The sequence below is a fragment of the Schistocerca gregaria genome, chromosome 2 (assembly GCF_023897955.1).
Source record: "Schistocerca gregaria isolate iqSchGreg1 chromosome 2, iqSchGreg1.2, whole genome shotgun sequence".
NCBI lineage: Eukaryota > Metazoa > Arthropoda > Insecta > Orthoptera > Acrididae > Schistocerca > Schistocerca gregaria.
Genome location: NC_064921.1, coordinates 860,650,172 through 860,722,260, shown reverse-complemented (window position 1 = coordinate 860,722,260; position 72,089 = coordinate 860,650,172). Strand labels below are relative to the sequence as shown.

Here is a 72,089-nt window from a genome sequence, read left to right as displayed (position 1 = left end):
TATGGACTGAGTTATTTTAGATTTACACTGCAAATTAATTTTGTAAATATGGAAACATGCTAAACATTTTAAAGCTATTTTATTTTTAATTATTTATATTTTATTGCTTATACAATTGAGAGTTAGTAATTCTTACCAAACTTCTTTTACACATTACAGTAACAGAATGTCTTCTATAGCCTAAATGGAGTTGTCAAGGAGAAACTTCTTCAATTTGTTTTCATATTTTACTTTGCTCTTTGTCAGACATTTTATATCACTTGGTAATTTGTCAAAAATTTTAGTTGTGCACCGTGCACCTCTTTTGTGCTACAGACAACACTAATGTTGAGTATGTAAGTAATTTTTACGTTTGGTATTGCAGTTATGCACATCATGATTCCTTTTGAACTGCAGTGGATTATTTACAACAAACTTCATGAGGGAATAAACATACTGTGAAGCAATAGTCAGGAAACTGTACACCTTAAACGGATTTCTACAAATATGTCAACTTACTGATTTGTCTCTCCCCAAGTTTTGCAATGATTCTGAGAGCAAATATGGCTGAATTATGTTGTTTCAGGAGGTCCAAAAGTGCTTTTTCCAGTTTAAATTCACATCAGTGTGGGCACCTAACAATTTTGAATTTTTCACGCTCACGACTATTATTTTCGCACCATGAGCTACACTTATTGGTGCAGTACCCCTAGATATGCAGAACTGAATAGGTTGTGCTTTTTAAAATGGAGTGTGAGACCAATTTGCAGAAAACCAGTCAATGATATGTTTAAGATCTTTGTTTACCATTTCTTCTGTTGCTGCATGTATGTTTGGATTGAGTACAGTACTATAGTCATCTGCAAAGAGAACTAATTCTGCTTCTTGTACAATAAATGGAAAATAATTTAAATATATGAGGAAAAATAGTGGATGTAAGCCTGAGCCTTGGGAAACTTAGTTTTCTACATCTTTCACTCTTGATCTGTCTAGTTTTTGCCTTCATCCTCCCCCATCTATCATAAACAATGCACTTAGCTTTTTGATCCTATTAACTAATACATGATGTTCTGGCAGTAATCTCTGTCTTGCATATTACCTTATCTTCCACCTTTCAGCTCTCAGATTTTCAGATCTCATGCAATATAGTTCCCAACAATCTGTCTTTCCTTCTCATCCCATTCAGCAAGTCGCACCTGACTTGGGGTTCTGGGTAACTTTTCCAAACTCTACCCATTTCCTATACCTCACAAGTCCTCTTCCTTCACTCCTTCTCCTTACCTTTCAGCCTTTCTGTCAGAAGGAGGGACCACTGGCTCCAAAAGCTTTGCACATTTGTACCTTATTTACGTGTGTTGTTGCCACTTGGTGCGTATATTTTTTTTCTGTCCAAATACATTATATGAGAATATTGTGATTCACACAGTCAATTGCCTTAGATAGGCAGCAGAAAATTCCAATTGTCACTATTTTGTTATTTAATTCTTGTAATACTTGGTGATTGAACATGTAAATGTCATTCTCTGAAGAGCAACTCTTCTGAAATCCAAACTATGATTTGCAGATGATATCATAACTGCTCAGGTGAGATGCTATTCTAGAATTCATCACCTTGTCAAAAAATTTGGAAAATGATGTCAGTAGTGAAACAATTCTGTAGTTACTGACATCTGTTCTAACACCTTTCTTAAAGTGGGGTTTGACAAGGGCATATTTCAGTCCCTCTGAAAAGATGCCTTGAGTTAGTGATGCATTACAGATTTGAGATAAGACAGGGCCTATTATATTGGAACAAATTTTTAATCCTCTACTGGGAACACCATCAAATCCAGACTAGCTTTAATTTTTAGTGGATATATGATTTTCTTAATTTCAGAAGGAGAAGTTTGTGTTATATTCATATGACTGAATTTTGTGGAAGTTGTTTTTTCAACATACTGCTCTGATTTTTCTCCTGTACTGTTTGTCCCTATACTTTCTGCTATATTTAAGAAATGATTATTAAATATATTTGGTACCCGTGTCTCATCATTTATAGCCTTTCCATTCAGCTCAATAGTGATGTTATCCTGTTCTGTTGCTGGTTGCCCTGTTTCTCATTTCACTATATTCTATATAGCCTTGCATCTGTTGTTGTAATCATCGATTTCTGACATTTTACAGATGTTCCTTGATTTTTAATAAGTTTTCTTAGTAATTTTGAGATGTTTTTGTAGTGTGCAACTACTACTGGATCTCTTCTTGTTTTCACCAATAGATATACTTCTCTTTTCCTTTCACTAGATACTTTTCTCCCTCTAGTGATCCATGGTGTTATACATGAGTGTCTGATGTCCTATCTGATTAGCTTATGCAGAAAGCTATTTTCAAATAATAATACGAATTTATCATGGATTAGATTAAATTTTATGTTGAAATTCAGTTAATTATAAATTTTATTCCAGGTTATCTCTTTAAACTATGGTTGAAAATATTTGTCCTGGAGTAACTAATTATTCTGATTTCCATTGAGGGGTATCTAGACTGTAAGGCACTTCCTTATTTATCCTGACTGACTTTACTTCGTGATCAGTGAGGTCATTTGTTACTGGGTTAACAATTATTTTCTTACTTTGAGTGTCACCAAAGAAAATATTATCAGTTAGGGTTCTTCTGTCTTTATTCATCTGTACTGGAAAGTTAATTACTGAGATCAAATTGTAGAATCCAAATAAGGTTTCCACATCATTTTTCCTATCACAATCGCTTAGTAAATCTACACTGAAGTCACAATAGACTATAAATGCTTGCTACTGCCTAACTGACAGTGTAGCAAGGAATGGAGGCTCCTCATAAGCAGTTCAAAATTTTCCAGTGGGGAACTATATACAGTTACAATTAAAAGTTATCTATTTTTCAGTATTAATACACAGGCACACACCTCTGTGTGCTGATGACTCAAAATTACTTGAGTCAATGTTTTTGAAATTGTGTTCTGTATTAATATAAATAACTTTCAATGGAGAAATAACAGTGCCAACTGGTGGCAAATATTTCTTTAACACCTTTACCTATGTTTTGACACTTCTAAGAAGTTACTTTGGGAGAAGGCGATAATCAAAGTTTAGGGAAAACATCCTCAGGTCAAAAATTAAAAACTAAAAACATTCCAGCCTTTGGTATGTACACTTATATTTTATGGAAGTAGCTACTTGTGTGTGTGTGTGTGTGTGTGTGTGTGTGTGTGTGTGTGTGTGATACACTTGTATTTTGTTCATTAGGCGGCAGTGTGGAACTGTATTGAACACCTTATGGAAGTATTATAGTATTTGAGAGTTGTAGCATCGCCTTTTAGTACCTGAATAGTGTAAATTTGCGTAGTCATTTGTCTTCTGTTTTTGTTTTGAACGGCCATTGTCGGTTGGTCACAGCCAGTGTGCTCCCTGCCACCATAAGCAGCTGGCAGCAGCAAGTCGTATACTCCTAGCTCACTTATTTGTTACATAGTTTCGTATAGGAGGTGTAATTTTTAGTTACTGTAATCGCAAATTCAGGCACATTGTAGCGAAGTCGTTAGGCATTTGTACAGGTTAGTTCACACATTCTTTGCCTGTTTCCCTTGTGTTATCTAGGCATGTACTCATGTTTCAGTAACTGTTGTCCAGCATCAATTAGAATGGACAGGGACTGTGATTTCTGTGTTCAGATGAGGGCTGCAGGTGGCGCTGACTTCAGTCGTGCAGCTTGAGTCTGTTACCAATGGGTAGCACTGTGGGGAGATGGACTTGTGTATCACGTGGATGTCAACCTCGTCCCGTCTGTCCCCAGATCGGTCTGCTGCTGTGGTTTCCCCGGTTGCTGCCCGCAGTGGGGCTGAGCCCTCGCCTGTGGTTGATTGGGAGGTCGTTCCAAGGCGTGGCAGGCAGCGAAAGACGTCCCTGGAGGCTGATCAGAAAGCCTCCCCGATGCGGCTGACAAACCGGTTTCAGGTACTGTCTCCGGATGAGCCAAATGCAGCTGCCTGCCCTGTTTCAGAGGATGATTCTCAGCCTCCAAGGTCAGAGCAATCACAGAGGGTGGGTTTATTGGTAGTTGGGAGCTCCAATGTTAGGCGTGTAATGGGGCCCCTTAGGGATATGGCGGCAAGGGGGGGGGGGGGGGGAAGAAAGGGTCCTTCCGGATGCCATGAAGAGCACAGGGTGCAGCCAGCTGCAGGTGCTGGCCCATGTCAGCACTAATGACGTGTGTTGCTTTGGATCTGAGGAGCGACTATCTGATTTGGTGAAGGCTGTCAGTCTTGCTTACGAGATGAAGGCAGAGCTCACCATCTGCAGCATCGTCGACAGAACCGACTGCGAACCTTTGGTGCAGAGCCGGGTGGAGAGTCTGAATCAGAGGCTCAGTCGGTTTTTCGACCGTGTTGGTGGCAGATTCCTTGACTTGCGCCATAGGGTGGTGGGGATCCGCTGAATAGGTCAGGAGTTCACTACACTCAGCTGGCGGCTACACGGGTAGCGGAGGCTGTGTGGCGTGGACTGGGCAGTTTTTTAGGTTAGCAGGCCTTGGGAAAATACGGGTGGGTTGCAATCTCAAAGGGAGCATGCAAATACAGAACGTGCTTGGATCAACGAACAGTCGGAATTGTGGTTGTAAATTGTTGTAGTTGCGCTGGGAAAGTCCCTGACCTTCAAGTGCTAATAGAAAGCACAGAAGCAGAAATCGTTATAGGTACAGATAGCTGGCTAAAGCCTGAAATAAGTTCCGCAGAAATTTTTAAGAAGTCTCAGACGGTGTTGAGGAAAGATAGTTTAGACAGAATTGGTAGTGGACTGTTTGTGTCTGTCAGTAGTGGTTTATCTTGTAATGAAGTCGAAGTAGATTCTCCGTGCGAATTGGTATGGGTGGAGGTTATACTTAACAGCCGAACTAAGTTAATAATTGGCTTCTTCTACCGACCCCCAGACTCCGATGATACAGTTGCTGAACAGTTCAGAGAACAAATAAATACCCCACTCATATGATTATAGTAGACTTCAACCTTCCCTCGATATGTTGGCAAAAATACCTGTTCAAAACCGGTGGTAGGGAGAAAACATCTTCCGAGATTGTCCTAAATGCTTTCTCCGAAAATTATTTCGAGTAGTTAGTCCACGAGCCCACGCAAATTGTAAATGGTTGCGAAAACACACTTGACCTCTTAGCTACAAACAATCCAGAGCCAATAGAGAGCATCATGACTGTTACAAGGATTAGTGATCTCAAGGTCGTTGTAGCTAGGCTCAATACCGTTTCTTCCAAACCCACCAGAAACAAAGGCAAAATAATTTTATTTAAAAAAAAGCGGATAAAGTGTCACTAGAAGCCTTGCTAACAGACATTCCTTCCGAACTGACTATGTAAATGTAGACGAGATGTGGCTCAAATTCAACGATATAGTAGTAACAGCAATTGAGAGGTTCATACCTCATAAACTGGTAAGACATGGAACTGATCCCCCATGGTACACGAAACAGGCAACGGGAAAAGAATGTGAAGTTCAGAAGAACGCGAAATCCCAAAGACTGGCTACAATTTACAGACGCGCAAAATTTGGCACAGACTTCAATGCGAGATGCCGTTTATAGGTTCCACAACGGAACATTGGCTCAAAATTTTGTAGAAAATCCGAAGAAATTCTGGTCGTATGTAAAGTACACAAGCGGCAAGACGCAGTCAATACCTTCGCTGCGCAGTGCCGATGGTACTATTACCGACGAATTTGCTGCTAAAGCGGAGTCATTGAACGCAGTTTTCCGAAATTCCTGCACCAGGGAAGACGAATGGAATATTCCAGAATTTGAAACACGAACAGCTGCTAGCATGAGTTTCTTAGAAGTAGATACCTTAGCATTTTCGAAGCAACTCAAATCGCTTGATACGGGCCAGTCTTCAGATCCAGATTGTATACCGATTAGGTTCCTTTCAGATTACGCTGATATAATAGCTCCCTACTTAGCAATCATATACAACCAGTCGCTCACCGATACATCTGTACCTACAGATTGGAAAATTGCCCAGGTCGCACCAGTGTTTAAGAAGGTTAGTAGGAGTAATGCATCGGACTACAAACCTATATCATTGACGTCGGTTTGCAGTAGGGTTTTGGAGCACATAATGTATTCAAACATTATGAATCACCTCGATGGGAACGATCTATTGATACGTAATCAGCATGGTTTCAGAAAACATCGTTCTTGTGCAACGCAGCTAGCTCTTTATTCGCACGAAGTAATGGCCGCTGTCGACAGGGGATCTCAAGTTGATTCTGTAGTTTTTGATTTCCGGAAAGCTTTTGACACCGTTCCTCATAAGCGACTTCTAATCAAGCTGCGGGCGCATGGGGTATCGTCTCAGTTGTGCGGTTGGATTCGTGATTTCCTGTCAGGAAGGTCGCAGTTCGTAGTAATAGACGGCAAATCATCGAGTATAACTGAAGTGATATCAGGTGCTCCCCAGGGAAGCGTCCTGGGACCTCTGCTGTTCCTGATCTACATAAATGACCTGGGTGACAATCTGAGCAGTTCTCTTAGGTTGTTCGCAGATGATGCTGTAATTTACTGTCTAGTAAGGTCATCCGAAGACCAGTATCAGTTGCAAAGCGATTTCGAAAAGATTGCTGTATGGTGTGGCAGGTGGCAGTTGACGCTAAATAACGAAAAGTGTGAGGTGATCCACATGAGTTCCAAAAGAAATCCGTTGTAATTCGATTACTCGATAAATAGTACAATTCTCAAGGCTGTCAATTCAACTAAGTACCTGGGTGTGAAAATTACGAACAACTTCAGTTGGAGATACCACATAGATAATATTGTGGGGAAGGCGAGCCAAAGGTTGCGTTTCATTGACAGGACACTTAGAAGATGCAACAAGTCCACTAAAGAGACAGCTTACACTACACTCGTTAGTCCTTTGTTAGAATATTGGTGCGCGGTGTGGGATCCTTACCAGGTGGGATTGACGGAGGACGTCGTAAGGGGGAAAAAAGGGCAGCTCGTTTTGTATTATCACGTAATAGGGGAGAGAGTGTTGCAGATATGATACGCGATTTGGAATGGAAGTCATTAAAGCAAAGACTTTTTCGTCACGGCGAGATCTATTTACGAATTTTCAGTCACCAATTTCCTCTTCCGAGTGCGAAAATATTTTGTTGAGCCCAACCTACATAGGTAGGAATGATCATCAAACTAAAATAAGAGAAATCAGAGCTTGAACAGAAAGGATTAGGTGTTCGGTTTTCCCGCGCTGTTCGGGGGTGTAATGGTAGGGAGATAGTATGATTGTGGTTCGATGAACCCTCTGCCAAGCACTTAAATGTGAATTGCAGAGTAATCATGTAGATGTAGATGTCAAGCAACACAGCATCTACCTGGCTTTTATATGATTGTTGGTTTTGGAACCCATGTCGATGTCTACAGAGGAGATGTTTGATCTATAGAAATGTGATAATATGTGAGCATAAAACATGTTCCAAAGTTCTACAATAGATCAATGTCAAAGATATAGGCCTATAATTTCATGCAACTGCTCATCGACCCTTATTGTAAATTGGAAATGACTTAAGCTTTTGTCCAATCATTAGCAATGCTTCACACCTCTGGAGACCTTTGGTTTACTTTTGCTAGGAGTGTAGAATGAACCATGGACCTTGCCGTTGGTGGGGAGGCTTGCGTGCCTCAGCGATAGAGATGGCCGTACCGTAGGTGCAACCACAACGGAGGGGTATCTGTTGAGAGGCCAGACAAACGTGTGGTTCCTGAAGAGGGGCAGCAGCCTTTTCAGTAGTAGCAGGGGCAACAGTCTGGATGATTGACTGATCTGGCCTTGCAACATTAACCAAAACGGCCTAGCTGTGCTGGTACTGCGAACGGCTGAAAGCAAGGGGAAACTACAGCCGTAATTTTTCCCGAGGACATGCAGCTTTACTGTATGATTAAATGATGATGGCATCCTCTTGGGTAAAATATTCCGGAGGTAAAATAGTCCCCCATTCGGATCTCCGGGCGGGGACTACTCAGGAGGATGTCGTTATCAGGAGGAAGAAAACTGGCATTCTACGGATCGGAGCGTGGAATGTCAGATCCCTTAATCGGGCAGGTAGGTTAGAAAATTTAAAAAGGGAAATGGATAGGTTAAAGTTAGATATAGTAAGAATTAGTGAGGTTCGGTGGCAGGAGGAACTAGACTTCTGGTCAGGTGAATACAGGGTTATAAACACAAAATCAAATAGGGGTAATGCAGGAGTAGGTTTAATAATGAATAGGAAAATAGGGATGCGGGTAAGCTACTACAAACAGCATAGTGAACGCATTATTGTGGCCAAGATAGATACGAAGCCCACACCTACTACAGTAGTACAAGTTTATATGCCAACTAGCTCTGCAGAAGATGAAGAAATTGAAGAAATGTACGATGAAATAAAAGAAATTATTCAGATAGTGAAGGGAGACGGAAATTTAATAGTAATGGGTGACTGGAATTCGAGTGTAGGAAAAGGGAGATAAGGAAACATAGTAGGTGAATATGGATTGGGGCTAAGAAATGAAAGAGGAAGCCGCCTAGTAGAATTTTGCACAGAGCACAACTTAATCATAGCTAACACTTGGTTTGAAAAACATGAAAGAAGGTTGTATACGTGGAAGAACCCTGGAGATACTAAAAGGTATCAGATAGATTATATAATGGTAAGACAGAGATTTAGGAACCAGGTTTTAAGTTGTAAGACATTTCCAGGGGCAGATGTGGACTCTGACCACAATCTATTGGTTATGACCTGTAGATTAAAACTGAAGAAACTGCAAAAATGTGAGAAATTAAGGAGATGGGACCTGGATAAACTGAAAGAACCAGAGGTTGTACAGAGTTTCAGAGAGAGCATAAGGGACCAATTGACAGGAATAGGGGAAAGAAATACAGTAGAAGAAGAATGGGTAGCTCTGAGGGATGTAGTAGTGAAGGCAGCAGAGGATAAAGTAGGTACAAAGACGAGGGCTGCTAGAAATCCTTGCGTAACAGAAGAAATATTGAATTTAATTGATGAAAGGAGAAAATATAAAAATGCAGTAAATGAAGCAGGCAAAAAGGAATACAAACGTCTCAAAAATGAGATTGACAGGAAGTGCAAAATGGCTAAACAGGGATGGCTAGAGGACAAATGTAAGGATGTACAAGCTTATCTCACTAGGGATAAGATAGATACTGCCTACAGGAAAATTAAAGAGACCTTTGGAGAGAAGAGAACCACGTGTATGAATATCAAGAGCTCAGATGGCAGCCCAGTTCTAAGCAAAGAAGGGAAGGCAGAAAGGTGGAAGGAGTGTATAGAAGGCTTATACAAGGGCGATGTACTTGAGGACAATATTATGGAAATAGAAGAGGATGTAGATGAAGACGAAATGGGAGATAAGATACTGCGTGAAGAGTTTGACAGAGCACTGAAAGACCTGAGTCGAAACAAGGCCCCCGAAGTAGACAACATTCCATTAGAACTACTGACGGCCTTGGGAGAGCCAGTCATGACAAAACTTTACCAGCTGGTGAGCAAGATGTACGAGACAGGTGAAATACCCTCAGACTTCAAGAAGAATATAATAATTCCAATCCCAAAGAAAGCAGGTGCTGACAGATGTGAAAATTACCGAACTATCAGTTTAATAAGCCACGGCTGCAAAATACTAACGCGAATTCTTTACAGACGAATGGAAAAACTGGTAGATGCAGACCTCGGGGAGGATCAGTTTGGATTCCGTCGAAATGTTGGAACACGTGAGGCAATACTGACCTTACGACTTATCTTAGAAGAAAGATTAAGAAAAGGCAAACCTACGTTTCTAGCATTTGTAGACTTAGAGAAAGCTTTTGACAATGTTGACTGGAATACTCTTTTTCAAATTCTAAAGGTGGCAGGGGTAAAATACAGGGAGCGAAAGGCTATTTATAATTTGTACAGAAACCAGATGGCAGTAATAAGAGTCGAGGGGCATGAAAGGGAAGCAGTGGTTGGGAAAGGAGTGAGACAGGGTTGTAGCCTCTCCCCGATGTTATTCAATCTGTATATTGAGCAAGCAGTGAAGGAAACAAAAGAAAAATTTGGAGTAGGTATTAAAATTCATGGAGACGAAGTAAAAACTTTGAGGTTCGCCGATGACATTGTAATTCTGTCAGAGACGGCAAAGGACTTGGAAGAGCAGTTGAACGGAATGGACAGTGTCTTGAAAGGAGGATATAAGATGAACATTAACAAAAGCAAAACGAGGATAATGGAATGTAGTCAAATTAAATCGGGTGATGCTGAGGGAATTAGATTAGGAAATGAGACACTTAAAGTAGTAAAGGAGTTTTGCTATTTAGGAAGTAAAATAACTGATGATGGTCGAAGTAGAGAGGATATAAAATGTAGACTAGCAATGGCAAGGAAAGCGTTTCTGAAGAAGAGAAATTTGTTAACATCGAATATAGATTTATGTATCAAGAAGTCGTTTCTGAAAGTATTTGTTTGGAGTGTAGCCATGTATGGAAGTGAAACATGGACGATAACTAGTTTGGACAAGAAGAGAATAGAGCTTTCGAAATGTGGTGCTACAGAAGAATGCTGAAGATAAGGTGGATAGATCACGTAACTAATGAGGAGGTACTGAATAGGATTGGGGAGAAGAGAAGTTTGTGGCACAACTTGACTAGAAGAAGGGATCGGTTGGTAGGACATGTTTTGAGGCATCAAGGGATCACAAATTTAGCATTGGAGGGCAGCGTGGAGGGTAAAAATCGTAGAGGGAGACCGAGAGATGAGTACACTAAGCAGATTCAGAAGGATGTAGGTTGCAGTAGTTACTGGGAGATGAAGCAGCTTGCACAGGATAGAGTAGGATGGAGAGGTGCATCAAACCAGTCTCAGGACTGAAGACAACAACAACAACAACAACAGGAGTGTAGAAATGATCTGGTATTGAACCAGGTCCAGTGCCCTTTCCTCTTGTAAGTGATTTCAAGTGCTTTTCTATTCCTTGGTCACTTGTTATGATAACTGTTATTTGCCATCCATGCAATGATTTAAAGGAGGAACTACCTTGTGATCTTCCTCTGTGAAGTAGTTTTGAAGAAAGACTTTTAGTATTTCAGCCTTTTCTGTGGCAATCCCTGTTTCAATGCCATTATGGTTACTAACATGGTTGTCCAGGCATGGTGAGTCTTTTCTAGCCTTCACAGTTTTACTCAGCACATATTTGTCTAAAGCATGTTGTATGATGCTCTTCAAATCTGTCCACTGACGCAGAACAGTGCTGGAAATGAAATTTTTGTGTTTGCCTGTCAGGCAATCGGGAATTTGTCTATTGTTACCCTTGTTAAACAGAAAGATCTTCCTGCCTTTCTTTGTATTACTATTTACAGCCATATTCAGTGAAACTGTTATGGCCTTATGATCACTGATTCCCTGTTCTGCGTTGATTCAAAAAGTTGATATCTTTTTGTCACCAGCAGGTATAACATTTTATCTTCGTGAGTTGGTTCTCCAATTAACTGTTCATTATAATTTTTGGGTAAAGTACTTAGAGAAATTTCAGATGATTCTCTGTCACTACCATCAATCCTAATCACTTGAGTCTCCCAGACTATAGCAGGTAAGTTAAAATCTCCACATGGCCAGGAAAATTACATGAAATGTTTTCCAAGTTTCCCCTCAGGTGTTCCACCATTGCTGCTGCTGCTGCTGAGTCAGAGAGTCTATAAAAGCATGCAGGGTACATGTTTGATCTGCATATAACACTTATCTTCACTAAAAAAATTTCACATTCTGAGTCAGTATTCATCTCACTAGACATTATTGTATTTTTTATTGCTATAAACACACTTTTACCAACAGTGTTCAATATATTTTTGTGATATACATTCCACTTGGAGTCTAGATTTCATTGCTGTTTACATGCAGTTTCAGCCAGCTATTTGTCCCTAATATTATGTGGGTATTTTTTTATTTATAAATTAGACTAGTTCTGGTACCTTTCCGTATATGCTCTTGCTATAGGGTAATACATTATTAAAAATTTTTTTCTCCAATCTTCTATGGTGAATGCTATTCTGTGTGCACTCAGAATATGTCTTATCAGGTGTGTAGAGGGATTTTTCTATCCTAAGAAATCCACATGTACCTGCTGCACATACTCTGCTGCCCTAGTAGCTGCTTCCTGCATGTAGTGCACACATCTGACCTAAGGGGCTATACATTTCTCAACCCAATAGCAGAGGTCAGAAATCCACATCCACAATTAACAAGGAATTGTCTGAGCCTCTGTTTTAAGCCACCCTATTACCTCCAAATCAGAAGACCATGGTCATTTGTGGGAGTGATGCTGTGTTTTCACTCTGTAAGCATGACCCGCTGTCTTCACCAAATCAGCCTGCAGCCTATAGGAAGTAAGGATGGCCTGTGAATCCAGGCAGTAGACATCAGTCATGCTGACATGAAAAATGATTGGCAGCTGAGTGCACCCAATGTGCTCAGTTACTGCTGGCAGAGCCTGCTCCACATCTCAGACTAGACCCTCCTGGCAAGCAGACAGAGTGGGCACTAGCCTTTTACAACCTGCTCTGGCCATAACATTGCCATTGTCATGGGCCCCTGTAGAGCACACAGATCAGAGAAAACTGTCTTCACTGTGTGTGTACCATGAAGTGTATGTCATTTTAGGCCATGTATCATATACCGCTTTACTGAATTGGTTAGTGTATTTAATAGTACAGCACTGTTTACCTCATTTTGGGTACTACAATAGAAATTTGCAAGATCAAATACTGGCAAATAACACCCATAAATAATCATCACTACAGCTGCACACAGTGTCATCACAGTTTTTTTCAAGATAAGAAAGAAACCCCCCCATGAACCATGGATCTTGCCGTTGGTGGGGAGGCTTGCGTGCCTCAGCGATACAGATGGCCGTACCGTAGGTGCAACTACAATGGAGGGGTATCTGTTGAGAGGCCAGACAAACACGTGGTTCCTGAAGAGGGGCAGCAGCCTTTTCAGTAGTTTCAGGGGCAACAGTCTGGATGATTGACTGATATGGCCTTGCAACATTAACCAAAACGGCCTAGCTGTGCTGGTACTGTGAACGGCTGAAAGCAAGGGGAAACTACAGCCGTAATTTATCCCGAGGACATGCAGCTTTACTGTATGATTAAATGACGATGGCATCCTCTTGGGTAAAATATTCCGGAGGTAAAATAGTCCCCCATTCGGATCTCCGGGCGGGGACAACTCAGGAGGACGTCGTTATCAGGAGAAAGAAAACTGGCATTCTGCAGATCGGAGGGTGGAATGTCAGATCCCTTAATCGTGCAGGTAGGTTAGAAAATTTAAAAAAGGGAAATGGATAGGTTAAAGTTAGATATAGTGGGAATTAGTGAAGTTCGGTGGCAGGAGGAACAAGACTTTTGGTCAGGTGAATACAGGGTTATAAATACAAAATCAAATAGGGGTAATGCAGGAGTAGGTTTAATAATGAATAGGAAAATAGGAATGCAGGTAAGCTACTACAAACAGCATGGTGAACGCATTATTGTGGCCAAGATAGACACAAAGCCCATGCCTACGACAGTAGTACAAGTTTATATGCCAACTAGCTCTGCAGAAGATGAAGAAATTGATGAAATGTATGATGAGATAAAAGAAATTATTCAGGTAGTGAAGGGAGACGAAAATTTAATAGTCATGGGTGACTGGAATTCGTCAGTAGGGCAAGGGAGAGAAGGAAACATAGTAGGTGAATATGGATTGGGGCTAAGAAATGAAAGAGGAAGCCGTCTGGTAGAATTTTGCACAGAGCATAACTTAATCATAGCTAACACTTGGTTCAAGAATCATAAAAGAAGGTTGTATACATGGAAGAATCCTGGAGATACTAAAAGGTATCATATAGATTATATAATGGTAAGACAGAGATTTAGGAATCAGGTTTTAAATTGTAGGACATTTCCAGCGGCAGATGTGGACTCTGACCACAATCTATTGGTTATGACCTGTAGGTTAAAACTGAAGAAACTGCAAAAAAGGTGGGAGTTGAAGGACATGGGATCTGGATAAGCTGAAAGAACCAGAGAATGTACAGAGTTTCAAGGAGAGCATAAGGGAACAATTGGCAGCAATGGGGGAAAGAAACACAGTTGAAGAAGAATGGGTAGCTCTGAGGGATAAAGTAGTGAAGGCAGCAGAGGATAAAGTAGGTAAAAAGACGAGGGTTGCTAGAAATCCTTGGGTAACAGAAGAAATATTGAATTTAATTGATGAAAGGAGAAAATACAAAAATGCAGTAAATGAAGCAGGCCAAAAGTAATACAAATGTCTCAAAAATGAGATTGACAGGAAGTGCAAAATGGCTAAGCAGGGATGGCTAGAGGACAAATGTAAGGATGTACAAGCTTATCTCACTAGGGGTAAGATAGATACTGCCTACAGGAAAATTAAAGAGACCTTTGGAGAGAAGAGAACCACGTGTATGAATATCAAGAGCTCAGATGGCAATCCATTTCTAAGCAAAGAAGGGAAAGCAGAAAGGTGGAACGAGTATATAGAAGGTTTATACAAGGGCGATGTAGTTGAGGACAATATTATGGAAATGGAAGAGGATGTAGATGAAGACGAAATGGGAGATAAGATACTGCGTGAAGAGTTTGACAGAGCACTGAAAGACCTGAGTCGAAACAAGGCCCCCGGAGTAGACAACATTCCATTAGAACTACTGACGGCCTTGGGAGAGCCAGTCATGACAAAACTCTACCAGCTGGTGAGCAAGATGTATGAGACAGGCCAAATACCCTCAGACTTCAAGAAGAATATAATAATTCCAATCCCAAAGAAAGCAGGTGCTGACAGATGTGAAAATTACCGAACTATCAGTTTAATAAGTCACAGCTGCAAAATACTAACGCGAATTCTTAACAGACGAATGGAAAAACTGGTAGATGCGGACCTCGGGGAATATCAGTTTGGATTCCGTAGAAATGTTGGAACACGTGAGGCAATACTGACCTTACGACTTATCTTAGAAGAAAGATTAAGAAAAGGCAAACCTACGTTTCTAGCATTTGTAGACTTAGAGAAAGCTTTTGACAAAGTTGACTGGAATACTCTTTTTCAAATTCTGAAGGTGGCAGGGGTAAAATACAGGGAGCGAAAGACTATTTACAATTTGCACAGAAACCAGATGGCAGTCATAAGAGTCGAGGGCATGAAAGGGAAGCAGTGGTTGGGAAAGGAGTGAGACAGGGTTGTAGCCTGTCCCCGATGTTATTCAATTTGTATATTGAGCAAGCAGTGAAGGAAACAAAAGAAAAATTTGGAGTAGGTATTAAAATTCATGGAGACGAAGTAAAAACTTTGAGGTTCGCCGATGACATCGTAATTCTGTCAGAGACGGCAAAGGACTTGGAAGAGCAGTTGAACGGAATGGACAGTGTCTTGAAAAGAGGATATAAGATGAACATCAACAAAAGCAAAACGAGGATAATGGAATGTAGTCATATTAAATCGGGTGATGCTGAGGGAATTATATTAGGAAGTGAGACACTTAAAGTAGTAAAGGAGTTTTGCTATTTAGGAAGTAAAATAACTGATGATGGTCGAAGTAGAGAGGATATAAAATGTAGATTGGCAATGGCAAGGAAAGCGTTTCTCAAGAAGAGAAATTTGTTAACATCGAATATAGATTTATGTATCAGGAAGTCGTTTATGAAAGTATTTGTTTGGAGTATAGCCATGTATGGAAGTGAAACATGGACGATAACTAGTTTGGACAAGAAGAGAATAGAAGCTTTCGAAATGTGGTGCTACAGAAGAATACTGAAGATAAGGTGGATAGATCACGTAACTAATGAGGAGGTATTGATTAGGATTGGGGAGAAGAGAAGTTTGTGGCACAACTTGACTAGAAGAAGGGATCAGTTGGTAGGACATGTTTTGAGGCATCAAGGGATCACAAATTTAGCATTGGAGGGCAGCGTGAGGGTAAAAATCGTAGAGGGAGACCAAGAGATGAATACAGTAAGCAGATTCAGAAGGATGTAGGTTGCAGTAGGTACTGGGAGATGAAGGAGCTTGCACAGGACAGAGTGGCATGGAGAGCTGCATCAAACCAGTCTCAAGACTGAAGACAACAACAACAAGAAAGAAACTAAAAAAGGAAACAAAGGAACAAAAATGGAGTTTCTGGAACAGATACAAGTGTTAACTATACTTAGTGAAAGACAGTTTAACTATCACAAATAGCATATATCTAAATTTACATTAACTTCTTAGGGAGACATTTGGCAACTGCTTCAGACACAAAACGTTTAAACATTTGAACTTAACTGTTCAGTTTGTTGATCAATAAGGAGGAGTATGATTCATATCACATACCTTCCCCGATGAAGTGGAAATAGTGTCCTCTGGATTCTTTTCCCTCCAGTTTAACTCCTGTAAAATACATGTGACTTAAACAAATAGTTAGGAAATGAATAACCTAAATGCACTGACACTTGTGAAACTAACAGCACTCAACATTTATGGGATTATATATATAATATTATTTACACAAACTACTCATGGCATAAGGTTCACAACAATTGTTTTGAGTTCAACTCAAAAAATGTTTTACTAGGGAGATTAGCTGTAGTTAAAACTGAGTTGATTAGAAAGAGGATACTTTTACATTTGTTCTGCAAAGCTCAGTGTTGTTTCATTGCGCTTGGTGGTCACAAATGATTGGTTAATAGCGGAACAATCAAGTTTTACACACTTACCTTCAGAGACACACAGAATGTGGGAGGAGCAGTGTATACCATCCATAGAATAACTCTTAGGCAATCTTAACCAAACGGGCTGCGAAACATTGTGAGAAGGATGCTAACATTATCAGTACAAAATAAGGATTCTTGGCTCAATTTTGACAATTTATACTAACATAGGTATCGACCATTACTTATCAGATGGGAGTTAAAGGAACTGCAAATCACGAAAAGTGGTAATCAGTCCATATGTGTACCTATGTGTCACAGAGTCTACATATACATCTGTCCCCACAAGCACCAGCATAGTAGTCTCACAATGTCCTTCATAGTAACTGATTGACTTAGCACAGTAGAAGGCGGCAGACTAGAGGCCATGAACGATTTGTGCCTGGCTGCTGCCAACACCAGTGATCTAAAATACAGTACCTATGTGTGCTGTAGCCATTATGAAGTGACTGGCTGGCCGTACTGTGCCAACCCAGTAAACACACGTGAAGTGCCGGAACTTTGTCAGGAAAGTCCAACTTGTTCCTCCTGCACTACCACTGTCCCTGTAGCTGCCATTGTGTTGGGCTCCAGTAGGTGGAGCTTGCTTCCTCCCCTCCCCACACCTTCCTGAGATGTCAGTCAGAACGTAGTGAACAAACTGTAAGTGTGTAGCAGAGGTACATAACCCTCCTCTCCTACCTATTTAATTTGTATATGGTGTATAAGAATAATAACTGTCTGTGTACAGCCAACTATCTCTCTATGTGATGTGTGCATAAAAGGAGGTAATATATTTGTTGGTTAATCTTGGAATAATAAACTCTCATAACCTGAAGAGTGGACTTGTATCCTTCACCTGGGCAACCTTGGCAACATTTTGAAACTTATTACATACGTTTATAAATTAACTTTAATTTATTTTATGACTCATCACAAAAGAAAGATAAGAGCATTGACTTTGGACCTAGAGTTCTGTGAAAACCCCTATAAACATGTATATATTCCCATGCACCATATTTCTCATCTCTCATATCAAACCTGGAGTCTCTATGGAAACTTCACTTCAGGCATTGGAATGATGAAAGACATATATTATTTTTGTACCTCCTCCATAATATTGCCATTCACTGACTTATCTGTATTATTTAAGAATAATGATTATGTGATTCGTCTTCCTGACAATGCCTTACAGTATAGATACTCCTCACTGGAAATTGGAATAATTAATTACTCTAGGACAAATATTTTCAATCATAGTTAAAAGAGATAACCTGGAATAAAATTTATAATTAACCAAATATCAATATAAAATTTAATCAACTCCATGATAAATTCATATTATTGTTTGAAAATAGATTTCTGCATAAAGTAATAAGAGAGGACATTAAACAGTCATATACAATACCATGGATCACTAGAGGGAGTGAAGTATCTTGTGAAAGGCAAAGAGAAGTATATCTATTGGTGAAAAGAAGAAGAGATCCTGTAGTAGTTGCACACTACAAAAACGTCTCAGAATTATTAAGAAAACTTATTAAAAATCAAGGAACATTTGTAAAATGTCAGAAATCGATGATTCCAACAAAAGATGCAAGGCTATATAGAATATAGTGAAATGAGAAACAGGGCAACCTGCAAAAGAACAGGATAACATCACTATTGAGCTGAATGGAAAGGCTATAAATGATGAGACACGGGTACCAAATATATTTAATCATCATTTCTTAAATATATCAGAAAGTACAGGGACAAACAGTACAAGAGAAAAATCACAGCAGTATGCTGAAAAAGCAACTTTCACAAAATTCAATCTCATGAATATAACACAAACTTCTCCTTCTGAAATTTCTGTGGAACTCTGTTTTATTTCTCTTTACATTGATTTGTGATTCGTAGCCATGTGCCTCCTCTTTTACTAAATCATAGGGTAGTAACCTCCATGAAACGGAAACAAGTACTTGCCCTTGGCGGACTAACTTCCCCGAATGAGGGACTCCTGGCTTACAATGCTGTACGTTCATTTCCATGGCAGCAAAGCTGCTAGCCAGTGGCGGTTTCCTTTCCTCCTCCTATGGGAGGCCAGGAGTATGTCATTTAGTTTTCCTTTCAAACTTAGTTGGCAGTATCACATCTTAGAAGAAGAATAGAACTTTCACACTGTGCTTAAAATTGTGTCATTTGATTGGCCCTGTGGCCTGCTGGGTAGAATCTTTGCAAAGTCTTCTCTGTTCAGAAAGAAGAGAGCAAGAGACACTTGTGTTTTTTCCAACCCTAACTGCGTTAACATCTCATGCTGGGCAACTGCTCAGTTTGCCACTCTCTCCATTGAGGACTGATGCTGAGGGTTGTGACAAGTTTAGGGAGAAAAAAATTTTGAATGGAGAGTCTGCTGAGAGGAGCTTGTGAGCATCGATGCTCTATTGAAATGTGGAGATGTAATTCTAGGTTAACTTGGATTTTATGAGTTAGGATCTGTTTAAACCTGTGGCACCTTCAGGCAAAGGGAATAACTATGTTTATATTAAAATAACTTCTTGCATGTGAAATTTGTTACAATGAGCGAAGCTCGGTGTCAAAAATTCAATTTATTAGAGGGCCTTTGTTTGTGTACATGCTCCATGTAGTCACCATTAGGCTTGTACCCATGCTCCTCATTTAAAACACTAAATTCAATTTGATTATGTAACATTAATTCATTGTATCATAGTCATGATGGTGAGTGAGTATTGTATTTCTCACCATGTGCAGAGTAGCATGTGATCTTCAACCAGTATTATTTAGTTGGCAGCCATTTTGCCATTTAACGGATCCTAGCAAAGTTTTACTGTGAATGGTCTTATGCTTCACTGTTGATGTGACAGCCCGAAGGTAGTGTATGATACAGAAACCTATCCTTAAATAGATTACAAACCTTATGTTTCAGTGAGGCTTACCAGTGCTGATGGTCATACAATTTCACTTAATTCCTCCACCACCTATAGAAGTATGGGACTACAGCTATTACAACTTGACAATGAGTCGTGCTGATAATGTACTGTTCAGTTGTAAAAATGTCCCTAAATAACTGGATTCTTGAATGCTAAATCTCTAGACCATTAAGATTATTCAGAATCCCATTCCTTTATACAATGAGGTGATACGAGTCATAGGATACCTCCTAATATCGTGTCAGACTTCATTTTGCCCAGTGTAGTACAGCACCTCGACATGGAATGGACTTAACAAGTTGCTGGAAGTTCCCTGTAGAAATACTTATCGACGCTGCCTCTATAGCCATCCCTAATTGCAAAAGTGTTGCTGGTGCACAATTCGTGCACAAACTGACCTCTCGATTATATCCAATAAATGTTAGTGGAATTCATGTCGGGCGATCTGGGTGGCCTAATAATTCGCTCGAATTGTCCAGAATGTTCATCAAAAGCCGGCCAGTGTGGCCGAGCGGCTCTAGAAGCTTCAGTCTGGAACCGCGCGACTGCTTCAGTTGCAGGATCGAATCCTGCCTCGGGCATGGATGTGTGTGATGTCCTTAGGTTAGTTAGGTTTAAGTAGTTCTAAGTTCTAGGGGACTGATGACCTCAGCAGTTAAGTCCCATAGTGCTCAGAGCCATTTTTTGTACTCCAAACCAATCGTGAAGAACTTTGGGCCAGTGACATGGCGCATTGTCATCCATAAAAAATCCGTTACTGTTTAGGAACATGAAGTCCATGAATGACTGCAAATGGTCTCCAAGCAGCCGAACATAACCATTTCCAGTCAACGGTCGGTTCAGTTGGACCAGAAGACTCGGTCCATTCCACGTAAACACAGCCCCCCATCAACATGGAAGTACAATTAGCTTGCACAGCGCCTTGTTGACAACTTTGGTCCATGCCTTCATCGGATATGCACCACTCTCAATCCCTAACATTAGCTCTTACCACCTGAAATCGAGGGTTTTCTGACTAGGCCACGTTTTTTCTGTCATCTGGGTTCCAACCGATGTGGTCACGAGCGCTGCAGGAGATGTCATGCTGTATGCAAAGACACTCGCATCCGTCGTCTGCTGCCGTAGCCTATTAATGCCAAATTTCGCTGCTTTGTCATGACATACACGTTCGTCGTACGTCCACTATTGATTTGTGCATTTATTTCAAGCTGTGTTGACTGTCTGTTAGCACTGAAACACTATGCAAACGCCACTGCTCTCGGTCGTTAACTGAAGGCTGTCGCCTACTGCGTTTTCCTTGGTGAGTGGTAATGCCCGAAATTTGGTATTCTCGGCACAGTCTTGCCTTTGTGGGTCTTGGAATACTGAAATGGAATGTCCCGTGTGTCTATCTCCAACTACCTTTCCGCGTTCATAGTCTGTTAAGTCCTGTCTTGCGGCAATAATCACGTCTGAAACCTTTTCACTTGAATCACCTGAGTACAAATGGCATCTCCGCCATTGCAATGCCATTTTATGCCTTCTGCACGCGGTACTACCGCCCTCTGTGTTCGTGCATATCGCTATCTCGTGACTTTTGTCACCACAATGTATACCAAACATGTTTAAGAATTGTCTTGCTAAGAGTGCACCATGAAGTAACTTCGTTACTACGCGATTATTCCGGATAGTTTATTTTGTTTGGTTCAGACTGTTAAAATCATAGGGCTTAAATGTTTCACAATCATGTCAGAATTCAGTACTACCCTGCACGCTTAGTGAACGAGCATTCATAAAATTTTATGTGTACAGACTGAAGCGGCTGCGAAAATTTGTTCCCAAGTCAGGAATCGAACCTGGGTCTCCTGCTAACTAGGTAGGTGCGTCAGGCACTAAGTCGCCTTGGCACAGCGATTAACGCAACTGCAACGTTTACCCTGGCATGCCACTCTCCTCAACGCAAATTCTCACTGCTGCCCCAGTCTACTTTAACTCCCCCTTACATACGAACAAAATTGCAGAGGCCCTCTATGTTCTGGAATAGCACCTCAGCATAGAACGTAAATGGGGCATCTAGCCCGTAACCCTGGAACATGTACTTATACAAACGAAATGACACAGTTTCAGCGACTTTACAGGTTTCATAGAGATATAATTTTATGTATACAGACTGAAGTGGTGAGTGAAAATTTGTACCAAGTCTGGGAATCGAATCTGGGTCTTCCACTTGCTAGGCAGACATGTTAGCCACTAAGACGCCTTAGTGCAGTGTGGAGGAGCAAGACATGTCAGGGAAATCCGTGCAGTTGTGTGAAGCACTGTGCCAAGGTGGTTTAGTGGTTAACACAACTGCCTAGTAAGCAAAGATCCAGGTTCCAGTTCCGGCCTTGCTACAAATTTTCACTTCCCATTTCAGTATATATACATAATATCATATCTGTATGAGACCAGTAAAGTCTCTGAAACTACGTGATTTCATTTGTAAGTATAAAATGGCGGATCACGTCAACATTTTTGGTCCGAGAAGGCCAGAGTAAATTCCTTGAAGTAGAAAGTTAAGATCCCCATTTCATGCGGTTGGCTCTAAAAATAGTGTAGTACCCTGTGCTAAATCTCAGAGTTAAGTGCTGTTGCGCTTGAGCTGAAATTCGACTTCAGAATTACAGTGCATCTGCATCTACGTATATGCATTCAAACCACTGCGCAGTGCATGACAGTGGGTACTTAGAATGGTACAACATGTTAGGGTTTCTTCCAGTTCCGTTCACGTGTGGAGCGTGGGAAGAATGATTGTTTAAATGTCTCTGTAATTAATCTAATTTTGTCCTGATGATCCTTTGCGAGTTTTACATAGGGGGTTGTATCATATTCCTAGAGTCAACATTTAGAGCCAATTCTTGGAACTTTGTAAGTAGGTTTTGTCGGGATGCTTTACATCTATCTTCAAGAGTGCCATTTCAGCATATCTCTGTCACTCTCACGTACAAACAGACCTAAGGCCATTTGTGTCACCTTTCTATATTTGCGTTCATTGTCTTCTGTTAGTCCTATTTGGTATGCATGCCACACAATCGAGCAATAATCCAAAATGGGGATCAAGGGATTTATAATGAATCTCCATTGTATGCTGACTGCATTTCCTTTGTATTCCGCCAATGCACCAAAGTCTGCCACCTACCTTACCTACGACCGAACCTATTTGGTCATTCAATTTTACATCCCTACTAATTGTTACACCCTGTTGTTTGTACTAGTCGAATGTTTCCAAAACTAACGCTTTTACTTTTATGAAGATTTAAAACAAGTCGTCAAAATTGTAATCACCTTGACTAACAAGGCTCCTAGCACACACCTCTGGGGCAAGTCTCAGGTTACTTTTAATTCTGTCGATGGCTTTCCATCCAAGATAACATGGTGTGCTTGCAGGCACACATCCGAGTTTTTTCTATTGTATGCACATTATTTTGTCGATCAGCCCAGTACTTATTTTCATGTGTTGTGAGTTTTGCTGTTATGTGCACTTGCTGGTTGGACTCCCACCAGAGTGGCTGGAGTCTAGGCAGCGAGTGCATATAACAGCAAAATTCGTGATACGTGAAGATGACGACTAGGTAGGTCGTCGAAATATTGTGCGTATAATGGAAACAACTCGACTGTGTGTGCAGAACCACACTTTTAATCAAATACGCCGAGAAAACCAGAAATCACATAACAAGCTAAGTCCTCCCCACCAAAATATCCTCAATCCTGTCACAAATTTTGTTTAATACGGTACTCCACATAATAGTACCTTTTTAATAATCGTTGTTTTAATGGCGTGATCAAGGTGGAAATGCCTCGCTCTCCCTCTGGCCTGAATACAGGTGCTTCCAGCCACTTATAAGGGGACACAGAGTTTGATGTGCCATCTGAATCAAGAGGATGTTTATACATGGTGTTCTATTGTTACAGTAGCTGAAAAACAGGCATTGCCAGGGCACTCATTTTCCAATTATCTATTAGCAACGAAAACAAACATTGAACTGTATTTTTAGTGTAATATCAAAAAATTTCATTTCCTTGTATTTCTGAAAACATATTTGACATTACGAAGCAGTCGTAGAAGGAAATATGCATAACGTACAAATGCATAAGCACAGTATCCAAATTAGACAGTTTCCGCCCAAAGGGCGAAGCTGCTTCCCATCTCTATGACTTGTTTTCGCATGCAGCTGTTTGCGCTTCGCACCTGAGAGCTGTCAAAAATGCAGTCTTAAGCTGACTCGATTCTGGGAATGTCTTCGTAGTAAAGAATAAATGTATTAAAACTTTACCTATGATGCCGCAGTTTTTCACGCATCTCAGAGTTTATGACGTCATATATCCTGTCCTAATGTGTGGTACCATGATATAATGTTGTAGGTGGATTTAGTGTCATATGTAGGTATGGTCTGGGAGATTTTGTAGCACAAGAGCAATAAATTTAAACATCATGCATGATGCGGCAGTTTTTCACGCATCTGATTGTTTATGATGCCATATCTACTGAACTATAGTCGGCAGGTGGTTCTTAACACCACAGCGATCGTTGACAGACAATAAAAGATACGTGTACTAAGTTTGGTTGAATTCGCTCCAGTGATTTAGGAGGAGATGTGGAACATACATACATGCATACATACTTTTCTATAATATGTAAGAATGCTAGCCTGCAATGAGTGGATAACCGGGAACAAATGAAATTATGAAACCTTTCACACTAACTGGTCTCAAGTGATTTCTAGGAGTGTTAGTTGCCATAAAAAGTGCTGTCTTCATATTATTTACTGATATTTTGGCTACCGTTCGTCATAATGCTACGAAAATGACATACAGTGTGTAGTTAGTATTACAATCTGCCTCCAGTTGTGGCTTTTGATCGTTATCGCCATATGATAACACAGTTTTTATGAACACAATTGCAAGAATTGAATATGTAACGCATGTAGTTCCACCAGGAGAGGGAAAGCACGCCACACTACCGTTGAACATCAAGGTAGCTTAGAATAAGAGTCCCTGCTTGTCTCATCTCTCGCAATGGCGATCAGTACTGGCCACCGAATTTGACACCATGTCAAATCTCGTGTTTATATGATCAATCCACGAACCATCCCTGAACCCAAAGCGCCATTGGTAAAAATGTAAGCGAAACTTTGCTCTCTTATAGTCGAGAATTTTGTGGATGTCTGCAGACGAAGCTGGGTGGAACACATTTGCCTGTTTCATGTTTAATCTCAGTCTTTGTGTTCCGTATTGACTATTGACATAATAATACTAGTGGTTTTCAAATAAAGTATGTGTTTTATTATTAAATTAAATATTGCATTCTTTATGGAACACCCAATACATAATATGTAACACTTAACATCTATGAATAAAAAGATATCATCAACAGGCAAATACTGCTGCAAAATCCATTTCGTACCTTAAACGGCCGAGAAAAATTCGTACTGCCCAAAATTTTTTGTTGATAACTAGAAAATGGACAGTAATTTCTGATGGATTCTTGTCCGATCGAAAACGATGGAAACAGTTCTTGAGTTTATTGAGAGCCTTCACGTATGTTTCTGATATGATGATTGACACTCTTGGCATCACATCCACGAGAATGACGCCATCACAATCCCAGGAGATTGTCACCGTGACATTTCCGGTAGAGGAGGTTGTCCCCCTACCCCCCTCCCCCCCCAACCGCCAATGAACCATGGACCTTGCTGTTGGTGGGGAGGCTTGCGTGCCTCAACGATACAGATAGCCGTACCATAGGTGCAACCACAACAGAGGGGTATCTGTTGAGAGGACAGACAAACGTGTGGTTCACGAAGCCGGGCAGCAGCCTTTTCAGTAGTTACAGGGGCAACAGTCTGGATGATTGACTGATCTGGCCCTGTAACACTAAACAAAACGGCCTTGCTGTTGTGGTACTGCGAACGGCTGAAAGCAAGGGGAAACTACAGCCGTAATTTTTCCCCAGGGCATTCAGCTTTACTGTATGATTAAATGATGATGGCGTCCTCTTGGGTAAAATATTCCGGAGGTAAAATAGTCCCCCATTCGGATCTCCGGGTGGGGACTACTCAAGAGGACGTTGTTATCAAGAGAAGAAAACTGGCGTTCTACGGATCGGAGCGTGGAAAGTCAGATCCCTTTATCAGGCAGGTAGGTTAGAAAATTTAGAAAGGGAAATGGATAGGTGAAAGTAAGATATAGTGGGAATTAGTGAAGTTCGGTGGCAGGAGGAAGAGGCTTTCGGTCAGGTGAATACCGGGTTATAAATACAAAATCAAATGGGGGTAATGCAGGAGTAGGTTTAATAATAAATAAAAAAATAGGAGTGTGGGTAAGCTACGACAAACAGCATAGTGAACACATTAGTGTGCCCAAGATAGCCACGAAGCCCACGCCTACTACAGTAGTACAAGTTTATATGTCAAATACCTCTGGAGATGATGACGAAATTGAAGAAATGTGTGATGAGATAAAAGAAATTATTCAGGTAGTGAAGGGAGTTGAAAATTTAATAGTCTTGGGTGACTGGAATTCGACAGTAGGAAAAGGAAGAGAAGGAAACGTAGTAGGTGAATATGGATTGGGGCTAAGAAATGAAAGAGGAAGCCACTAGGTAGAACTTTGCACAGAGCATAACTTAATCATAGCTAACACTCGGTTCAAGAATCATGAAAGAAGGTTGCATACATGGAATAACCCCGGAGATACTAAAAGGTTTCAGATAGATATATAATGGTAAGACAGAGATTTAGGAACCAGATTTTGAATTGTAAGACATTTTCAGGGCAGATGTGGACTCTGACCACAATCTACTGGTTATGAACTGTAGATTATAACTGAAGAAACTGCAAAAAGATGTGAATTTAAGGTGATGGGACCTGAATAAACTGAAAGAACCTGAGGTTGTTGAGAGTTTCAGGGAGAACATAAGGGAAGAATCGACAGGAATGGGGGAAAGAAGTACAGTAGAAGAGGAATGGGCTGCTTTAGGGAATGAAATGGCGAAAGCAGCTGAGGATCAAGTAGGTAAAAAGACGAGGGCTAGTAGAAATCATTGGGTAACAGAAGAGATACTGAATTTAATTGATGAAAGGATAAATTACAAAAATTCAGTAAGAGAAGCAGGCAAAAAGGAATACAAACGTCTCAAAAATGAGATCGACAGTAAGTGCAAAATCGCTAAGCAGGGATGGCTAGAGGACAAATGTAAGGATGTAGAGGCTTATCTAACGAGGGGTAAGATAGATACTGGTTACAGGAAAATTAGAGAGACCTTTGGAGAAAAGAGATCCACTTGCATGAATATCAAGAGCTCAGATGGAAACCCAGTTCTAAGCAAAGAAGGGAAAGCAGAAAGGTGCTAGGAGTATATACAGGATCTATACAACTGCGATGTACTTGAGCGCATAATTATGGAAATGGAAGAGGATGTAGATGAAGATGAAATGGGAGATATGATACTGCGTGAAGAGTTTGATAGAGCACTGAAAGACCTGAGTTGAAACAAGGCCCCGGGAGTAGACCAAATTCCATTTGAACTACTGACAGCCTTGGGAGAACCATGCCTAACAAAACTCTACCATCTGGTGAGCAAGCTGTATGAGACAAGCGAAATTCCCTCAGAGTTCAAGAACAATATAATAATTCCAGTCCCAAAGAAAGCAGGTGTTGACAGATGTGAAAATTACCTAACTATCAGTTTAATAAGTCACAGTTGCAAAATACTAATGCGAATTCCTCACACACGAATGGAAAAACTGGTAGTAGCCGACCTCGGGGAAGATCAGTTTGGATTCGGTAGAAATGTTTTAACACGTGAGGCAATACTGACCCTACGACTTATCTTCGAAGCTAGATTAAGGAAAGGCAAACCTACGTTTCTAGCATTTGTAGACTTAGAGAAAGCTTTTGACAATGTTGACTGGAATACTCTCTTTCAAATTCTGAAGGTGGCAGGGGTCACGTACAGGGAGCGAAAGGCTATTTACAATTTGTACAGAAACCAGGTGGCAGTTATAAGAGTCGAGGGACATGAAAGGGAAGCAGTGGTTGGGAAGGGAGTGAGACAGGGTTGTAGCCTCTCCACGATGCTATTCAATTTGTATATTGAGCACGCAGTAAAGGAAACAAAAGAAAAGTTCGAAGTAGGTATGAAAATCCATGGAGAAGAAATAAAAACTTTGAGGTTTGCCGATGACATTGTAATTCTGTCAGAGACAACAAAGGACTTGGAAGAGCTGTTGAACGGAATGGACAGTGTCTTGAAAGGAGGGTATAAGATGAACATCAACAAAAGCAAAACGAGGATAATGGAATGTAGACGAATTAAGTCGGGTGATGCTGAGGGAATTAGATTAGGAAATGAGACACTTCAAGGAGTAAAGGAGTTTTGCTATTTGGGGAGCAAAATAACTGATGATGGTCGAAGTAGAGAGGATATAAAATGTAGAGTAGCAATGGCAAGGAAAGAGTTTCTGACGAAAAGAAATTTGCTAACATCGTGTATAGATTTGTCGGGAAGTCATTTCTGAAGGTATTTGTATGGGTATAGCCATGTATGGAAGTGAAACATGGACGATAAATACTTTAGACAAGAAGAGAATAGAAGCTTTCGAAATGTGGTGCTACAGAAGAATGCTGGAGATTAGATGGGTAGATCACATAACTAATCAGGAGGTGTTAAATAGGATTAGGGACATGAGAAGAAGTTTGTGGCGCAACTTGACTAGAAGAAGGGATCGATTGGTAGGTCATGTTCTGAGGCATGAAGGGATCACCAATTTATTATTTGAGGGCAGCGTGAAGGTAAAAATCGTAGAGAGAGACCATGAGATAAATACACTAAGCAGATTCAGAAGGATGTAGGCTGCAGTAGGTACTGGGAGATGAAGAAGCTTGCACAGGATAGACTAGCATGGAGAGCCGCATCAAACCAGTCTCAGGACTGAAGACCACAACAACAACAACAACAACAACAACAACAATACTACTGTTTACTAAACTAGCTTCAAGATGGTGCACAACTTATTTTCACATATATGTTTTTGGCACCTTTTCTTTTCAGCAGTGAGTTTAGTGCTGGATTGTGGTTTCCCGAGATTGTTTTCCTGGCGTGTGTTAGGTGCGGCATCCCGCGCTACACCGCTGTGTGCCTGTTGGATTGGTCGTAGGCGACAGTGCATCACTTTAAGGAATCTGTATAACACAGTATTTTGGAATGGAGCGTTTCGTATTTAAGAAATAATGACTGATTATTAATTATACCCAAATAACAAATGTGTCAATAATGAATAACTTAGTAAACAGAGCACTATTTTCTATGTATCTTACACAAATTTGACTGGCATATAGTCAATACTTGCGTAAATGAGACAAATGTTCCAGAACTGTGTTTCAATCTGGAAAATGAAGTTTCTAATGGAAAAAGAAATGATGACTAACTATTTCTAAACAATGGCAGTATAACTAACGGCAGGAACATTTGTGATAGGTGTGGTTTTCTTATGGACATACTGGGGTATCATCTTTTTGGCAAGTTTTGACTATCACTTTTATGATACCATTCCTTACATTGGCTGCAATCATGAAAGTTGCTTTTCTCTATTTCTCGGACGTTGCAGGTCCCGTATACGATGATATTGAAAACTTCTCAGATTTCAATTAGCCATTGTTGCTGCCAATTATGAATCGATTGCACTTATGAACTTGAGGGCGGTATTCCAAGAAACTGGGTTAGGGATTCATAGGGAAAAATGAAGTGACGGAAAAAAATCGCAACACCAAAAACACTTCCCCAGCGAAGTGTTGTAGGTCCGCTGTTGATTTCTATCTACATAAATGATCTTTTGGATTGGGTGGATAGTAACGTGCGACTGTTTGCGGATGATGCTGTGGTGTACGGGAAGGTATCGTCGTTGAGTCACTGTAGGAGGATAGAAGATGGCTCGGACAAGATTTGTGATTGATGTAAAGAATGGTAGCTAACTCTAAATATAGATAAATGTAAAATAATTTAAAGGAATAGGAAAAAGAATCCCGTAATGGTTGAATACTCCATTAGTAGTGTAGCGCTTGACACAGTCACGTCGATTAAATATTTGAGCGTAACACTGCACAGTGATATGAAGCGGGACAAGCATGTAATGGCAGTTGTGGAGAAGGCGGATAGTCGTCTTCAGTTCATTGGTAGAATTTTGGGAAGATGTGGTTCATCTGTAAAGGAGACCGCTTATAAAACACGAGTACGACCTATTCTTGAGTACTGCTCGAGCGTTTGGGATCCCTATCAGGTCGGATTGAGGGAGGACATATAAGCAATTCAGAGGCGGGCAGCTAGATTTGTTACTGGTAGGTTTGATTATCACGCGAGTGTTACGGAAATGCTTCAAGAATTCGGGTGGGAGTCTAGAGGAAAGGAAGCATTCTTTTCGTGAATCGCTACTGAGGAAATTTAGAGAACGAGCATTTGAGGCTGACTGCAGTACAATTTTACTGCCGCCAACTTACATTTTGCGGAAAAACCACAAATATAAGATAAGAGAGATTAGGGCTCGTACAGAGGCATATAGGCAGTCATTTTTCCCTCGTTCTGTTTGGGAGTGGAACAGGGAGAGAAGATACTAGTTGTGGTACGAGGTACCCTCCACCACGCACCGTATCGTGGATTGCGAAGTATGTATGTAGATGTAGATGTAGATGTAGATGAAGTTGTGCGACATAAACAAACGTTTGACAGATTATGTCTATTCAAATTTCACGACCGAGAGAGGTGGCTCAGTGGACCCGCTTTCTGGACGACGACGGTTCAAACCAGCGTCCGACTATTTTGATTTACGTTTTCCGTGATTTCTCTAAATCGCTTCAGGCAAATGCCGGGATGTTTAGCTTTGAGATTGGACGTAGTGAGTTGATGTTAGCCGAGAACGCCTTTAAGGTGCCAAAGATGTCATTATCAACACCTCACTGACCCTGAACGAGGTCGTGTAACAGGGCTACGAGAATCTGGATGTTCCTTTGATGATATTGTAGAAAGACTTGGGAGGATTGTACCCATTGTACATGACTGCTGACAACGGTGGTCACGATAAAGTACGCTCGCAAGAAGACTGGGCTCCAGACGGCAACGTACCACTACCGAGCGGGAAGACCGTCGTGTTCGGCGTTTGGCTCTGGCGCGTCGCACTTCATCTGCAGCAGCAATTAGAGCAGCGGTTCTCACCACAATGACACAACAGATTGTTACAAATTGGTTACCTCAAGAACAGCTAAAAGCTAGACGTCCTGTAGCGTGCATTCCACCGACCCTAAACCACCGCCATTTGAGATGTCAGTTGTGTCAAGCGAGAGCCCATTGGAAGGCAGGGTGGAGGTCTGTTGTGTTTTCTGGTGAAAGTTGTTTCAGCCTCAGTGCCAATGATGGTGATTCGACCTGTTGTGCTGCCACTGACGAACAGCATTCCAGGGGGTGTTTTCCAGGAGGATAACGCACGCCCACATACCGCTATTGTAATCCAACATGCTCTAAGGAGTATCGATATGTTGTCTCGGCCTGCTCGATTACCAGATCTGTCTCCAATCAATAACGTATGGGACATTATCGGACGACAACTCGAGCATCATCCACAACCAGTGTCCACCGTTCGGGTATTGACTGACCAAGTGCAACAGGCGTGGAATTCCATCGCACAAACTGACATCTGGCACCCTTACTACACAATGCCTGCAAGTTTGCATTCTTGCGTTCAACATTGTGGCGGTTAAGCCTGTTATTACTGTTCCAGAATTTCACATTTGCAATGCCTTATCTCGCATTTACGTTGAACTGTGATCTTGCAATGGTAATCACTTAAATATGTTATCTAGAGAAATGTGTTCCCGAATTTCATTACTCTACATTAATTATTTTTCGGTACTGTGATTTTTTCTTTTCTTTTTTGGCCAGTAGATCGTAGAGTCCTTCGTTTTAGCTGATAGCCGTGTGGTCTCAGGCGCCTTTCAAAGCAGTGCGTTCAATTAACAATATAAATATTGCAAACTTTAGGGAAAGCCTACAGCAGCTAGACTGGGATGAAGTGTATAAGGAACCCGATGCAAACTTGAAATATAACTTATTTCACAATACATTTTAAGGGTATTTGAAAATTGTTTTCCCAAGGAAATAGTTAAACATAATTCCAAGAAAACATATAAAAAACCTTGGCTAACTAAATTAATAAGAATATCTTGAAACCGTAAAAGAGAACTGTATCTAACAGCAAGAGGGAGTACTGACCCCGAAATTGTTCAATATTATAAAAACTATTGTGTGGTACTAAGAAAAGTTATTGAAAAGTCCAGAAGCATGTGTATCATGTCTGAGATCAGTAACTCTGACAATAAAATTAAAGCAATTTGGAATATTATTGAAAGGGAAACAGGGCAACCAAGAGCACAGGAAGACTTTAGTGCAATAAAACTGAATGACAAGTGCACTAACAAACAATCAGAAATTGAAAATATTTTGAATAATCATTTTTTAAAAGTTGTGGAGAAAATAGGATCTCGATCTTCACTAGAAGAGGCAAGGCTATTAATAGAAGAGGCCATACCTGCGCAGTTTGAAACAACTGTAATTCCACCAACCTCTCCCTCTGAAATCAGTAAAATAATAAACTCACTGAAAAGTAAAAGCTCTTACGGAATTGATGGCATTTCCAGCAAGATACTTAAAGCTTCTTCCCCACAGATAAGTAGGATTCTCAGCCACGTATGTAACAGCTCTTTGGAGCAGCGTGTTTTCCCTGATAGACTGAAATATGCCATTGTAAAACCATTGCATAAAAAGGGGGATACGTCGGATGTCAACAACTACCGCCCAATCTCTCTTCTGACAGCTCTATCAAAAATTTTTGAGAAAGTAATGTATTCAAGAGTAGCCTCCCATTTTTGTAAAAATAAAGTACTAACAAAATGTCAGTTTGGTTTTCAGAAAGGCTTTTCAACAGAAAATGCTATATATGCTTTCACTGATCAAATATTAAATGCTCTGAATAACCGGACATCACCCATTGGTATTTTTTGTGATCTCTCAAAGGCCTTTGATTGTGTAAATCATGGAATTCTTTTAGATAAGCTAAATCATTATGGTTTGAGTGGGGCAGTGCACAAATGGTTTAATTCATACTTAACTGGAAGAATGCAGAAAGTTGAAATAAGTGGTTAGTGTAATGTTAAAACAACAGCTGATTCCTCAAACTGGGGTGCTATCAAGCACGGGGTCCCACAGGGTTCGGTCTTAGGTCCTTTACTGTTCTTGATATACATTAATGACTTACCATTCCACATTGATGAAGATGCAAAGTTAGTTCTTTTTGCTGATGATACAAGTATAGTAATAACATCCAAAAACCAAGAACTAAGTGATGTAATTGTAAATGATGTTTTTCACAAAATTATTGAGTGGTTCTCAGCAAACGGACTCTCTTTAAATTTTGATAAAACACAGTATATACAGTTCCGTACAGTAAATGGCACAACTCCAGTAATAAATATAGAATTTGAACAGAAGTCTGTAGCTAAGGTAGAATTTTCAAAATTTTTAGGTGTGTCCATTGATGAGAGGTTAAACTGGAAGCAACACACTGATGGTCTGCTGAAACGTCTGAGTTCAGCTACGTATGCTATTAGGGTTATTGCAAATTTTGGTGATAAGAATCTCAGTAAATTAGCTTACTATGCCTACTTTCATTCACTGCTTTCGTATGGCATCATATTCTGGGGTAATTCATCGTTGAATAGAAAAGTATTCATTGCACAAAAACGTGTAATCAGAATAATTGCTGGAGCCCACCCATAGCCATCCTGCAGACATCTATTTAAGGATCTAGGGATCCTCACAGTAACCTCACAGTATATATATTCCCTTATGAAATTTGTTGATAATAATCCAACCCAATTCAAAACTAATAGCAGTGTGCATACCTATAACACCAGGAAAAAGGATGATCTTCACTATGCAGGGTTAAATCTGACTTTGGCACAGAAAGGGGTAAATTATGCTGCCACAAAAGTCTTTGGGCACCTACCAAACAGCATCAAAAGCCTGACAGATAGCCATCTAACATTTAAAAATAAATTAAAAGAATTTCTAGATGACAACTCCTTCTACTCATTGGCTGAATTTTTAGATATAAACTAAGTAAAAAAAAATTTAATCATTAGTGTCATGCAATATTTTGTGTAATGTAATTTCTTGTACAGACATCTTTTGTTAACCTGACACGTTCCACATCATTACGAAGTGTCGTATTCATGATCTATGGAACAAGTATTAATCTAATCTAATCTAATCTAAACGGTTCGCGTCGCTCCTCCCGTCGGAGGTTCGAATGCTCCCTCGGGCATGGGTGTGTGTGTTGTCCTTGAAGTTACATTAAATAGTGTGTAAGCCTAGGGACCGGTAACTTCAGCAGTCTGGTCCCATAGGAACCTACCCCAAATTTACACAAATGACCTACTAAACAAGTGCCGAAACGGCTGGCCTTGTCTGAGGCCTTACTCTTATCATTGATTCGAGCGGTGACGCTGAGTGTTAGTGCTTACCACGAAGACGCCTTTTTTATGCATGTTGCTTCCTAACATGTCGTGGTAAAATTGCTTCGTCCACGGTCCTAAGTTATAACCAATTTCTGGATGTTCACCCCTGTTCCAGTCTCCTTAGTGCCATATTGTGTGGCACGGTGTATAGTGACTTTTACCTGTATGAAAATTATCGAGTTTTATCACAAGAGGTTTCGAATTTATCATTGAGTGACAAATTTCAGGTCAGCGCCGTTTCAGGGCAAAAATCACTTTATATCTTGTACTTAATCATTTCTTTCGTTAAACATCCACACAAGCACTACGTTAAGCTTTCAACCAACATGACGTTATTTATTGTGTTTTTTCCATCAGTTCACTGTGTCTAGCAAGGCGCGATCATAGACTTTTTAGCTAAAAGTTAAGGAATATCTTAGGCATTTTACCAGTTGTCGTTTCTCAAATGTCAGTACAACTAATGTTTGACGTTTATGTAACAGGTTATTCTCTTCAGAAGAATCCACCGTTGCTGAACAGTGGCGAAAGCATCCAGTTGAGATTTTGGGTGGCGGGAGAGGGGCGAAATGACGGGGGGGGGGGGGGAGGAGGGGGCTGCTGCATTATGCTAAAGATGCATCAGAGCGTCTTGTAATTCTAATCCTAACCCAGATTTGTATATACGTTTAATCATTTATTTATCTCAAGGAATCTGCTTACGGGGGTTTTGGAATACGATAATGTAAGCCTGTCATGCCCCGTAAATATATACAGCATCTCAAGAGGTGAGGTTCAACTAAACTCGCAGAAAAATATCTTATGAGAAACGTGGGACTGAATAGGGGACATTTGACTACCACGACACATCTTATAGTTCCGTTGCGTTCTACGTAGATTATGTCCGGCTGCCGTGCTTAATTGTCCAGACAACATCAAAGAAGTCACAGTCACAACCTTGTGATAAAATTACGTGTCCTGCACCTCGTGCAATCGCAACGTCGCATAAACAGTATTATGTTGTCTGAGGAAATGGGAAATTAAGTTGTCGATACCAATGCGAAGTACAAAGAAATATGGCTGATCCGTATGCAGAGCTACACCACCATCTGGGGGTGCAAATTTGTGCAAAATGGAACAAAAACTTGCGTATTTCTTACCACCATGAGGGACGACACAATCTGTAAATATGCACGAACATACCGTTACGATCGCTGTACGATTCTAGAGGGTATAACGGAATTTTCTAGTGATACTGTTTATCCTTCGTTTCCGTCGTGGAAAATTTAGATAGGTTCATCATCGATTGCAGTGGGTAGAAATAGCTTCGTGTGAGTGTGGCTGAAGGGCGACGCCAACCAAATCATCATAGGCTGTCCTCTGAGATCAGAAGAAACAACCAATTTGCGAGGGCGATCCAAATGAAATCCTTAAGAGAGCCATAAAATTCCTAAACGTTGTACCATTGGTTTGGAAGCTGTCAGAAGTTATCCTTGCATCTCGACAAATGATGAGCAGTTAGTAGCCTGTTTCTGTATCATAGAAAAGAAAACTGTGCCATTATAAAGGTGGCCAACACCTTATCGACGTGCACCGCTTGCAACAGCAATGTGAGAAACCTCGTTGAGTGGTGAAGCTGTTAAACACGTGGAAATATATCGCAGGATGGAAGTACAGTACGGTTTTCATGTTTTCCCCTGCAGCAAGTGTACGAGTGGTGTAGAAAGTGTAAAAGAGGAGAAATTTTTATGTAAGATGTTCCACGGCCAGTTCAGGGACACAGCACAGTAACGAACGAATACATTACCGCTGTTGTGAAGGAAAACTGTAAACTAATTTAAACTAATTAGTCGCTGTTTTGGATATTAGTGCTGGTTAGCACATCATTTGTCTACGAAGTGCTGCAAACAATACAACGTGCGCAACGGTGGCGCCACGTCAGTTGACTGTTGAACTGAAAGATCGTTGCATCGGTACCTGTGAGGAACTTTTGCGTCGTTTCCAGATCGAAAGTAATGGGCTCGTGGACAGAATTGTTACGTGAAACCTGAGCACACTATCACCAAACTGAAAATACCGATCACGGATTGGTGTCGTACCTTTTCGCCAAATAAAAAGAATGCGCACTTAACCATTGCTTCTCATCAATTTCAGCGACTGAGTACAACTGAGTGTTGTACGCAGCTGATGGTACTGTCTGAATATGACCTAAGACTAGGCCGAAGCCGGCCATTTTAATAAAATAACATCGCGATCCAGCCTATTTTTTCATTGATTTTATATTGCTCATAAGATCTCTGTTTCCCAAAAATGTTACCAAAAATTTTGAATTCTGAAAGTAATTTCTGGAGTATTCGAAAGGCGTGTATCATGCCGCTTTATTTACATTAATGAACTAATCGACAACGTCTGAATCCGCCTGAGACTGTTTTCAGTAGCGTAGTTGTGTGTAAGAAGGTAACAATAAGAGAAGAGCTGCAGATGATTGATGAGTGGGGCAGGAGCTGAACGTAAATAAATGTAAGACACTGCGCGCACATAATAAAAGAAATCCACTACTGTACAATTACAATATTGGCGACAAATGAATGGAAACAGTATCTACCGTAAAATACGTAGGGGTAACCATTTGGAGCGACCTAAAGTGGATAACCATATAAAAACAAACAGTACGAAAAGCGGATGCCAGTCTGAGATTAATTGGTAGAATGTTAAGGAAACGCCATTCATCCACAAAAGAAGTGCCTTGGAAAAGACATTTGAGACCGATTATCAGTCTGGGGCAATTACCATTTAGCATTAATATGACAGAGAAGATCTAATGGGGAGCCAGGCATGAGGGAAACCGACCGGTTAAAACACATACCGGTTGTTTAGTTCTGAGTAACCGGTATTTGTTTCGTCTCGGCTATAACGTGTATTTTTATTTTTTATTAATAGCCGAGTAAATATCCGAAATATCAATTAGCCATATCAGCAGTGCTAAAATTTTTTATTTTTAAATAAACCTTTCTTAAAAGGGGAGTAATTTTTGTTCGTGAAATTTATATTGGTTTGAAATATTGCGTTAGTATAGAAAATGCGAACAGTAACCAGTGCTATTTCGGTAATAATGCCGACAGAAGCGAGCCAGAAACACAGAGCGTAAGAATTGGTACAGCATTGCTGAGACAATAATGTCCGTGTTGTCGTGTGTTCTGGCTTAACGTATGCACGTACATGCAGTGTGCAAGACTTGCCACAACCTGATCTATTCGGTAGCTTCTCGCTATCGGCGACGGGCATCCGTCGTATTGCAGAATGGCACCAACACTAGTCTGTAAATACTTTAACCAAGTTACGTAGCAATGGAGTACAAAGCTTCATTTGCTTTTAAAGATGAAATATTTGTCTGACATTTCTATGAAATAATAAACTATGAAGGAAGTTATGGTAACAATAATAAATTAAAAACCCTTTTACACCCTTTTTAATGCGAGCACATAATTCTACGTCTTCCACTCTTATTATTACCTCTTGGTTCTTGTACATATCGTATATTGTCTGTCGTTCCCTATTTTCCTGGCAATCTCGCACCATTTTATATTTTCGAATGCATTTCCCAAATCGACATATCCTCCGAATGTCCCTTGATTTTTGTAAAGTCTTGCTTCCACTATGAAGTGCAACGTCAGAACCACCTCTCTGGAGGCTTTGCTTTTCTAAGGTCAAACTAACCGTCATCTAACAGATTTTCAGTTTTCTTTTCTATTCTTCTGTACACTACTCTTGCTAACAATTTGGATGTACGAACTGTTACGCTGATTGTAGTCCTCGCACTTCACTGTCGCTGCCATCTTCGGGAAAGTGTGGATGATATTATTTCGATAGGCTGACGGTATGTGTCTGGGCTCAGATTCTACAAACCAAACTGATTAGTCGTATGGTTGCCACCATCCGTCATTGATTTTGAATTTCTATAGCAATGTTATCTAAACATTGCACCATATTAGACTGCAAGTGTACCATATATCTGCTAAACTCTCACGCTAATATTTCATCCCCTTCGTCTTCCATATTAACTACCAATTCTTCTTCTATCACGTCATCAGACAGTTATTTCCCCTTGCAGAGCACTTCATTGCACACCTTCCACGTATGCACTCTCTCCTATTCCGTTTAACAGTAGGTTTACTCTTGCGTTCTGATGTTCACACCTTTACTTTTAATTTCACCAATGTTGTTTTGGGTTTTCTGTATATTCAATCAAGTCCTTACGATGACCATTTCTTTTTCGATTTTTTCTCGTTTTTCCGTAGTCATTTAGCCTTGGCTTTGCTGCACTTCCTGTTTATTTCATTAACTAGCAACTTACACTGTCGTATTCCCAACATTACAGAACATCTTTTTAGTCCCTTCTCTCGTCGATCAATCGAGGCGCTGAGCACAGTGAAGATGTAACGCCCGACGTCCACGATTTTGAGATTTTAGCATGTATGCCTGCTCCTGACATCTGTCGACCTTATAGTGAAACAGCTTTATCCATGCTGTAGGCCCACATTGTATACATGAACAATCAAGACAAACTGTCTTACCGATTTCTCTGGTACTGGTTTTCACATGGTCCCAAAGCGCAATACATAATTTTGTTTCTCTGTTGTGTCCAATAGTTATCTGGGATTGCCAACATAATTCAGTGTCTACATCATTTATGTAGTGGTAGTAGTATTAGTAGTAGTAGTAGTAGTAGTACTTCGTAATCGGAGGTATATCTGTAGTTTTAGTTGAACCTCAGACCACAGAACGTGCTTAATGGAAAATGATGGTAACGAGGACCATGAAGCATCGTAGTAAGACACAACTGTATGCGTGGTGCAATTAGTATGTGTTCCTTATATTCTGATTCTAGTTTCACATTAATGACAAACTTTACAACTGAAAAAAGACACTATTGTCACTAGGAGATATATGGAAATTTTGTGAATTTACATTAAACATAAATGTAGGCACTGAGAAGCAGAAGGGCCTAAAGCACACCATCGTCGGGCCCATATAGAAAGGAATGTCAGAGAGATCGGTTAGACAGATTTTAGTGAATGTTCACGTGTACAGTGTGGGTCTATAGCACAGGCAGACCTAACTCACCACAGGATCAAAATATGTCAGGAGGATGTGTACAAGCCACAATCTCAAAATCAACGATGGTGTGCATTAGGACTTTATGTGTCTCAGCGCTTCATACAATCCTAAATATTAATTGTTATTTTATATCAAAGTGGGTATATTATTTTTTCATATGAAATGTAGGAAATTGTGGCTTGGTTAAAAAAAAGGTCAAACCTACGAGACTGGCATTTTTTCTAAAAATTTGATTTTCACAAATATCTATTTTTCTTAAAAGTCTGTGTACTTGTTTTGGGCTCTTATGGTTCTCAGTGCCTCAACTGAATTATTTCTTCTGTTACCCAAGGATGACACCACTTATTAGAGATATCTGTTTCTCGTAGACTGAATTGTTTTGGTATTCATCATAGCATTATCTACAGCAAACTTGATTCCGTGCTTCAGTAGCCCACTTCTCTCCACGTCGATTCTTTTTGACGATACTCTTAAATTTAGGTTTGTTGTTCAGCGTTATTAAACAGTAATCTCTAGCTATAGCTGCTCGTGAGTACTCCTTTTAATCCATTTTCCGAATTCGGAATATATATTAGCTCAGTCACTAGTATTACATTTATGGCAAATCATTATCATCATACAGTTATATCTTCATCATCATCTTTTTCTTCATCATCTTCTTTTTCTTTTCTTCTTCTTCATCACCACCACCACCATCCCTTTGAAATCTAAGGCCAGATAAAGGTCTCCTCATGTGTTATGGTTCTCAACTATACGCATTCCTTTTGCCCTTTCATCTTTTGTGATAGTATTTACGTACATTCTACTTTCTTAGTCTTTTCTTATATAAAGGACTCCAGTAAAGAACTTGTATACTAAATGTCTAGCCAAGTTCATTCTGTTTCCATTGCTGTCGTAAATATGCTACCCATGAGAAGTCACTACAAAAGGAGGCGGTGGTATTGTGTTGTTAATAGATAAGCAGCAACAGCAAAATGGGTGGCTCAGAAGAGCTTCGTGACTTCGAAGATGCACTAATAAGGGGATATCACTCGAGTAACAAATCAACCAGAGACATATCACCCCAGCTATAGCTGACCAACGCAACTGTCGGTGATGTGATTGTCAAGTGGAAGCGCCAAGAAAAAAAACCTTAGCTAAACCAAGACCAGGCAGACCCCATGTATTGACAGACAGGGACTGCCCAGCATTGCGAAGGGCGGTTGTTAAAAGCCGCATGAAATCAGTAGAAGGAATCACTCATGAATTCCAAAGTCTGGCCAGCACACTGACTGTGCTTATGGTTTTAAAAGAATGGCGTAAAGTGGTCATTAACTCCTCATAAGGCACACATTTCTGTAGTCGATGATAAGCCACACTTGAGGTGGTGTACAGAGCGACCCCACTAGATAATGGATGACTGGAAACGAGTGATTTGGAGTCATGAATCACGATATACCATGTGACAACCCGATGGAAGGGTTTGGGTTTGGCGAATACCTGGAGAACACTATCTGGCATCATGTGTAGAGCGAACAGTGAAGTATGGGGAAAGTGGTGTTACGGCATGGAGTGTGGGGGCTGTTATTCATGGTTAGGGCGTGATACGCTTGTTGCTCTGAAGAAAACGCAAAATGTGGAAGGATATCATCATGTTTTATGTGCAAAAGAGGAAACGTTCTGAGGCGATGATAGTATCAGAATGACAATGCACTCTGTTACAAAGCAGCATCTGTGTGGCAATGGTTTATGGACACAAACATTCCAGAAATGGTAGACCTGGCCAGAGTTCCGACCTGAACGGAACGGAAGAACTTTGAATGAGCTGGAACGTCAAATTCGCTCTAGACTCCGGCTTTCCAACATCACTAGCTTCTCTGGTTTCGGTTATTGAGGATTTTACAAGTAATAACAGTTCACACAAAGAAACAAATATCGCACTTCTCTTCCGTTTCCTTTACTTCCTGTTCGTTGCCCTCAGAAAAATACAAGAACGTGTTTGAAATTCCAATATCTATCTATTTACTTCTAATGAACTAGCTCTCCCTTATCGCATCTTTTCCATCCAACATCTGATGTCATGTAATCAGAATAAGCATCAATGTAAATGTTGTAGCTGTCACTGCCAAATGTACATGTTGGCAAGTGGTGGAAGAATGTTGGACGTGGATGGAAGCTGACAGGATGCGCCATATTAAATATGATCTTCAAGTGTTTCATTATTCCCAGTTACAGTGCCGCGTTCCTCTCCGTTTGTGTCGCAGGGTCCTGTGTGGCCGAGGACGCCACTTCGCTATCTGGAAAACAGCTTGGTGCGGAAGGGCTACCTCAGCGACCCGTGAAAAGTACTGCGGTGTCCCAGCCATGTACAGCCGCGGAGTTTTGATGTCATCAGGATGCGCCGGTAGATGACTCAGCGGCCTTTGTCTCGATTGCCTCAGCACTACTCGTTGGGAGGGACAGAGAGGCCTAGTGCGTGCTTCTTCTCCGTCATGGTTAAGATCGTGGGCGACAACAGGCGCCTGCAATTCGACAGCCAAATCTGCGGCTCTCGCCTCTGGATGTCTCCGGCGTGTGTTGGGAGCCAACAAGACTGTCCGTGGTAGCGAGCTGCCGAGTGGCCCGCCGCTGGCTGGCTGCAGACCCCACGTTGGCCTCGGATGGTCGAATCAGCTACTCGCTGTGGACTGGAGTGCTGGCGCACCGTCTGCTGCTGCGTGTAGCTGGTGGTGTGAGACGCCCCACCATCGAGGAGAGCTGCCACACTTGAATGCCCCTCGTTAGAAAACGGGCAGCTATTTATACACAGCTGTGAACCTCTGTTTTGCTAACGCACCGCTTCGAGTCACGTACTTATAACACCTAGATTGGGCAAGTGGGCCACTTGTGCCTGTAGCTTGCGCCATGCAAACTGCTGCGTTTACGCTTTTCAGCGGTTCGACGGCCCTGTGGCCTCCATTCTACTTCGCAACTGCTGGTCAGCGTAACTTACTGTCAACAGGCCTGCGCTTGGCTGTAACTTGTGCACTCAGAAATATTGCACTGAATCTAACTTTCGTATCTTAAACGGTGGTGCCAATACAATGTGATCAAACTGACTGCACCATTGCGCATTTGACTCCGCTTATCTGCCCCTTTATTCTGTCCGCCAGAAATCTCAGAGATTCCTCCAGATCCATTTCAACCTGTTGATCCTATGATGTAAGCAATGGCTCCTCGAATCTATCCAATACCCAACCAGTTTTACTATAAACAATCTCAACTGTAAGTGAACGTGAAACACCCACCTAATTTCCGAATTATATGTACGCTTTTAACCGTACAAAATTTATAATTTTTTTTTTACTGTCACGATTTCTGCCGTAAGCCATTATGAAGTACGATAATGTTGGTTTCAATTAGAGTTTGTAAAGTGATGTCACCGTCAAGATCTATTGAACTGGGTGTCCCAGTGTGTAGATAAACATAAAGTCACCGAAATGAATGGCAGACAGGTAAGAAATGTATTTTCAAACTATAAAACAAGTGAGCCACAAATGGACATTATCACGGTAGTTACATATGTGAATTCCGTGAATATAAGAATCTGAAGTAAGAGGAAGAGGGAAATTTATATACAGGCCAAAGTAAGTCAAGATACAACACTAGTTGCATACTACAAAAAGTACTGCAGGATTTTAAGGAAAGTCATGAGAAGGTCCAGAAGTCTGCAAGTGCTAATAAAAATAAATAACGTTGATAATAAGATTCAAACTATATGGGATATTGACAAACGAGGGACAAGACAACAAATCAGTGTACATTATACCGTAACAGTTACACTAAATGACAATTTTGTGACTGATAATTCACAAATTGCAAGTACTTTCAACAATGACGTTCTAAATATAGCAACTACAAGTAGCACCAGCGACCTTTATTGAAATTAACAGAATTCTTAAAATTCTGAAAGATGACAGATCATGTGATGCTGATGGCATTGTGAAAAGTTGTTCCAAATGGTTCAAATGGCTCTGAGCACTACGGGACTTGACTTCTGAGGTCATCAGTCCTCTAGGACTTAAAACTACTTAAACCTAACTAACCTAAGGCAGGATTCGAACCTGCGACCGTAGCGGTCGCGCTGTTCCAAACTGTAGCGCCTAGAACCGCTCTGCCACTCTGGCCGGCAACGTTGGGTAAGCTAGAGGGTAATGGAGGGGCGACACTATTAGTAAAGAACACCATCAATTACAAATAAAGAAAACGAAACTTAAATGTTCAAATGACAAACTGAGGTAGCTGCATAAATAGAAACCCCGGAGAGAAATTACAGTATTATGTCCATATTCAGATAATCTATGAAAGAAGGAAGGGACATTGGCGTATAACGTGTTATCGACATTGATGTCATTAGAGACGGAGCACAAGCTCGAAGTGGGTCAAGGATGCAAGATGGGAAAGGAAACCTGCCGTGCCCTTTTCAAGGGAACCGTCCCGGAATTCGCGTGGAGAGATTTAGCGAAATCACAGAAAATATAATCTGGATTTCCGGACGCGGATTTAAACCTTCGTTCACCTGAATGTGAGTCCAGTGTACTAACAATTGCGCTCGATGAACCCCCTAAGACCATGATCAGTAGCAATATCTGGCATCAACTGTTCATTAAACTCCATCGACTGTCCGCTATTTATGGAGACTTTTAGTTCTCATTACTGCTATGAACGACCCAGAAACGTGTTGCCTTTGTAATGCAGCTGAAGATCTAGATTAGCTTATTGTGAGTGTTGGCTCTCTAACAATTGTACTCGCTCTCAAATGACTGCCTACTGGGGACTTGAGTCCGGTGTCACTCGACATTAACAAAATTTGGAAATTGAAGGTCTTATGATGTTCCATGCGATCATACCACATCCCCACTAAAGTAGTATTGAGCGTCGAGCTAAGTATGGGGAATAGATATTATTCGAACTGTCCATGGAAAATACTGAATACCTGGTAGAAGAAATACCCAAAAGTAATGCATGAAGTACTCTGGAAACAAACTCTTGTATGGACACCAAGGTAAGCTTACGACTTTCTTATGTTTGGCATACGTCTAGCGAGAAGAAATTTAATAGTCTAGCGGAAAATAGTTGTATTCTCTGAAACCGCCAGTTTTCCGTTGGGACTGACTGTTTCAAATCTTTGACTTATCGAAGGTTAGCCTAGTACTATATCTTAGGGAACAAACGCTAGAGCGATAATAGAGAACACTAGACACAGACACTAGGAGACTTATTAAGGAAACAAAAAAGGCGCGGTTCACCTACTGTAATAGCTTGAATAATATTACAGAGACCTAGAGGACAGATCGATCTCAGAAATATATTAATGTGTTTGGTTCTCCAGTATTGTATCCAGTATGATTATAAGAAATCGTCACAAAAGTCGTTCCTCCGTCTTATCCTGACGTCGCATAGCTTTTCCACATTAGACAGATTAGAATAATCCTCTATTAGCTCCATTCAATTGACATTTCACTGGCTTAGAATAACCTCCAAGGCCACGAGTTTCTATTCCAACGTTGCTGTATTCCGACTCTTCTATCTGCTCCTTCAGTTTGCGCGCAGCCTTTAAAATCACTCTGTATACGAAAGCTTACCTTAAAGTCCAATTTATTGATTACCAAAGAAAAATTCATAGCGGATGTTCTTGACAAATTCTCTACACTACTGAGAAAAGAATATAAGATATGTCGTCCAAACGTTTCCGAAACTTCCATATTTATTTACTCGACAAAAGTGATGTATTTACAACAGATTAAACAATTTTCACAAGGCAGACAATGATGCATTTAAAAAAAAAATTCTTTGTCTGTTATTTTCTTGTAATCGTAGCTTTCAAATAAAGTAGAAAATTATTTTCCTCTGTAAATAGATCTCGCATTTACACTGTTGAAAGAATTTTCTTGAAAAACGTGTATCCAAGCACGTCTTGTTTGTCTACAATGCAGGCCTTTTCTTTATTCAGATATTGTAAAACGTAAATAATTTCCCGATTTCAGGTATTTCGTCTCTCTTGTGAAAGAACACTTCTACATTTAGCCTAAAAATGTAATGTGAAAGCCACTTTACGGGGTGTAGCGGAGGGTACCTTGTGTTCCAGTGTCAATTCCTCCTTTTTCTGTTCCAGCTGCATATGGTTCACGGGAACGACGATTGCTGGTAACCCTCTGTATGGGCTTGAATCTCTTTAGTTTCATCTTAATGATTTTCTAATGAGATAAACGTCGCAGGAGTCAATATAGTGTCTGACTATTCTAGGAACGTAGGCCTTCGTAATTTGAACGGTAGACCATACCGTAATGCAGACGCCTCTGCCATTAGAACTGACTGACCATATCCATGACGCTTTAGTACTTCCTAAATGAATCTGAAACGAAACGTGCTACGATTCTTTGGATCTCCTCATATTACTCTATTAATCAAAACTGGTACGGGTCCCAAACAGACGACCAGCATGTAAGTACTGCCCGAGCGAGTGTTTTATAAGCCACTTTCTTCGTTGATGGGCCACGTTTACTGAGGAGTCTTCCAATGTATCTCAGTGTGGCCTCCGCCTTACCCACGATTAATTTTATGTAGTCGTTCCCCTTCAGATCGCTCCGTATGCAAGCTTCTAGATGTTTAATACAAGAAACTGCTTCCAGTGATTCTTCTGCGATAGTGTAACGACACGAATGTCATACCTAGACATGCTGTAAAATTGGTTGTTTACTCAACCAGCCGATGATTTCAATTATTTATTTTTATTCATACGGCGCCCCCTTTCATTTTCACCTTGGGATTTGGCGTGTTCTTTCATCCGACCTCGTTGAACTGGAAGAGGTGGACGATAAGATCTTGTTCATTGCTTTTGGCCTCGCAGGTCACCAGTACTCACATCTTGAGATTTTTTTCTGTATAGGTGCTTAAAATACTGCTATTGAAAGCTAAGAAGTCAAACTGTTCAAGCTGTCGTGTCAGTATACAGGAACCTGTCTAGTCACGAGTGAAATGAGCAAAACATGGAGCTCATATTAAGTGTTTGGATAAGTATGCGCGAACATAAAACTTTGAAACTTCCTCTATGGGGTGACATGATATTTTCGAATAATCCTCTATGTCGTCTGAAGTGTGCTCAAGATTTTAGAATTCTACGCTCGGCACATTCAACTGATCACTGACGTCGCTGATCCATTGGCGAAGTGACTGGTGGCTGAAAAAAAAAATGGTTCAAATAGCTCTAAGCACTACGGGACTTATCACCTGAGGTCATCAGTCCCCTAGAACTTAGAACTACTTAAACCTAACCAATCTAAGGTCATCACACACATCCGTGTCCGAGGCAGGATTCGAACCTGCGATCGTACCGGTCGTGCGGTTCAAGACTGAAGTGCCTACAACCGCTCGGCCACACCGGCCGGCACAATAAACGCCAGTTACGGCTGATGCAGTGCCTTCTTTCACCAACAACTGCGGTCGCTGAACATTTCCAGGTTCCACATAGAGTCAGATTAAAAAAGCATCTGCATCTTATAAACAGCCGAAATGATTTCGACAAATGAACTCAGACCTCATGTTGAGTTCCCAGCGAACGTAATGATGGCAAGCTGTTTGGTGTGGTCTAGGCGACAGCATACCTGCTGTGTCGCGACAAGGGAGTGCCGCAATAAGAACAACTTATCTGCTTGACCCTGGCAGCCGCCAAGTGTCTGAAGCACCAGCCAGAGCAAGCGGCGGCATGAACTGTGCCGTGGTCATCTTTATTTCTTGCTCACTCTGTTCGTCCACGAGATACAGAGTCCTGTAGACGTAGGCGCCCAATTTGATGCTGATCTCCTTGACGTCAGGAACGCATTTATACAGTTCTGCAGTGAGCTTACCCAGTATCTGTTCAGGTTTGTGAATAGATTCAGGGCTCCCTTGCAGTTAGAAGTCAACACTTCGCTCTTATCGGAACAAAGTCGAAAGATGCGAAGGCAATTTCAGGAATAACCCAAGTGAGTGTAGTAGGACCGTACTATTTACACAATGTACAAAGGATATAGTGGGTAACTTCGGAATCTCTACGAGGCTGTTGACTGATGATGCAGTTGTCTGTAAGAGGGAAGGAGCGCTAGATGACTAACAAATTGCAAGAAGACCTGCAGACAATCGATGATTGATGTAGAAAGTGGCAGTTGACGCTGAAGAAAAATAAATATAACATAATGCGCACAAAAGGCGAAGTAATCTGCTTCTTTACAATTACACTTTTGGCAACAAATCACTGGGAATATTAACTACCTAGAAGTAAACATCCAGAAAGATCTAAAACAGAATGACCACATAAAAGAAATAGTGGGAAAAGCAGATGCCAGACAGACTCATTGGGTGAATCTTAAGAGAATGTAATTTATCCACGAAATGAGTGGCTTAGAAAACACCTGTTGGTCCGATTGTCGAGCATTGCTCGACAGGCTAGATTAGTGGACGTCAAGTTTTTTTGCTTAGGAGACAATACTGACATTGTAACGCAACACATCGGGCTGCATAGGAAGCTGGGAGGGAGGGGAGTAAAGTGACCACACAAAGAGAAATTCAAATTTCACTAAACCATGGTTATTGACAAAAGCCTACCACTTACACATTTGGATCTACATATTGTAAGCTATCACAAGTGTTCTTAAGTGTAAAACAAAGTAATATACTGGAATTACATGAATTTTCTGAAGGTTTAATTGGCGACCACATTTCCGTACGTAAGTGGCTACTGTGGACAGGATCTTCGCAATAGGATCCCATGTTGTTTTTTAGATTTTCGGGCACATTTTTTAGGAATCTTGATTCCCTAGCATCTGAAAGATTGCCAACCGCTTGCAGGGGACTGTTTCAATCGGACTTTTGTATTCGGCCAAATATAACACAACAGTGGCTATTTTTGTAACTAAATTAATTGAAAATCAACACAAATGGTTAGGATGTCGAATGGCAGCTTTGTAAATAAATGGCTCTGGGCACTATGGGACCTAACTTCTGAGGTCATCAGTCCCCTAGAACTTAGAACTACTTAAACCTAACTAAGTTAAGGACGTCACACACATCCATGCCCGAGGCAGGATTCGAACCTGCGACCGTAGCACGCTCACGGTTCCGGACTGCGCGCCTAGAACCGCGAGACCACCGCGGCCGGCTTACACTATGTGATCAAAAGTATACCGACACTCCAAAAAACATTAGTTTTTCATATTAGGTGCATTGTGGTGCCACCTATTGCCAATTACCCCATGTCAGCGACCTCGGTATCATTAGACTTCGTGAGAGTACAGAATAGGGAGCTTCACGGAAGTCACGGACTTCGAAAGTGATCAGGTGACTGGGTGTAACTTGTGTCATACGTCTGTACCCGAGATTTTCCAAACTCCTAAACATCCCTAGGTTCACTGTTTCCTGGGTAATAGTGAAGTTAAAACGTGAAGGGATACGTACAGCACAAAGGCGTGCAGGTCGACTTCGTCTGTTGACAGACAGAGACCGCAGACAGTTGAAAGGGTCGTAATATGCAATAGGCTGACATCTGCCCATCACACAGGAATACCAAACTGCATCAGGATCCACCGCAAGTACTACGACAGTTAGTTGGGAGGTGAGAATACTTGGATTTCATGTTCGAGTGGGTGATCATATGCCACACATCACGGCGGTAAATTCCAAACGACGCCTCGCTTGGTGTAAAGAACGTAAACAGTGGTCGATTGGACAGTAGGAAAAGGTTTGTGGAGTGACGAATCACGGTACACAATGTAGCGATTCGATGGCAGGATGTGGGTATGGCGAATGCCTGGTCAGCCGGCCGCGGTGGTCTCGCGGTTCTAGGCGCGTAGTCCGGAACCGTGCGACTGCTACGGTCGCAAGTTCGAATCCTGCCTCGGGCATGGATGTGTGTGATGTCCTTAGGTTAGTTAGGTTTAAGTAGTTCTAAGTTCTAGGGGACTGATGACCACAGCTGTTAAGTCCCATAGTGCTCAGAGCCATTTGAACCATTTTTGAATGCCTGGTCAACTTCATCTGCGAGGGTGTGTAGTGCCAAAATTAAAATTCGGAGGCAGTGGTGTTATGGAGTGGCCGTGTTTTCCTTTGGGGGTGGGGGGGGAGGGGGGGCCTTGCACCCATTGTTGTTTTGCCTCGCACTATCACAGGCCTGCATTGATGTTTTAAGCACCTTCTTGCTTCACACGGCTGAGGAGCATTTCGGGATGGTGATTGCATCTTTCAACACGATCGAGCACCTGTTCATAATGAACGGCCCGTGACGGAGTGATTACACGACAATAACATCCCTGTAATGGACTGGCCTGCACAGAGTCCTGACCTGAATCCTATAGAACACCTGTGAGATGTTTTGGAACGCCGATTTCGTGTGAGGCCTCACCGACCGACATCGATACCTCTCCTCAAGGCAACACACCGTAAAGAATGGACTGCCATTCCCCAAGAAACCTTCCAGCACCTGACTGAACGTATGCCTGCGAGAGTCAAATCTTTCATCAAGTGTAAGGGTGGGACAGTAGCATATTTAATTCCAGCACTACCGATGGAGGGCGATATGAACTTGTAAATAATTTTCATACATTCCATGGCAGTGTAGGTTATGTAGAAAGTTGAAAAGGAGGCAAAAAATTGTGCGCTTAAGGCTGAATTTGAAAACGCGAACTCCGAATTATGTAGGTTAGGGGAGGAGAAAGAGACTGGGAACTAGGAAAAGGTAGAAGGCAAAGGGCGAAGCAGGGAAACACTTGAAAAAACTCCAGAAATTCAATTAGTAAATCAGTTTGTCTTGCTATCTGAAGTGGAGGAAGGGCCTCATCCAGATGTAGTTGAAAGTAGATGGAAGCAGAATATTAGCTTAAAGAAAAAAGACAGATCGGGGTCAAACCAGAACAGGAAAAGAAGAATTCTGCATATACGCAGCAGTCATGGGAGGGGTGTGGGCCAGCAGCTTCAGGAGAAATTAGGTGCATGGTACCAGATCACAAGTTTTGTGAAACCACGTGCTAGCATTAGCCAGATGACAGAAAACGTAAGTCAGCTATGCAGGGATTTTGGGAAGGAAGATCAGGTAATTATAATTGGCTATGAATCCAAGATACAGTATTAGAAGTGACCTGGATAAAATAGGAGCAGAAACTGAGCACACATATGTGGGGTATGTGGAGGTTTTTCAGTGCCGTGATCAGCACTGGGTAAACACTGCTGTAAGGCATGTTAACACTGAGCTGAACCGGATGCTCCAGGCACCGACAAAATCTCACATAAGTGATGTTCCAGTAAATGCTATTGGTAGGTGGGGATACACTACACATGGTCTGCACCTGAACAGGGTGGGGAAAAATAAGTTAGCTTCTCTATTAGCAGAAACTGTAAGGGGCTCCAAAGTCACACAACGGGTGTTCCCTGTAGTTAATGGATCCAGGCAGACAGATTTTTTTGGATTAAAGCCAAAGTCCAGACAGACAACAATCAAGATAAATAGAATAGAGGAAACTTTATGTACAGTAAATTGGGGTAAAGATGAGGTTAGTGTCAACTTACCTGATCAAAATATCAGGGGAATAAAAAATAAAGTAGATCAGCTATTAATGTGTTTAGATGATCTCAAAAATAAGAATAAGATTGATATACTCTGTCTGATCAGCATGTACGTTTGGGCATGGATAGTGACAGTATAAGTGGGTATAATTTAGTATCTTACACTTGTAAATCTTCGATGAACAAAGGAGTTGCCATTTTCATGAAACAAGGATATAAATGCAAAACTGTAGATGTAAGCAAATTTTGTGTTGATCAGCACTTTAAGGTTTGTGCATTTGAACTTCAGCCAGATAATATAGTATTGATATTAGCAACAGTGTACAGGTGGCCATTAGGAGACTGGGAGCAATTCATAAAAAAGTTTGACCCCCTTTTGTGCTGTCTCTCAGACAAAAAGAAGAAGTTATTAATCTGTGGTGATTTCAATGTAAACTTTCTAAATAATTCTGAGAGGAAAAGTAAACTAGAAGTGTTATTAACAACATATTACTTAGAATCAGTGATGAATTTCCCTACACGTATAGCTCAAGACAGTAGCACACTAATAGGTAATGTATTTGTACAGAGATAGAGTGTAAAACAAACACATGCTCTCCCTGAGGTAAATGGGTTGTCAGACCATGATGCACAAATGTTTAACTTACAAAACCTAACAGAATGTACAGTTCGGAAACCATTAAGTAAAGTGTATGGTCGCTCAACCCGGTATCTATAAAGCACTTCAAAGAAAGCTTAAGAAATGTTAATAGGGGAGATGTGTATAATGAGTCAAATGCTAATGATAAACGCAACATACTTCTTGATAAATTTATATCCCTTTTTCAACATTGTTTCCCAAAGAAAATTACTAAATGTAACACCACACACTTTTCAAAGAAACCTTGGATTACTACAGGTATTATAGTGTCTTCAGAAAGAAAAAGAAAACTTTATGAGACAGCAAGAACTAGTAAAAGTGCAGAAGTAGTTTTATACTATAAAAATTATTGTAACATACTGAGAAAAGTTGTAAGGAAATCAACAAATACGTATGTTACAGAAGAAATTAACAACTCTGGCAATAAATTCAAATCATTATGTAATGTTGATAGAAGGGAGACAGGAAAACTAACCACTGGGGTAGGTAGTATTTCTATCAAGGAGAAAGGGACTAACCTAACCAACAGTACAAAAGTAGCTAATATATTTAACAACCATTTCTTAAGTGTAGGAGAAGAAATCGGTGAGAACAATGCAAAAGAAGAAGCCAGACAGTACATGGAAGAGTCCGTTTTGAAAAAAATTAGTCAGATTAAATTTCACCTAACAACCTCTTGTGAAATAAGTAAAATTATTAAATCCTTGAAAAATAATTGTTCTGTTGGAGTAGATGACATCTCTAATAAGATATTAAAACAATGTGGAGCAATTACAGGTGATGTTTTGAGTCACATATGTAATGCGTCATGAACTCAAGGCATTTTCCCAGACAGGTCAAAATATGACATTGTCAGGCTACTCTACAAAAATGGGGACACCACAGATTTCAATAATTAACTGCCAGTATCCTCATTTACAGCATTTTCAAAAATCTTCGAGAAAATAATGTACTCAAGAGCGTTTAGCCATCTCAACAGTAATGGGATACATGGTTTATCACAGTTCGGATTTCAAAAATGCTGTTCCATTGAGACAGCAATATACAATTTCACTGTCCACATAATAGTCTTTAAATAGTAAAATTTCACCAATAGGAATTTTCTGTGACTTGTTCAAAGCATTTGATCTTAGGAACCATTACAGTATGTTACAGATTTTACAGTTCTATGGTATAAATGGAATAACATAGGAGTGGTTTAAGTCATACATACAGAACAGGAAGCAAAATGTTTCCTTATATGGCTCAAGTGATCTAAATAAGTTTGCCACTTTACCTAACTGCAGTGAAACTACATTGGGTGTTCCACAAGGTTCAATCATGGGTCCCCTTCTGTTGTTGATATATGAAAACGACCTACCTTCCTATCTGAAAGAGGAAGCTAAACCGACACTGTTTGCTGATGATACAAGCATCGTTATTAATCTGGTAAAAGAAACTCCAATTGAATATGGTACAAATGAGGTGTCTTGATAAGTCATTAATTGGTTTTCTGCAAATGGGCTTCCTCTAAACTTTGAAAAAACATAGTACATCCAACCATCTGCTGCAAAAAGTGCAGTTCCTTCAATAAATATAAGACATCAACAGAATTCAGTAGACATGGTAGTGCATACTAAGTTTTTGGGTATACATATAGATGACAATCTTAATTGGAAAATTTGTATTTTGGATCTTCTAAAGCGACAAGGTTCGGCAACTTTTGAAATTAGAATATTGTCAATTTTAAGGATATAGAAATTAGTAAGCTAACATATTTTGCATACTTTCACTCTCCGATGTCATAGGGAATAATAGTTTGGGGTAACTCAACATTTAGACAAAAAGTATTCACTGCTCAAAAGAAAGGGGTTCATAGTCGCACATCTTGTAGGCATCTTTTTAAAAGATTGTGAATTCTTAAAACAGCCTCACAGTACATTTACTCACTAATGAAATTTGTACTCAACAACTTGGACCAGTTTAAAACAACAGTGAATTTCATGATTATAATACCAGAAAAAGAAAAAAGAAAGACTTATACTATCCTTTACTGAATCTATCTTTGGCACAGAATGGCGTAAAACATGCTGCTATAAAATTTTTTGACAAATTACCAGATGAAATAAAATCTCTGACAGACAGTAGTAATATCTTCAAAAATAAATTGAAATCATATCTTGTTGACAACTCCTTGTATACCAAAGATGAATTCTTGAATAGGAATAAATAAATCTATAAATATAGTGCTATTTAAGGGAATGGGGTAAATAATAGAAATATTATTACTTAGCTCTGTATTGTAATATATATATATATATATATATATATATATATATATATATATATATATATATATATATTTCAAGAAATCTTGTTTCACATGTGCATTTCTTGTGCACTTGACAGGTTCCACATCATAACGGCTACAGTACCATGCAATTGATCAATGGAACACGCAACTAATTAACTAAGTGTCCGGATACTTTGGATCACATAGTCATGACTGCACGACACACCTTTACGCCTTGCCTGGGCCCGTCAACACCGATATTGGACTGTTGATGACTGGAAACTTGTTGTCTGTGTGGAGAGTCTCTTTTAAAATTAGTCAAGTCCATGTCATGTCGTGTTGCGGCACATCTGCGGGCCCGCCGGGGTCCTACACGATATTAGAATGGTGTACCAGTTTCTTTGACTGTTCAGTGTATGCCGGAGCAGCTAGTCGTTGCTACTTGCGCACGTTTGTATGTTGTCAGCATTGGTAGAAAACCAATAAAATCTTTCCCCTCTCATTTCTTTTAACTCTGCAGTGACCTCGGTACATAACACTTTGCGCCTGATGTAAGTGGCAGACTTTACTTAGCTCACGGCCAAATTAAGCACTTCTTAAAATTTTACTGTTTCTGTATGTTGTTTGTTTGTTACTGAGCGAAAAACATACAGTTTTAAGAAGGTCTTAATGTTAGTTGACGTTTCTGGATGGTGCTATTAGTTTCCACAAGCATATTGCCATAAAATACGGCCGAAAACAGCGGGCTGCACGAATACTTGATTGATTTCGACGACCGCGTTCTAGACCGTTACTAGGCTGGATGCATAGAAGAGACAGACAAGTTCTAAAGAGGAACTGCGCGTTTGTTACAGGATCATTTAGTCGACCCCAGAATGTTACGTAGTTGCTTACCAAACTTCAGTGGCAGACGGTCAAGAGAGGAGTTGTTCATTATTGAGTGGCTGACTATTAAAATTCGGGAGAGGACGTTCACATGGTCAGAAAGTCACACAAAAGCGTTTAAGGGGATATGCTCGAGAAAATAACAAAAATTTATTGCTCTGTAGAAAAGAATATTTCATGCTGATTTCAAAAATGTATAGTTTATGGGCATTATCATTTTCCGTTCGTTCTAAAATTGAGATTGAACGTAATGTTGCACAGGGCTACGCCCATCTGTCAGTTTAAAGTGCGTCAGAATACGTAATGCATTATTTTGTTCTTCCGATTTTTCGGTCATTAGTTACGGATCGTTAACACAGGTGTATGCTAGAAGGTATTGACTCCCAGAACCAAAGCACAGCCATGTCTAGAAGACTGAGAATATATGATTTCGGAAATTCACAACCGTGTGGTTTTGTAGTTATTGTGTATTGTTTCCTTTCTGTGTGTGTATTTCCTGTGCTACAAACGCCGAGAGTAAAGAAATTTAGTCCCAGACGAAAGCTTCGCGTCACCCAGTTCCAAACACAACCGAATAATACACATCAGTTGCTTCAAAAGTCGCCTGTGGAAACTGAGTCTACAGGCAGTGCTTCTAGAGGTAAACTTTCACTTTCTGAACGTAATGAGAACAAGCCTAGTAGTATTGTGAGCAGAAATAACGACGGAAATGTTATTCTGAATCTAAATATGGTGTCAACACTTCTGAAGAGTGCTGTGAAATGTAAGTACTGCGATTGTGAAGATAGTATTGACGATTCTGAGTACATTTCAGCAAGGAAGGGTCTTTAAAGTCGGTTAGTGAGTGCCTGTAACTCGTGTGAAGATGCACAGTGATACTATGACACCGCCAGTAACTGATAGTCGACATTACATTGTAAATGTTCAGCTTGCTTACGCAATGCGATGTATTGGAAGGGGAAGGAGAGCTGCCCAGACTTTTTGTGCAGTGACGGATTTACCTCTGCCTCCACTGAAGTTCGACAGATACTATAAATTAATACATAATACTTATTGTGGTGTAAGTGAACATTCAATGAAAAGAGCAGCAGAAGAAACAGGAATCTTGTCTGAGAATACAGACATTGTGGCAGCATTTGATGGATCTTGGCAGAAGAGAGGTCATACTTCTCCGAATGGGGCAGTAACTGCCACTTTTATTGAAACTGGTAAGATACTATATTATGAATGTCTAACAAACCACTGTCAGGGTTGTTCAAGTAAATTTATTGGAACCTATATTTGGGTAAAAAAATTTAACGGCCAAGTGGAAACATGGAAACGAAAGGAGTTCTAAACATTTTTAGAAGATCAGAGATCAGTTGTAGTGTGAGGTATGTAGGCTACCTTTGAGATGGAGGTTGTAAAGGACACATTACTGTTGTTAATGACAGACCAAATGGGGACACTCTGATAGAAAAGCTTGAATGTGTTGGGCATGTACAAAAACAATGGGAGCTCGGCTAGGAAAATTATGTAAAGACTTCAGTGGAAGAAAACTGTCTGACGGAAAACACATAGGTGGTCCAGGTCGTCTTACAAAAGTGAAACTGATTCTTTGACTCAATATTATATACTAGCAATAAGGAGAAATGTAGGAGATTTGGAGAACATGAGACGAGTTGTCTGGGCAACATGGTTTCACAGAGTGTCAACAGACGAAACCCCACAGCATGCTATGTGTCCAAAAGGTGAAGATTCGTGGTGTAATTACTGGCAGAGCAATGCTACCCACAAGCAGGTCTTACCACTTGCTATAATGGAGGCAGTTAGTTAGGTCTAATATAGGGATCTGGCAAATAAAAATCTACTTATGAAATGTATGCATGATCTCTCTCAGAATGCAAATGAAAGCTTCAACAGCTATATATGGGAGAGAATATCCAAAACTGTATTAGTTGGGCTGACAGTGCTGAAGATTGGTGTCGTGGATGCAATAACAACATTCAATAATTTTTCAATTTCAAGGTTCAATGTTACGAAGAAATTAAACATCCAGACGGAAAGGAATATGACATCAGCTATAATTGCTATTGATAAGCGGCCGGTAATCGAAGTAGAGACAGGTGCAGAAGCTGCTACCAAGGAATCAAGGATAAAGAAAAGAATGAAGAGAAAGAGTATGGAGGATAAGGAAACAGGAGGACAACTGGAGTATACAGATGGAATGTTCTAAACGAGCATAGTGGTAAGTTAACAAATCTGTAAATCTTCTTTTGCGATTTACCGAAAACTTGAATTTTCAGCATTCAGGTACACTTTTCTCCTAAATGACCTAAGTTAAACTCACAAAAATTGGTACAGATATTTAGAATGACCCCGCCACCTCCCTTGCCTACTATTTCCTGAAAAATTTATAACATGATGATGATGTCGGTGATATTTGAGGTATATTTTTAAGTATCTTTGTTGTAGTAATATGAATGACTTGTCTTTTTCACAGGTCAGCGTTACGGAAGGAAACTGGAGGCATAAAACATTTATGTGAATGTTGTCTTTACTCCGACTCTTTTTCCAGTCAGTCAGTGGTTCCAAAGAAAATGGTACCGCAGTGAAGTAGTGGTCTGTGTTTTATACTATTATAAATATTGTTGTCAGTACCAAAGTATAATAAATATCTCAATGATTTTTTGGGAAATGCTTTGACTAAAGACCTAATTGTACTTCAGAGTTTTCATCTATCTCTCATTTATAGATCAGATGCATTATGAGGGTGAAGATAATGCTAAAAATGCAGCCAGTTCAGGGGCGTGTCCCCTTAATGCAAGTTATTCTGCAGTCGTACATCAGTGTGTGAAGCCCTCATAAAGCTTGTCTAACTGAGAAAATCGAAGAAAGTCAAAGCTCTATCGTAAATGGGGCATTGTAGGTCACACGGAGATGGGACCTATTTTGTGAAACTGAATCGTGATTTTTGGCGCCAAGGAGACATTGTTGTTTTGAAACTTCACTGAATATGTCTAGAGAATCAGTTTTCGAGAATTCTTAGGAAGTAACTCTACTGTCTTCTGCATATGTATCGCTCAAGGATCAAGAGAAAAAAGAGAGAGAACAGAGTACATTTGGAGGTTTACAGTAATTTTTCCCACGCTCTATCTGCGGGCGAAAATATGTTTAAGGTGATCTCCACCATGTAGTATACCTTTGCTTGCAGAGTATCGCTGTCACTGAATCTCTCTTTGTGGAAACTAATATTGTAATAGATCCGATACTGATCCGCATAGTTCAGTGGAGCGGCTTAATCACTACAATATTAAAGGTTGATCCCGCAATGATGATCCTTTGTCAACTATGAAGCTGTGACACGAAATGTTAATTCGACAATAAAATAACGTATTCTAAATATCCGCATAGTTCAGTGGAACGGCTTAATCACTACAATATTAAAGGTTGATCCCGCAATGATGATCCTTTGTCAACTATGAAGCTGTGACACGAAATGTTAATTCGACAATAAAATAACGTATTCTAAATATAGTTGACGGATTTCATAAGTTAACTCCTGAACATAGCTTCACGTTGTTTTTACGAATACAAAATATTTTAGTTTCCTGACCCAATGAACACGATGCAACAAATCAAAAGCTCAATTAACAAATGCGGATGTTCTAAGGTCCTTGCAAATTAAGTTATATTTATGATAACTACAAAATATTTGCACTCATTCGTTTACGGATTATCAGAATCTTAAAAATACTTCCTCTGGATTACGAATTCTGTAACGAGCAGTGGGTTCGCCTCAAATTCTTTGGTACTTACAGTATTGAAAAATCTTGTCAGCAGGCACGAAAGTTTTGACAGCCAGGATTGTTTCCTGTCCTGTAACATAGCACAGCCCGCTGTCTGGTCTTCCTTTGTAGAAACCACTTTTTTATCTGCGCGAGAATCAAACCATAACAAAAATTAAACTCTTCGTCTTTACTGTCATGGACTAGCTCATATGCTTAAGTACATAAAACAGTAGACACTCGATAATTTGCTTTCGCAAATCCTAAAGATAAGCAAGCGATCTGTACAAAATTCAACGTAATGTATTGACTTTTTTAATGAAAATATGCGTCACTATGTTACACCAGTCTTATCATAGCATCAGTTTGTGCGTTTGAGAACAATTCCAGTGTTTCACATCAATTTCTGTTACATGTGTTCTGTCCATAACGATCCCTTAAATTTAGGTAATTTTCTCTTTCAGAGTTGTACTGCGATTCAACTTAATCTCAGGCTTAATATAGTGGGAAAGCCTACTAACTATGTGAGTATAAGAACAATTTCTTTAATGAGGGCTTAATGAAATGCTGTGTTACACCCTATTACTGAAGGACAACATTCTGAATGCTTCATAGCAGCACACTGAAAAGTTGATAACTTATTTGATCGAAATATGGACTACTACAATGCCATTTTACGACTACAGTACAACATACGTTTGCCGTCTTCACACTGCACATAATATCTGCTCAGTAAATATCCTTCTTCGCACTGTACACAGTATCTGCTCAATAAACATCCTTCACATCTTCCTGTACCTCATTATATCTCGTGATCTTCACAAAGGTAATGAAAAGCTAAAACGAGCAACATTTAACAATATTTTTGGACTCCTCTTACCGTTAAAAAATAAGCTACATTTGAATATAAGTTGCACAGACTTTCATCAACAGCATACTGATATGGATCGAACGTAGTTTACCAGATCACTATCACTAATCAGTTAACCGCGATGTTATATCTTGGTGGTATTTTCTACTTACTGTTCCAGCATAGATTATATTGCTTAGCTGATAAGTTGTTAAGCCTTTTGGTAAATATAAAGAACCACAGTGGACGCTAAAAGCAACGCATATATCTTTCAGGTGCAATAAATCGTGAACGCAATCAGCCAGCCTGCCACAGATTCCCTAATCCAGAGATATTGCTTGCGACTAACGAATGCTGAACAGCTGAATAACTGATAATGTCTACAGTAATGTGTCCACCTAATAACTAATGTGTACGTGGAGCACTACGCAGTGAAACGATAGAGATACAACTAGCGTTGTATATTTCACGTATTAACACTGAATGTTTGCATGCACCTAAGTTAAACATCAGTTCTCTTTCATTTACATGTAAAAGAAAACACATAGGACTACATTTTTCTGTGCTCTGTGAGCAAATGTTTGTTCTCTCTTCGTTTCTGTGTTATATTTCTATCTTTTCCCCTACCCCATTGAAAACCATTAGGTTTATGTGAACAGACTAAACTTTCTGCTTCAGAGCAACAGTCAGCTATACACTGTCATTTATTATTCAGTTCCTTTACATAAAAATTCATTAAAGACAAGGCAAAGTACGCTTATAGCATTTATTTCTCAATTTATTATTTACATGAATTACATCTCTGTATCGATGGGAGGAGGTAAACAGTTCCGGCATTCGCCTTACAATCAAGGAAAACCTCCCAAAAACCTTGATTGGAACTGAGGACTCTGTAGCTCGGTGCACTGCAGGGAAGTTGATGCGACGAGACGGAGAAGCGACGAGACGGGGAAGCGGCGATACGTGGAGGCGGCGATACGTGGAGGCGGCGATACGTGGAGGCGGCGATACGTGGAGGCGGCGATACGTGGAGGCGGCGAGACGGGGAGGCGGCGAGACGGGGAGGCGGCGAGACGGGGAGGCGGCGAGACGTGGAGGCGGCAATACGGGGAGGCGGCGATACATGGAGGCGGCTTTACGTGGAGGCGGCGAGACGGGGAGGCGGCGAGACGTGGAGGCGGCGTGACGGGGAGGCGGCGAGACGGGGAGGCGGCGAGACGGGGAGGCGGCGTGACGGGGAGGCGGCGAGACGTGGAGGCGGCGAGGCGGTGAGGCGGCGAGGCGGTGAGGCGGGGAGGCGGCGAGACGTGGAGGCGGCGAGACGTGGAGGCGGCGATACGGGGAGGCGGCGATACGTGGAGGCGGCGAGACGGGGAGGCGGCGAGACGGGGAGGCGGCGAGACGGGGAGGCGGTGAGGCGGGGAGGCGGGGAGGCGGCGAGACGTGGAGGCGGCGAGACGTGGAGGCGGCGATACGGGGAGGCGGCGATACGTGGAGGCGGCGAGACGTGGAGGCGGCGAGACGGGGAGGCGGCGAGACGGGGAGGCGGCGAGACGGGGAGGCGGCGAGACGGGGAGGCGGTGAGGCGGGGAGGCGGGGAGGCGGCGAGACGTGGAGGCGGCAAGACGTGGAGGCGGCGATACGGGGAGGCGGCGATACGTGGAGGCGGAGATACGTGGAGGCGGCGATACGTGGAAGCGGCGATACGTGGAAGCGGCGATAAGTAGAGGTGGCGATGCGTGGAGGCGGCGATACGTGGAGGCGGGGATACGTGGAGGCGGCGAGACGGGGAGGCGGCGATACGGGGAGGCGGCGAGACGGGGAGGCGACCATGCTGACCTCCCCTCTGCTGAACTGTACTGAATGTGGTCGCAGCGTGTTTCTTTATTTACCCTCTGCAGCTTTGTTGAGCTGTCGTTTCCTAGGAAAGCGACTATCTCATTGTTGTTTCATCATATAGCTTCTGTCCATTATTATAAGATTAGCAATAATTTTCCGCGTAAGTGCATGTTCAAGTACTGTAGCAATATCTATATTTACTCATACATTACGCAAACCGCTGTAAGGTGCATGGCGGAGGGTACTTGGTGCCAATATTAGCCATTTTTTTGTCCTATTTCAGTCGCGTGTTGGGAGAGGGAGAAATTCCTACAGCCTCTCAACGCACCTTAATCTCTTTCACCTTATTTTTATTATCACTACGTGACATATATGATGACGGCGACAGAATTGTCGCACTGCCTTCTTCGAACACAGGTTCTCAAAATTTATCCAACGCGGTTTCACGAGACAACGATTCCTTTCTTCTAAAAGAAAGAAGGAATATTGCTGTTTAACGTTCAGTTTACTGGACGAGGCTGCAATTGGAAATCGGCCGTACTATTTCAAAGACACCATCACAGAATTCGCCAAAACTGTTTAATGAAATCATGACAAACCTAAATCTAGTTGGCTGTAGGGGGATTTTATAACCGTCCTACAGAATAGGAGGAGTCTTTCTTACCACGAAACAACATCATCCGGTTTTTATCCAAAGATCCACATGTTATTTCCCCAAGGGGCCTGCGACGTTTTCGAAAGCGTTATACCGATATGTTAGGATCCTAGGAGAACGTCCCGGAATTCGTTCGACGTCTACAGTCATATCTACCTGATAATGACTCCCCTCAGTGGATCACTGCTATAAAATTCGAACAGTAGCGCGTTGTATGCTCTTTCCACAAACCCTTCCAAGAAGACTTCCATCCGACTAATACTGGTTTTATGTATATACCATCGCTCTTTAACACTATTAAATATTAAAATATGTTCTGTGTTCCACAGGCTGGGTACTAATCCTGTAATCGGACATTAGGAGCTTTCTGTTCTTTTTACTGTGTTAATGTTCCATTTAGCCACTTTTAACATTATATACCGTCATCTGTGTTAATATAATATGATGTTTCCAAGCAGTGAATGTTCATTCCTGAACAATGGCGTTTGTCCTTTATCGAAACTTAAGGCATGTAAATGGAGAAGCGTTATCTTTCTCGGTACTAACAGCTATCTTTCAACAATAGTCACACACATCTGAGGTGACAAAGACGATCCCGTGAATAGATTATAATCATTCTGAAAATGTCTGTAGTTTAGGTAAGTCAACTAAGAATGCTTCCATCCCCGAAACATCCTATTACTTTTTAAACTGAATAAAATATTTCTAGAGATATGAGATTCGAGTTAATAATGCGTTAAAAATATTACAAAGACACTAGAGTAAAAAATTTAAGCTTCTGAGTCAATTCAATCGAAATATACGTTGTTTTATATTCGCAAATTGATTCATCAAAACCTATAGAAGAACTAACGTGGATCATGTTGAGCCCACTGCTGACATTAATGTTAATTATTAATGGAAACCACCACAGCTATCTATATACGCAATTAAGTTTGTAAAGGACCCTCAGAGAGCGAGTTCTAATACTCGAATTTGTCTGCAATTTTTTTTTTTTTTTTTTTTTTTTTTTACATCCCGCGCTCTGCTGTCGGAATGGCATCTTTTGTCACGTAGAGGGCATGTGATAAGTTACAACTGATAATAAGACTGGGACGCCAGGTAATCGTCGGATCGCACAGTAAGCAGACAACGGAGTCTGCAGAATTATCGGGAAAAGCTGAGACTTGTAGAATTACGAGTGCTTTCACCTTAAAGAATCGCGTGGTGTGGATGACAGACCAGTAAACGAAAGGCCCTTGAATAGTAGCTTGTCATTAAAATGCAGGAACGTCTCAGCGCTGGCTGCTTTGTAGATCAGTACATACAGCAACGCGCGGTGTAGTTCATAGAAAATTATAGTCATTGGGGCGGCATAATGGGTTGCCCAGCCTCCTAGCCAGAAGAATTACGCGTTAGGTTCGATGAGGTCAATGGTGGTGTCAGCAAAGGACGACTTCCATGATATCATTTGTCCTACTCACTCACCGTGGGAGTGATAGAGTGTAGAGCTGCTGTGTAGTTCTGTATCAGATACTGAGGTACTGAACTGTGTAATCCTGAGCACAAATTTTTTTTTAACAGGGTAGCAAGGAATATGCATACACTATCAATACTAATGGTAATCATTTCAACTCCTGTATGACGTTTTGTCAACGGATTGCCGTATTTTTAACAATTACGGCTAATTTAATCGCCTCCCTAGTTAGACTTCAGCTCTACTGAACACATACGTATTTTTATAGATTCTCAATCAGCGTTATAAATGTTCACACTATGGTGTCTGCTTAACTACTTACGCACTTCAGGCACACATGCATTGACGACTGCATAGCACGATTGACGCGGTCCACCACGATTTTATGGCGCTAATCATAAAATTGTACCAGAACAATATATGCAGTTGTTGTATTTATAGCGGGGTACGTTTATAAGAGTGAGCAACTTGTAGTATGCAGCAGACTAGTGCAGGTAAAGAGGGAATTCGTCGCTAAAAGAAGTCTGCTAGTAACAAACATATACCTTAACTTGAGGAAGAAGTTACTGGGAATGTACGTCTGGAGTACAGCATTGCATAGAAGCCGTCCACTGACTGTGGAAAAACCAGAAAAGAAGAGAAGCGAATCGTCACAGATGTGGTGCTACAGGTGGATATTGAAAATTAGGTGTACATAGATAAAAAGTGACGATACCTCTACAGAATAGACGAGGATAGAAATATGTTATAAACACAGTACAAGAAGGAACACTGTGACAGGATATGTGTTACGATATCGTAGAATAGCGTCCATGGCACTAGAGGGATACGCAGAGGACACACAATGTAGAGGGAGACAGAGATTGGAATATATCCAACAAATGACTGAGTCCATGCGTTGTAAATGCTACTCTATCCCTTTGGTATTCTGGGATCAGTCTATGGGTACAGTAGACTTCCAAGAGCTGAATTCGGTGGGAACTAGGACATGATGGCAAACGTTGCTTTGACCGAAAGAACTAAGCCTGGATTTCTGTGATTTTTAGCCAAGCAAGGGATATTTCCTCTCGACGAATCCTGCGGTCCTTGGTGTATCTGAGCGAGTGTTGGGTTAATGAGGATGTGTATGATTTTGTCACAGCTGTCTCGTACTGTTTAATTTTTCTCCAATAACAACGAAGTTATGAAAACTGGCAGGTGACAGTTTTGTTTTAGAAGGTCTTGCAATTCGCGGAATCATATTGATTAATACAACTGATGAAGATATGATTGAATTCTTTCTCACGAAGCACGTGCACACATCGTGTGTGATGTAAAACTGATGTGGAACAGGTGGTTTTAGAAGCATCCGTGATTGACCATGAGGTATGCGATGGTGGTTGTGAGCCTGCAACATCAATGTAGTGGAGGCTATACTTTAAGCGTAAGATATCGCCCTGTTTCTGGAAGACTGCTCTCATTATATGCTCCTCACTTGTTTTACTCAAGCTGCGACCTTCGAAGGAAATCGGTAGCTGGGATTTCTTCAGTACCTCCCTGAGGCAAAACATCTATCGTTTTCAGAATTAGATTTTCACTCTGTAGCGGAGTGTACGCTGATATGAAACTTCCAGGCTGTTTAAAACTGTGTGTCGGACCGAGACTCGAACTCGGGGACCTTTGCCTTTCGCGGGCAAGTGTTCTACCATCTCTTTTTAAATGATCTCATTTTGTTCTACATTGTTCGTTGAATTTGTTTGTGGCGGACTTCCGATGACACCAATTCAGGTTGTTCGTTGATCCGCTCACTGCGTTTTTATTACAGTGGGTCGCTAAGCCCTCTGACCGAACACGCTGAGCTACCGTTCCGGCCCATCTGGGCTACCCAAGCACGACTGAGGCCCCTTCCACACAGCTTTACTTCTGCCAGTATCTCGTTTCCTACCTTCCAAACCTCACAGAAGCGCTTCTGCGATCCTTGCATAACTAGCACTCCTGAACGAAGGATATTGCGGACACATGGCTTAGCCACAGACTATGGAACGTTTCCAGATTGTTGTAGCTCAGCTTACTTTTCTCCAGCCCCGCCATGACTGAGTGTTCTTGTGTCGTCTTCATCATCATCCTTCATCGCCGGCGCGGTAGCTCAGTGTGTTCCGTCAGAGGGTTCAGCTACCCTCTATAATAAAAAAAACTGAGTGAACGGATCAACGAGCAACCTGAACGGGTGTCATCGGACGTCCGCCAGAAACAAATTCAACGAACTGTATAGAACAAAATGAGATGTTAAAAAAAAAAGAATAGTAGAGCACTTGCCCGCATAAGGCAAAGGTCCCGAGTTCGAGTCTCGGTGCGGCACACAGTTTAAACCTGCTGGAAGTTTCAACTACCGTTTTGTTCAGGTAACGCCATAAAATGCTCTTTTACGACAGAGGCTGGCAAAGTTAGCAGTTGCTGTATGTCATACAGAATTACTTATTCCGTTGTATAAATATTCTAGTAAAGTAGTTGGTGTTTTTGAATCCGATAATGTGTTTGTGTATTTGGACCTTACGGGCGCTAAACGCCGAGCACATCAGCGCCCAATAATGTAATGATTGGTTCGGTGAAAGTATGTCATGGATCCAGTTGGATCAACTATGATATTGCAGCAATCATTACCATAGTGTCCGCTGTTGAGCGTGGCATGGTTACCATGGCAACGACAGGTCGCTACTGCTGCCACCAAAATAAAACAAAAATGTTTGCCCGCAAAGTAAAATCGTCTATGTTGTTAGGCCGAGGCATCGTCCTCTAGTTTCTTTCTACACAACAGACATTTCAACCCGTCTGCTGGGATTGAAATTTACGACTGTGGTCGTACGAAGGAAAATGCACTTATACATTGTGTTCTTCCTTCGAAATCTCGGTAGCAGAATTTGAATGTGCTCTCACGTCTGATGCCTTTTTCGCCCAAGAAAATGAGGACTCACAATATATTTAGCTTTGTCAGTGATGATCTCAAGTCACAACTTAGTATTTCCAATACCTAATTGCATCCTGCACAAATTTGCGTAATGAGTCTTGAGATGTTAATTGAAACAAATTAAGAAAAGATAATTGGTCTGAGTGATCTTCATTTTTACTCATAGCTCCTTGTTCCAATTGTATATCAAACATATTAAAATTCCATCATAGGTGGAAATTACAGAACACGTCGTTCTCACAACACACCTGACATGCGACTACGTTCTCTGTTTTTTCATGGCAAGTCTTTTGTCATGTGACGATAGGTACAGTCTGTGGAATGTTAAATGACTGTATCACGTTGAAAGTTCTAACTATATTTGTTTGTATGTGTGAAGCTTTTAGTGGGGTAACCACATCTGAGGATGACAATTTTTTCCGAAACCGGTAATGTGAATATATATAAGCGATCGTTGACGTAATAAATTATTGTACAAACATTACAAAGGTCGCAAACTTCCGTTTGGAAACATGTCAATTTTTAAAAGCACTGCTTACCTTGTCTTCGAGTAAAATATCATTTGGATGGTGAGGAGGTATAGCTACCTTGGAGGTAATGTCACTTCTATTGAGTCCTCGGCTAGTTTCTGCTCGTAAAGAACTTTTTGTTGCCACTGATGCTCGCCTATTGCTTCTATCTTACTTAGTAGTGTTGCCATTTTTGCGTCACCTGTAGAAACGTTTTGTTTCCTGTGGTTTCCACGGGCCGCTCCTTCAGAAAGGTCCGAGCAGCCACATGGGTGGGGGGAAGTGGTTTATTAGTGACTGGGAGCTCCAGTGTTAGGTGGGTGATGGAGGCCCTTAGGGGAACAGCTGAAAGGTCGGGAAAGAAGGCCAGTGTTCACTCTGTCTCCTTGCCGGTGGGTATCATCCGAGATGTGGAGGAAGCACTGCAGCGGTATAGAAGACACTGGGTGCACCCGACTGCATATTGTTGCTCAAGTCGGCACCAATGACTCCTGCCGTCTGGGTGCAGAGGTCATCCTCAGTTCATACAGGCGGTTGGCTGAGTTGTTGAAGGTGGAAAGCCTCGCTCGCGGGGTGGAATCTGAGCTAACTATCTGCAGTGTCGTTCCCAGAACCGATCGCCGTCCTCTGGTTTGGAGCCCAGTGCAAGACTTAACCCGGAGGCTCAGACGGTTTTGCGGAGATCTGGGGTGCAAATTTCGCGACCTCCGCTATCGGCTGGAGAAATGTAGGTAGCCCCTGAATAGGTCAGGCGTGCGCTATACGCGGGACAGCTACAGGCTACAACGGTAGCGGAGTACGTATGGAGTGCACAAGTGGGTTTTTTGGCTTAGAGAATTCCCTTCCGAGGCGTGACAAGATGCCTCCTGAGAAGTGACAAGGTAGCAGTAGGCAAAACGCAACAGGGAATGACAATATTAATGTGGTAATATTAAACTGCTGGAGCATCTATAGAAAGGTCACAGAGCTGCTCTCATTAGTAAACGGTCACAATGCCCACACAGTACTAGGGACGGAAAGTTGGCTGAAAGAAGATGTAAACAGCAATGAAATTCTAAACTCAGATTGGAATGTATACCGCAGAGACAGGCTGGACAGTGAAGGGGGAGGCGTGTTTATAGCGATAAAAAGTGCAATAGTATCGAAGGGAATTGACGGAGACCCGAAATATGAAATAATTTCGGTGAAGGTCACGGCTGAAACATGGTAATTGGATGTCTCTATAGGCCCCCTGCCTCAGCAGCTGTTGTGGCAGAACACCTGAAGGAATATTTGGAAAATATTTCGAGTAGATTTCCCGACCATGTTATAGTTTTGGGTGGAGATTTTAATTTAACAGATATAGACTGGGAGATTCATACGTTTATAACGGGTGGCGAGGACAAAGAATATAGTGAACTTGTTTTTAAGTGATTTATCTGAAAACTACATTGAGCGGTTAGACAGAGAACCGTCTCGTGGCGATATCATATTAGACCTTCTGGTGACAAACAGAACCGAACTACTTGAAACAATTAACGCAGAACAGGGAATCAGCGGTCATAAAGCGGTTAAAGCATCGGTGATTTCAACCGTAAATAGAAATATAAAAAAAATTGGTAGATTTTTGTATTTAGCAAAAGTGACAAAATGCTGATTTCAGAGTACTTGACGGCTCAACACAAAAGTTTTGTCTCAAGTACTGATAGTGTTGAGGATCAGTGGACAAAGTTCAAAACCTTCGAACAATATGCATTAGATGAGTATGTGCCAAGAAAGATCGTAAGAGATGGAAAAGAGCCACCGTGGTACAACAACCGAGTTAGAAAACGGCTACGGAAGAAAAGGGAACTTCACAGAAAAGTTAATCATAGCCAAAGCTTTGCAGACAAACAAAAATTACACGAAGCGAAATGTAGTTTGAGGAGGGCTATGCGAGAGGCGTTCAAAGAATTCGAAAGTAAAGTTCTATGTACTAAATTGGCAGAAAATCCTAAGAAATTTTGATCTTATGTCAAACCGGTAGGTGGATCAAAATTGAATGCCCAGACACTCTGTGACCAAAATGGCACTGAAACAGAGGATGACAGACTGGAGGCCGAAATACTAAATGTATTTTTCCAAAGCTGTTTCACAGAGGAAGACTGCACTGTGCTTCCTTCTCTAGATTGTTGCACAGATGACAAAATGGTAGATATCAAAATAGATGACAGAGAGATAGGAAAACAATTAAAATCTCTCAAAAGAGGAAAGGCCGCTGGACCTGATGCGATACCAGTTCGGTTTGACACAGAGTACGCGAAGGAAATTGCCCCCTTTCTTGCAGTGGTGTTCCGTAGGTCTCTGGAAGAGCGAAGCATTCCAAAAGATTGGGAAAGGGCACAGGTCCTCCCCGTTTTCAAGAAGGGACGTCGAACAGATGTGCAGAACTATAGACCTATATCTCTAACGTCGATCAGTTGTAGAATTCTGGAACACGTATTGTGTTCGAGTATAATAGCTTTTCTGGAGACTAGAAATCTACTCTGTAGGAATCAGCATGAGTTTCTAAAAATACGATCGTGTGAAATCCAGCTCGCTCTGTTCGTCCACGAGACTCAGAGGGCCATAGACGCGGGTTCCCAGGTAGATGCCGTGTTTCTTGACTTCCGCAAGGCGTTTGATACAGTCGTTTAATGTACAAAGTAAGAGCATATGGACTATGAGACCAATTGTGTGATTGGATTGAAGAGTTCCTAGATAACAGAACGCAGCATGTCATTCTCAATGGAGAGAAGTCTTCCGAATTAAGAGTGATTTCAGGTGTGGCGCAGGGGATTGTCGTAGGACCGTTGCTATTCACAATATATATAAATGACCTTGTGGATAATATCGGACGTTCACTGACGCGTTTTTTGGATGATACTGTAGTATATCGAGACGTTGTAAAAGTGGAAAATTGTACTGAAATGCAGGAGTAACTGCAACGAATTGACGCATGGTGCAGAGAATGGCAATTGAATCTTAATGTAGACATGTGTAATGGACTGCGAATACATAGAAAGAAAAATCCTTTATCATCTAGCTACAGTATAGCAGGTCAGCAACTGGAAGCAGTTAATTCCAGAAATTATCTGGGAGTAGGCATTAGGAGTGATTTAAAATGGAATGACCATATAAAATCAATCTTCGGTAAAGCAGATGCCAGACTGAGATTCATTGGAAGAATCCTGAGGAAATGATGTCGGAAAACAAACTAAGTAGGTTACAGTACACTTGTTCGCCCACTGCTTGAACACTGCTCACCGGTGGGGGATCAGTACTAGATAGGGTTGATAGAAGAGATAGAGAAGATCCAACGGAGAGCAGCGCGCTTCGTTGCGGGATCATTTAGTAATCGCGAAAGCGTTACGGAGATGATAGATAAACTCCAGTGGAAGACTCTGCAGGAGAGACGCTCAGTAGCTCGGTACGGGCTTTTGTTGAAGTTTCGAGAACATACGTTCACCGAGGTATCAAGCAGTATATTACTCCCTCCTACGTATATGTCTCGCGAAGAGACCGTAAGGATAAAATCAGAGAGATTAGAGCCCAAACAGAGGCATACCGAAAATCTCTCATTCCACGAATAATAGGAGACTGGAATAGAAGGGAGAACCGGTAGAGGTATTCAAGGTTCCCTCCACCACACACCGTCAGGTTGCTTGCGGAGTATGGATGTAGATGCAGATGTAGATATCACGACCCATAGAAGAACTGCATATGTAAGCTATACAATGCATCGTCTGCCAACAGTTCGTTATAAATTATTGTCAGTTTATAGCCAATAATGTTCCAAAATCTTGAACGACACTCAACTGATCTGTTACGTGGAGATTCTGTAACTATTGTTTCTCTTTCTTCTTCCGAGATGTTTCGACAAACCCTTCGTTATCCTCCGCATTAACTATGGGTTGTATATTAAAGAGGAAAGCTTCGTCCATAGTTGGGTCTCTGATTCAGGATAAAGATTCATATACTATCGCTCAGTATTAAGCTTAATTGCAATTTGGTGATCGTAGCTATGTCCTTGTTCGTTATAATTTGGTATACCGGAATATTTTCTTGACTGATACAAGTTGTGAGACGTGCTCGCACTTTTTTGCCTTCCAATGAATGCAGTCACAAAGCAGAAATTTTTGGTTTGGTGTGTCATTCGAAAACTGTTTGCTACCAAATTCGTTCGTTCATTGTACGGGTCGGGTAGGCATAAGGAACAGTATTTCAGCATTGCATCCAATAGTTTGGGCAATACACTACCTTTTTTGCGGTTTTGCAGTTTGAATCCACCCGATAATATGCCTTGACTGGCTTGACTGGTTCTGGAGACATCGTGTCCATGTTTCAGCGACTGTTTGGTACAATACCTCGTCATCTAGGAGCGACATGTTTAGTTGCTAGACCTCTAGTCCCAGGAGGCGCTGTTGTTTGTAGTAGAGAGCCGTGATGTGGTAGTCACGATAGCCCTGAAAATTTCTTCACAGAAATTAAAATTAGGGCACAGATCTTACCGACGCAAAACACAATTAAAATTTCCTTTTAAAATTGCATTATCTCGCACTTCCGTTAATAGATTCACTATTTCGTCGCGAAACAAAACGCTTCTGCCATGTTTGTCTGTGGAGCGAGTCGCAGCGTTTACCAGCATACATACCAATTATAGTTAAACTTTTGCTGTTTGAGAGAGCCCACATGAGAAATGAGTGATCGTAGGAGAAGGAAACATTGTGGAAACATTTGTAAAGACGTGCGGAAGAGAAATAACGGGTAAACGATGAAAGAAACACATATTGACTTTCATACGAGAGGCAACATTTGCTAGCTGCTTATCAGCCTTACAAACGTTGCTCAATATGACGACCACCTGCATCCACGATAGTCTGGGACTGCACTAGAGATGGCTTTACTGCTGCCCGAAATATATCACATGGGATTTTGGGTACCTTCCTCGCCAAGCTGAGCTTCAACCTCCGATGTGTGATAGTGTTCCGATGATAAACCGTTTCCTTCTGGGAACCCCACAGCCAGAAGTCACAAGGGTTCAGATCTTGTGATGCAGTGGCCACCTCAGGAGGAAAGGGTCAATAACGGCGAAGAGCCGCAGAACTATTGCTGTTAATTTGATAAAACTGCGAATAAGTCCTGCTCGCCATGTCCAGACTCATGTTGACGGTCTGCAGCTGTAAGGCCGTACCAGTACCAGCACCTACCAGCAAGTCGTGACACTGACACTATTGACAACGTAAATCTTGCAGCGCACAGTCTGAACATAATCCCTTTAAAACTGGGTATCCATAAGGCAGTTTTCCGGTTTAGGTATCGATACAACCCTATATTTACCAAGAAGAGGTCGTGTATTTTTGCCGCACTGCCTCTCC

At 41.1% G+C, this 72,089-nt stretch overlaps 1 protein-coding gene across 1 annotated transcript; it reads right to left on the bottom strand.

The window, feature by feature from the left end:
- Positions 1 to 23,473: 23,473 nt before the first annotated feature.
- On the bottom strand, positions 23,474 to 65,331 carry LOC126336019 (uncharacterized). Its single transcript, XM_049999497.1, has 3 exons — positions 65,313 to 65,331; positions 60,182 to 61,232; positions 23,474 to 23,606 (listed from the first exon to the last, which is right to left on the bottom strand). Exons 1-3 carry the CDS (start codon positions 65,329 to 65,331, stop codon positions 23,474 to 23,476), a joined length of 1,203 nt encoding a protein of 400 aa, XP_049855454.1.
- Between the last annotated feature and the right edge of the window lie 6,758 nt (positions 65,332 to 72,089).

Excerpts from the sequence above, each read along its gene's own strand:
- LOC126336019 (XM_049999497.1), bottom strand. Across the intron at positions 23,607-60,181 it reads AGTCCTCAGTTCCAATCAAG|CTACTGTAACAATAGAACAC; the intron begins GTTTTTGGGAGG and ends CCTGTTTTTCAG.